The sequence below is a fragment of the Typha latifolia genome, chromosome 9 (genome assembly GCF_019914945.1).
Source record: "Typha latifolia isolate L0001 chromosome 9, TyphaL0001v2, whole genome shotgun sequence".
NCBI lineage: Eukaryota > Viridiplantae > Streptophyta > Magnoliopsida > Poales > Typhaceae > Typha > Typha latifolia.
The window spans coordinates 8,733,728-8,805,816 of NC_133094.1; the positions used below are offsets into that span (position 1 = coordinate 8,733,728).

Sequence of the window (72,089 nt, forward strand, 5' to 3'; positions counted from 1 at the left end):
CAGATAACCAATTTCTTATCATGAGAAATCCACCCATGTTCCTCTTAACAAGAAGATTTAATCTGGACCAATCGGGAGTTATCATAGCTAACCAATAGAGTTTGGATGCGATAGCCCATGCGGGCGAATCACAATTCGAGTCCAACCGACCGATAACTAACAACAACTATTGTAGATCTCACTGGAAACAAACAAAACAAAACTGCATTAATATAGGGGAAAAAATGCAATCCCAGTTGAAAGCAAAGTATAGATGCAAGAACTGTAACTACTCTTTTTCTATCCTTTTTTTTAACCTAAAACTTCATTTTTCAGTAAAACATACAGAGAAAAGTTCCTTGTTGACGTCAACACAAGAAGATTCTTTTAATTTACAAGGGTTTTTCCCTCCTCTTCTCAAAAAAATTACAAGTACCGAGGTTCGAAGAATAAGAGCAGAACACAATACTAAATTGTAAAAGATCAATTTAAATTAATCTTACCACAGATGACCTTTAATGAAGTTGTATCTCATACCTCCAAAAAATGTACCTATTGCTGAATCTTTAGGACAGGGAAAGCAATGACATCCCTTATACTAGCAGAGTTTGTTAGTAGCATTACTAACCTATCAATGCCGAGCCCCTGAGAAGAAAATAAGCAAAGCTAGTCAAAATACTTTCAAACTCATAAAAATTGAAGGAAATGCCAAAAATGTAATGAAAACATGATCTTAATCACGACCAAAACAGTTTAGAATGTATAATTTTGTCACATTCCATTATTTAAAGCCTTCAAAAACAGCAACTAGCAGATGAATTTCACAAAAGCTAACCACTTGAAACTACATGAACTAGCAGATGAAACTGCAACAAAAAGAGAGGAAGAAATGAAGGCATATCACAGGAATATTAGGCCTTGACTCAGAGGAAATCCAGAAATTGAAAATAAACAATTGAAGAGAAGGAAGTTAGTTCTATTGAAAACCTACCAGACATGAATACATAAATTGAGAATAAGCATGTGCACAGGAGGAATTTAGTTCTGTAGAATACCTACGAGACACATACACAAGCATGATATATATTCCACAGGAGATACCTACCATACACATACACGTGTGATATTCCACAGGAGATACTGAATATCTACGAAAGCAGTTAAAAGCGCAGGGTAATCTTCTTTTCTGTCTCCTCTCTAGAGTCTATGGAGTGTGCCTTTCAAAGAGAGCCAATGATGATTTTCAGCTTAGGAGGAAGTTCCAGATTCCAGATTTTCTTGCTTAAAGGACATAGAATCCCATCTTGATTTAGAAGATTGTAAAGGGATTTAGTGTTAAATAATCCTGAGGGATCTAAAATCCAAAAGTCCAAACGCACCCTAAATATATTGTCCAACATATTTTAGGTTCTAAACTAGCTATTAAGGCCTACAGTAGGGTGTTTTAACATTAGATAATATTGTAAACCATTTATTTTGTTAATATTTATAAATATTAGAATATAATTATGATTTAGAGCATAATATGATTCAATGCATGGATTAGTTGAGAATAGTTGATCCCATTCAAGGGCCAAAACTGTTTTAATCCAAAGCATATGAAAAGCTAGAAGATAATCTAATAGTTTAACACTATCATGGTGTTCATTTACCACTAAAATTACATAACTTTGTAAAAATATTTGAGAAAAACAATATCATCAAAAAAACATTTCTTATACAGACATTTTAGCCCAAATTTGTAAAATTTGGGTTCAAATCAACCTATATGAAGTTTATCTAACATACTCCTATTGGACCTACATGATTTTTTTCCAATTAGTATTATTTTGACATTAATTCCAGATTTATTTTTCAATTTGGGGCAAAAATTGGGGGACATTATATTTCCCTTGAATCCTATAATTGAAAAGTATTTTACATAGGCCATCATTGTAGCCCGATGATTAAGTCCTAATTCCTCTCAGAATATTGAGATTAATATTTAGTAGATTTTTCACTAGAGCACTACATACATATGGGTTGAGGCTAAAACTGTTGTGTCTAATTTCTTAGGAAGGTTAACACAATTGTCCAACTTATATATCAGTAAAGGCTAGCCTCTTTGTCTAGCTCATGATTAGCCTAATCATCTATTAAAAGAAGAAAAAAGAGATAATATTTTACATAGATATAGCCTAAAATATGAAATCCATGTAGAATGACTTTTACAAATGATAGATTTAGTTTCATTTTGCTAGATATAGAATCATTAATCTCATATTTGGTTTTTAAACTAAAAGAAATATAGGGAGAAAGTAAGATAGATATACATTTTGATGGGATTTTAATTTCCCAACCTTGAATCAACTTTCCCCTCTTGTTAGGGGTGAAACGGATTGAATATAGATCGGACCCACATCCGGATCCATATTTTTGGCCCGATACAGATCCAGATACGATATTTGACGAATAGCAAAAATTAAAACCATATCCTAAAAAAACAAATACGGATAATTTTCAGATACAGACCAGATAATTTTTTGATAAGTATCGAATCTTACACGGATTATGACCTTCTATTTTTCAATCCTCTTTGTTCCTAATACTTGCAATTCTTCATGGCTCATTTTTGCTATCTATTATCAACTTAAAAGACTAATTTTGCAATCTAAATGTTAGCATATCTAGAAACTCCCCCCTACTATTATCAAAAGAACATATTACACCCTTTTACCATGCAAAGATCAAATTATCCACAACCAATTTTGGACTTCCAAAATCTTTGAATCAACCAAACCATTTTAAATGGAAATTGTGCTTAAAGACTTACATATAAGGTTTAACAACAACACTTGCATCAAAGCAAAACTTAACTCTTAGGTACAAAATAAGGGGATCAAACATAGGTTTAGTACATAATTGTAACAGCCAGATCGATCACAACAAGTCCTCACTACTTAAGCTACACGCAACCATAACAATTACATCTTGTATTATGAATCTTGTATTATAAAATCAGACTAACGATGACCAAAAAAGGAGATTGGTGAATAACTATAGCATTACTATAAGTGAATAGATGAATAATTACTCGAGGTGGGAGGACTGGCAGAGGCAGAACTTGGTGACGGTGAGCTCAAGAAAAGAGGACCAGAGGAGACAGAGCTTGATGAGGGCGAGCTTGAGGAAGGAGAATTGGAGGAGGCGAAGCTTGGTGATGCCGAGCTCGAGGAGGAAGGACTGGAGAAGGCGGAGCTTGGTGACGCCGAGCTCAAGAAAAAAGGAACAGAGGAGGTGGAGTTTAGTGATGCTGAGCTCAAGGAGGGAGGACTAGAGGAGGCGAGGTTGGTGACGCCACAACCAGAGAGGTGATGGCGTTCGGTGATCGGTGATGGCGTTCGGTGATCGGTGATGGCGTTCGGTGATCGGTGATGGCAAGGAGAGATTTAGAGGGGCGTGGAGGTGGCTATGGGCTATCAATTGGAATTTGGGAGAGATAGAGAGGGTAGGGTTAGGGTGTTTAGAAATTTAGATGAGTTGGGTATTTATATAAGCAAGTAAACGGATATCCGTTATCTGAATCCGTATCCGATAAAACTAGCTATACCCGTATCTGTATCCGAATCTGTATTTTTTTCTAAAAGATTATTCATATCTGTACCTAGATCCGAATTCGAACATTTTACTAAATGACTATCTGTATCTGTATCCGAATATTTTACTAAAAGATTTTTTCTATCCGTATCCGATCCAAATCCGAATCGAGTAGTAGGTCAGGTCAGACTTAATTCGACCCGTTTTCATTCCTACCTCTTGTAGATCTACTTTTCTCCTCTTTGAGAAAACAAGTTTATCAACAAAAAGAGACGCCAAAAAGGAGTCTCTGAGTAACCTAAGAATGTGCCTCTTGATACTCTAGCCAAATTGAGTGATATGCTCGACATAGGCAGCACCACACGTCAGCACAGGGTGGCATGCCTCGACACAGAGGAGTGCTGAAACAGCTTTTGTTTAAATGGTAAAGTTTTCTCTGTCCAACAATGAATTGTTAATCTTAATAACATCCTAAGTTGGGCTACTTCCTCTTCAAGAGTGGCATGCAAAAACTAGCATAGTAGCATGTCCAATGTCAGTGAGATGTCTATCGTGAAATTTAAAAGAGAAGTAGAAGATCTATACATGTTTATGAGGAAACAATTCATACATGACCTGTAGCTACTGCATATCAAGACCAGAAATAACTAAAGGAGAGATCATACCATTCCTGAAGCCGGGGGCATGCCATACTCTAAAGAAGTCAAAAAGTCTTCATCTAGAGCAACTTCATAGGAGTAATCATCATCGTCACTTTTTGCATCAGCCATTTTAGAGTCTTTAGCTAGAGCAGCACGCTTGTCATTATGGTTCTTTATTTGCTCCTCAAAGCGACTCCTCTGATTCATAAATGGAGAATTCATAAGAAAGCACATTTCCAACATTCATCAAAGAGAATTTCAACATGTTTCAGATTTATGACAAGACTAATTACCTGACAAGTATCAAAAGACACTATAAATCGCAATCATCGACTAAGTTAATAATGGGGAAAAGAATTAAAAGAAGCAACCTAATGACAGGTGGTTGATATATATCTAGTTGATTTGATTCAGCAACAATAATCAAGTAAACAAAAGAAATATGGAATCCTCATATATCCTCTCTAGTCCAGTGATTTTGAGTTTGCCGAAACTCCTTAATATATAGGCTTATAACTATAACCATCACGAGAAATGATATCCTGCAGAGTGCAGACCCATGTGTAGACCCTCCATGCGACCTAAAGGCTATCTGCTTGAGAACAATCCTGATTTTACTGACACATGCCATTCAGAAACACAAAATAATTAACTTAAAGCAGAGAGTTTCTGAATCCAAGAATCCAAAGCACCCACAAGAAATTTGTTGCTTCAAGTAAAAAAATCCTCACCTTCTGAAGACAAGTATAATGGCATTATAAGGAACCTTTAGTCCCCTGTAATGGCACTGACTGATAAAAGGATCATATTGAAATTTATAGTACTCTTGTATCTTATTTTTCCAATCGAATTCCTAAATGCAACATCACAGGAAAATCACACGTACATTCCAGAGCAAGTATTCTGGAAGCTTCCCTGCATACTCAGAGAACCAACAATGGCTGTGCCGACCATTGGCCGGCATGGCATGGCACGTGCCGCGGCACTTGCCGGCCATGCCGTAAGAAAAGGAGAGGAAAAGGTAAAGGATACACACTTTCGCAGTCGCCGTCGCCATTGCTCGCCGATGAGTAGTTTGACGACAAGGTCGATGGCGAGCGGCGAAGTTATTAGGAGAGGTGCTGTGCAGCAACCCTCGTGCCATGTGCCGGTAAACCGCTGACACGCCCTGTGTCGATCGGCATGATCATCCATGCAGAGAACAATGATTTCTATCTTTTCTATTCTAACTAGTTAGTTTAGCATTTTATCTTGTTTCATTAGGACACCATAAATGGATATACAACATCCAAAAATAGAAAAATCAAGCATATCATTTAGTTGTAAGAGGGTCAATAAGTTATATGTGGTACCACAATAACGAATTACATTGACAACTATCTGTATTGGCAAGATATTTAAACACTCCAATGAATACTATCACTACTCACTGAAAATCTTGAGGTGACACTAAAATAGTGATAATTTTGCATTGAAAACATTAGCAGTTAGTTGGACATGATCTCTCAATGAGATCATTTCCAGCATTCATCCTCTTTGAACATTCAGTCTATCATTTATCATCGACCAATTAGCGTAAAACTCTGCTAATTTCATATCTCAGATGATAATCCATCTACAAATGCCTGAGAGGGAAATGCATCTGCACAGACTTCCAGTTCATGATGGCTGAAATAAAAATATCAAACCTGGTAAAAACTACTTTGGAAAGTAGACTAGTATACCAAATTCTTGGACAAAACATGTATGATCTCATTGACAGAATGTTGATGCATCATTAGTTGATGACATAATATACCTGATCCACTGGATCTGTAAGTTCAGAGAAAGCATTAGCAATCTCACGCCCACAAACAAATAATTCAAACCGTTCGGTCAATCCTTTGTGCCTACAAAACAGATAAAAGAATCTAGTCAATCTACTATTTGTTACCACATGCCATATGTTTCTCATCAATTAAACAGCATGGGATCAATCAATACTCAAAGATGAACATAAAACTAGTATTATTATGATTGAGAATTAAAGCATGTTGAAAATTTGCTCATATAATATTTGAATGTGGAAATTTGTTTCAGAATATATTCTGTTATTTAGGAGAAAAAGCAGTTTATAAACATAGATCTGATTGTTTGTTAGATAAAAAGGAAACAAACAAATTGAATGGATTCTTTTTAATCCTTTTTCTGCAAGAAAGACAGTGGAAGAATAATATCCAGCAAAACAATGGGATTTCTCCTCAAATCCACATAACAAAGCTTGACAGAAATCAAAAGGAGCTTATCACCACATACTACTAACATCTACTTAGTCACAACTAGATAATCAAGATCAAACATCAAAAGCTTATTGATGATCATCTTTCCTACAGCTACCTTGACAGGAAGGTCACTAGATAAGCAACAGAGTAATGACTTGGTCATTTCTTTATAGTTGCGAGAAACTCAAGTTAGTATACTTTCTAACATACATTGTGTAGACGTGAAGTATATTAGTGTTATAAATTAGATTTGGACTGATCTGAACGTAAGCAAATTATGATACTTTTATAGATGATAGCTTTATGAGTTAAGATTCTAATGGCTTTAGTTTCATGTAAACCCGACGTCGGGGCGAAGAGATATTAATTGAAATAGTGGAGGAATGTCAAAGTTGGATAGATTTGTAAATATCTAATATTGCGGCGGTCATCGGAGGATGGTGGATGACTAGGAGTGGTGGTGTGTCGCCATAAGATAGGGGGGTTCGTGGAGGAAGATGGTAACTGGAATTTGTGTGCTCTGAATAGATTTAAGGTTACAATCTACCCCTACGAGATAAGAATGATCTAAAGGCTATGGTAAAAAATAAAGGCAAATAATAAAATTGGCTAAACTCAATAATCATTTCACGATAATAATCAACCCATGGTCTCTCCTATTTATAGGCGTAGAGTTATAGCAGATCAGATCCAATTTCACCTTATTGGACTTATATCCGCTTTATTTGAAATTAAAAAAGCAAATCTAACTAACTAACTGAGTTGTCTCAACTTGACTGACAATTAGATAATAATAGATACTTTGAACATGTCATCTTTTAACTTCCAAACAGACACAAGATATAGATGACTAACAAGCAGTTTTACTGTTGTAGTCAATGAACCACAATAGAGAGGAATCTGTTCCATATAGTTCTTCCAAATTCCAGCTATCAAAACATAAGACGACAAGAAATTATATTCATCTTTTATTTAGAAGATATTCCCTAGGTAGTAATAGCAGAAGCTCTGGTGCAGACACCAATTTCAAATTATCGAATAGACACATGCACAGCCATAGGCACAAAAGAGCAGCCCACCCACACTTTGGCTAGGTGACAAATTATGAGAGAGGGATATTTTATGTTTTATCTATTAGGCAATTTGGTTTTTTTCTTGCAAGGATATATATATAGATTTTAGTTTTTACCTACATAAAGGCTTGAAGACTTTGTTAAAGGGTAGGAACGATTATTACTTTGAGACTCGATTGATGAATTTTCATGGAGTTGGTTGCTATTGTTTGTTGTCCAGAACATTATTCTACATCAAGCTCCATTACAAGCTCTATGTTGCTATGAACAACTTAGATTATTCCCCTTCTTTTGGAAAAAAGATATCATAAATACATATTTGATTGTAGAAAGTTTGACAATTGATTAAAGGCCTTCAAAAGGTGAAATTTCGAATAGTATAAAAATGCTTTTAGCAGAAGTATATAGCATTAGTATTAGCAGCTGGACCATGGTTCTCGAAAAAATGCCATTACATTTCTTACGTCATCTAGACTTTCCATGTCAGGAATCTTGTCGTGCTTTACTAGTTTCTATGGTAGGAAGCATACTTGCCCTATTGATATCACAGCTTCCAGAGCTAGCCTAGTGCTTGAGAAGTGAGGAATTCAACATTAATGCAAAAGGTGCAACAGGTTGAAAGCAAGTTGATAAAAACGGAACGTCCTCTTCAATATCTGGATCGGTTGCAGGAAAGCAGTCCGCGCAACTAAGGGAAAATATTCACCCGACCCCGTTCGAACATGATCGGCAAGAGTCCATTGTTTCTAGGGTTAATAATTGTCATTGTAAATTGGTTGGTTAACCTCTTAAGGTGTGAATGACAACCAAAATCATTATAATGAATGAATCTTGATTTCTATCTCCTTCTATCCTCTCTATCCCAATCCCCTTTCCCCTTCCATCAAGTCCTAGTCGTGATTCATCTCAACGTCGGTGTTCTTCTAACCTCCCTCGTCTATCGAGTCCTCTCTCTTCTTTGGGATCTCGACCATTCTCCCCCTTCATCCTTATCCCCTAAACTCCATAAACCATCCACCCTCATCTCCACTATCATCCATAACCTTATCATCACCTTCACCCGTCACCACCATCATCAGCCCCACTCTTACGTATTTTCATCCCAGTTGCAATTCGAACCTGCGAAGAGCGTAAATACCAAAAACATAGATCAAGAAGTTACGGATCAATCACTTTTGGTTTCGTAATTTTCTGACTACGAGAGAATATCTAGTGAATATTTTCTCTCGGTTGTGCGGACTAATTTCCTGCAATCGATCCAGATATCGAAGAGAACATTCCGTTCTTATTAATGGTATTAGAGCCCGACGAACCTCAGACCTCTATTAATGGTGGAGACAAGGAAGATAACATCATCAGGGAGATCAATGGAGGGCACACCGACAATGGAGGACTCGACTCATGAAAACCCTAACCGAGAGGTCGATTCCTTTCGTGCGGCCATGGTATGACCGAGTCAACCGATGTCCGTGGGTGTGAACATGGGCTTGGCGAATGAACTTAGGGGCAGGTTCCAAATATTGCTGCATCGGGTGGACGCAATGTAGAATGATCATAATACCTTGAAAGAATACGTCATGAATCAATCGGCTTCGTCATCTCCTCGATGAAGATCGATGCCACAAGAAGAATCAATGGGAACCACACCGAATCGACGCCCCACAAGTCCAGGTATGACATGTTAATGTCAATGAGCCACTTTTACCTATTCCTACACAACATCCTCCACCTCCGATACATAACCCGAGGCCGGCGATGGTGGAACCCGAGAGGAGCGCAGCACCGGTGTGCTTTGTCGGTGAAGAAGATTGGCACTTTGCCGATGATGTCGATCCCTTTAGAGATGGTGTTGGGCGTGTTTGAGGATTCAGAGAAGGAGAGCAACAAGCACAACAGTTCAGATCTGAACCAATGATCTTTCGCGAGCCCGACAATGCTATCCGGGGGAGAACCGCACGCTTGGAATTTCCAAAATTCCAAGGCGGGGATTCGACGAATTGGTTGTTTCAAGTGGAGCAGTATTTTGATTGTCGAGAGACAATGGAGAACGCAAAGGTAACGATGGCAAGCCTTTCACCTCCAAGGAACGGCGTTGCATTGGTACCGATCGGCTATTCGAGGTGGAGGATTTATTGGTTGGGCAAAATTTTGTAGGAGAATTACACGTAGATTTGGGACAACGATGTATGAAAATTTTGCTACAACATTAAGCAAAATAGTTCAGAGGACAACCGCGTTGGAGTACCAAGCAAAATTTGAAAGAGTTAGTAGCCGGTGCAAGCCACCTTAGCCCGAACCGACATTGATGAGCACTTTTATTTCAGGGCTGCGGGAGGAGATCTAGGCGGATGTTCGTGCTCTCTGTCCTACGACTCTTGAGAAGGTCGTGAGGATGGAGCAAAAGCACAAGGCTCTTAAAATGGTAATGAAGGCAATTTGGGGCAACTGAGATGGACGGTTTGCGCCGAGAACGCCGGCTGAAAATTTTACAGGTTTAAAAGCAGCGACTGCTAGTGCTGGGGCACGACCACCCTTGAGACCCTCTTCCGATATTAGAGGAGGCACAAGACCCCCCGTTCGAACTCTCATACTAGCCCGGGTGGAGGAGCGAAGAGCGAAGGGATTTTGCTTTCAATGTGATGAACGTTTCACCCTCGGTCATCAGTGTTCCAAACTGATCCGGAGTGTGATGCTCATTGATGGTCTCAAGGGGGACAATAAGGTTGGTGATGGAGAGTATGCAGAGGAGGTCCATGGAGAGGACGTGGAGGAGGGCGCGGAGGAAGATATTCAAGCTGAGATATCGATGTATGCATATTCATGTACTTCCGCGCCGAGGATATTGCGGGTGGACGAATTTGTTAGAAAGTATTGTGTGCACATCCTTATCGATTTTGGGAGTACACACAACTTTCTAGACGAGAGGTTGGTGAGGAAGATAGGCTTAGACGCTGAACCGACCGTGGGGTTTGAGGTTGCTATTGAAGACGGCATGAAGCTTCGGGCGGAGAGCTTGTGCCGCCGGGTCGGTATATGGGTGCAAGGACACAACATTATTGTGGACTTGTATCCGTTGGCATTGCGAGGAGCGGACATTGTTCCTTGGCACTCAGTGGTTGTAGAGCTTGGGACCCGTCACATTTGATTTCTGAAGTATGTGGATGAAATTTTAGCAAGGAATCAAACAGGTGCGGCTTGATAGCATTAGCTCCCTACCAATTCCAGCGATGCAGCCGATGGTGAAGCAGTCTTGTGCGAGTGATTAGGCTTATCTTCTTCAGTTAGGACCAGCAGGAGATGAGCTTCAAATGAGTCTAGGTACTACAATTAATTTGTCTAATTTATTGGATAAATTTGCAAGACTGTTTGAGGAACCAAAAGAGTTGCCGCTGATGCAAACGGCAAACCATCGCATAGAGATTGTGCCCGGGATTGCACCGACGAATGTGAGACCGTATCGGTATCCACATGTGCAGAAGGAGGTTATTTCTAAAATGGTGGCCGAGATGTTGAAACAAGGCCTCATACAACCAAGTCATAACTCTTACTCATTGCCCGTGTTATTAGTGCGAAAGAAAGACGGGTCGTAGCGTTTTAGTGTCGACTATCGGGCACTAAACATTATCACCGTCAAGGACCGGTATCCCATTCTAGTCATAGAGGAGCTGCTGAACGAGGTTGCAGAAGCGACCATATTCAACAAGCTTGACTTGAGGGCTGAGTATCATCAAATTAGAGTTCACCCGGCGGATGTACACAAAACTGCAATTCGGACTCTGGACCAACACTACGAGTTCCAGGTGATGTCATTCGGCCTTACCAATGCTCCAGCAACTTTTCAAGGCCTCATGAATGATATTTTTTTGCCTCTGCTGCGAAGGTATGTCTCGATATTCTTTGACGACATTTTAGTGTACATCAGGACTGAAAATGGAGAATTGGCAGCATTTAGAAGATGTGCTAAATTTGGTGAAGCAAAACCAGCTGAAGATTAAGAAGTCTAAGTGCCTATGGGGAATACCACAAGTGGATATTTAGACCACATCATAACAGCGGAAGGAGTGGCGGCGGATCCTCAAAAGATGGCGTGCATGACAGCTTGGCTGATCCCTACTTTCGCTAGAGGATTGCGCTGCTTCTTGGGGCTGGCTGGATATTATCGCTGCTTCATCGCCGGGTATGGCAAGATCGTTGCTCCTCTCACTTCATTGCTGAAGGACTCTCTTAGATGGACAGAGGAAGCCACTGCAACTTTTGAAGAATTAAAAACAACAATGACAACGGCGCCCATTCTAGTTCTACCAGGGTTTGTTGTGGAATGCAATGCGCCGCGGATTGGCATAGGAGCTGTACTAATACAAGGAGGATATCTCATAGCCTTTCTCGATAAGGCTTTATCACAAAAATCTCAACAATTATCGACCTACGAGAGGGAGATGTTGGTAATCCTACATGCGGTGACAAAGTGGAGGTCTTATTTGATCGGCATGCGATTTATTATTCGAACCAATCAAATGAGTCTTCCAGACTTTATAGGACAGCGTATTCACACTCCGGCACAGCATAGGTGGGTCACAAAATTACTGGGGTATGATTATAAAATTCAGTACAAGAAGGGGACGAAAAATAGAGTAGCGGATGCACTATCTCGCCAACCCGATACTGCCGAGCTCGTAGCCTTTTCTACTACCACTTTTTCTATTTGTGATGAGCTCTGACCCAAATGTTAAGAGGTTGTTACAAGAGGTGTTGGATGATCCGGAGCGCCATCCGGAGTTGGAGAACCGAGGCGATTTGCTGCTGGACTACGGGTGCTCGCGAACAATGGATGGCAGCAGAAATTGTTGGAGCATTTCCACCAAACTCTGGAGGCCGATCATGAGGATGTCTTGAGGACTTATAAGAGGCTATCACAGAGCTGCACGTGGCTAGGACTGAGGCGAGATGTGAGAAGTTTTGTCCGTGCTTGCGAAGTTTGTCAAAGAGCGAAGACAATCACATTGAAATCGGTCGGATTACTTCAACCTTTACCGATACCGGACCATGTTTGGGAAGACATTTCTATAGATTTCATAAAAGGTCTTCCGCTGGTACATGGCTACTCTGTTATTTTTGTAGTGGTTGATAGATTGAGCAAAGATGCGCATTTTTCTGCATTGTCGCATCCATTTTCAACCAAATCGGTGGCTGAAATTTTTGTGAGAGATGTTAGGTTGCATGGCATGCCACGCACGATTGTTTCCGATCATGATCGTGTAGTGAGCGACTTTTGGATAGAATTTTTCAAATTGCAAGGGACTCAATTGAACCTCAGTTCGACCTACCATCCACAGACGAACGGCCAAACCGAGGTGGTCAATCGAAGCATTAAGCAATATTTGCAGTGCTTTGTGGGAAAGACGCCGAGACACTGGTTGGAGTTCTTATCGTGGGCGGAGTGGTCTTACAACACTGCCCACCACAGCAGTATTAGCATGACTCCGTTTGAGGTAGTGTATGGACGCACGGCTCCGACATTACGCGCGACATCTGTGGATCGGACGGAGGTGGACTTGGGATTAATGGATAGAGACACCATATTGAGGAAGTTGCATGCCCATCTTAAACTTGCTCAAAACTGCATAAAACAAGTTTATAATCCCAACCACCGGGAGTAGGAGTTCGACATCGATAATTGGGTGTTTGTGAGGGTGCAACTGTACCGACAGGTGACTTTGCGTCCGATGCGAAACCAAAAGTTAGCACATCACTACTTCGGTCTGTTTCGAGTATTAGAGCGTATTGGTCCGATTGCATATCGCTTAAAGCTGTGTGAGGGGTCGAGAGTACATCCAGTCTTTCATGTTTCATTGCTGAGGGAGCGGATTGGAGATCACCAAGTCGTTGGATCAATTCTACCGGAGCCATTAGAGGAGACAGCGATTGTGGAGCCGGTTCGTATACTTGCGAGGCGCCGATGACGTCATGGTACGAAATTGGAGATGGAGGTCCTAGTCGAGTGGCTTGGCAAACCATCCGATAAGACGACATAGGAGCTGGAGATGGACATCTTGGAGCATTTCCCCGACTTTGCACCTTAAGGACAAGGTGAGGGAAGCATGGTGGACTGATACATCTTACTGGAGTCTTTTCTTATTGTACTAGTTGTTTATTTTAAAAAAAATAAGGTTTCAATAGGTCGTGTTAGAACAAGGGAGGGAGCGCGTTCGAACGCCTTTGCGAACGCCTGCAGGCGTTCGCATCGATAGAGAACGCAAATTGTGCGTTCGAACGTGCTCGGCCGTGTTTGAATGCCTGCATACATTCGCATTGACAGAGAACGTAGTTTGAGCATTCGAACGTGGCCGAGCGAGTTCGAATTCACAAGGGCATTCGAACGTGCCCTCTCCCGCATTCGAACGCGACCTAGAGAAACCTTATTTTTTTGAAAATAAACTAGTATAATAAGAAAAGACTTCAACAAAAGTGTATCATAAGTTATCCCAAAACAATATCAAAAGTGTAAGATCCCAGAATTTCAAAAATAAATAAATAAATAGAGATAATCATTTAGAGAACACTGGATTTAGTTTCATCATTTATATTTTAGGATTTGGATTAAATCGAATTAATATTTTTTTATTAAGTATATCTTTAAGTAAGAAAATAGATTAGAATGCCTATCTTAATAGGACTTTTATCCCTTTGATCTATAAAAAGGGAGGCTTAGGGGAAAAAAAAGAAACCCTAAAAAGAAGTTTTTGGGCGGAAGTACTGTAGCTTGCTACAGTACTAAGATGAAAAGGTTGTCATCTCCTACTTCCTCATTTCAATTTATTGTTGTTATATCCTTATCTCATCGGAGCTACAATTGTCGGAGTTGGTGTTCGGGAAGTTGTCGGAGTAAGTGAATAACACCAAACAAATCGTATTTCATACTATGATTCCTTTGTATTATTATTTGTGTAGTATTATACTTCGTATATTATCAGTTTTTTATTCTATGTTGTATTTCGTGTCATACTTTATTTTGTACAATACTTTAGTTCATGAAATGTTGATCTTCGTGCATTACTATTTTTCGTGCAAATAGTAAAATATTGGCTACGAGATGATAGGACTTTAAGAATAGACACATCTTAGATATTCTTCGTGCATCTCTCTGTGGTAACTCAAGTCTACCTTGAAGACCAGAGGACAGACCTATTTCTGATCAGTATATGATTGTTTAGGTCGCTCTAACACGGTTAGAGAACAGAGAAGATGGACCTTTATTTTTGATCAGTACATGATCCGTTTAGGTGACTTTGACACAATTAGAGAATAGTTCCACGCTAAATTAAAAATCTCTCTAAGGTGACTAATCTCTCTCTATAGTTAGTGAAAAAGATATGTTATATTTATCACATAGTGACATCTCCTAGTGACCATAACCAGATTAGTTATGAAAAAAGACTCGAGAGCCATCTCAAGATAATTTCTAGTTGATGTAAATCCACAGACATCGTCACAGATTGAGTGGGAAATATTAATAGTAAGTAACTTACAAAATAAAATTGAGCATGTTATTAGCTTATTAATCATACTATCATTACTTGTGCTTATTATCCATAAAATGAGCATGCTGGCTATTGTTATTAATTGTTGAGCTTTGGTTAAAATTTTATATTAGAAAAAATATGATTACTCTAGTTTTTGAGTGAATTCACTCAATGAGCTAAAATTATTAGCTCATTATACTCTTTTAATATTTCAGATGTTGCTTAGCATGACGAATGATCGTGGGCATCGGACTCTACCACCACTTAGGATTTTAAGCCTTCACATCTTTAGTTATATTAGTGGTTTTAGTTTTGAATTAAAAGGCTAAATGATGATTTAGTGATATTTGGAAGACATAATTGTATAATTTGGTATTTTATGTCTTTGAAGGTTTTTGAGTTGGAGTTATTAAATAAATTTAAGTTTTATTATATTTTGGATAATTAGTTAAGGTTTCATGTATCTCAAATCTATTAGGATACATGACCGGTCATGGTTCCTATACTGGATTGTGACAAAAAGCTTTTGATTCCTTGAATGATGGTAACCTAGCTGCAAAATCTTAGTTAGAACTAATTTGTTAAGACTCCACTTTGGTCACTAGTGCTGCCTAAAATGGGTTCAAATATATGTTGATTATGCATGAAATGTTATGAATTGAGTACTCAACTAAGAAGCCCAAATCAAATATCTTAATTTTGAACAATCCATCATCTACCAATAAACAAACTCACACACACACGAGGCGCCAACGCACATGCACACATGCATGCATTTATTCTTGATCGAGTGAAATTGCCAATCGAAACCTTTTTGGAACTTAACTTTTCACCTATAAAGGAAATTATACCGCGTAACTCTTTTCCTCAAGGGAGATCGTGCCATGCAAACAAAAAAAACACCTTAAACTTCAAAAGCATCATTTGGAAGTATGTGTTACAAGAACATAAAGTCATAAAGTCATAATTCGTAAAGATGCCCTTGAGTACATATTTGGAAGTATGTGTTTTCTCCAGAAATTATCTTACAATGTAGTGGGTGTACAAATAGTAGGAAAAAATGTAATAGCTATATAAGTAAAGGTAAACTTGGTTCAATCCATGAAAGAGAGTAATGAATTAATGAAATCAAATTATCTGGAAAGAATCAAAGGATATTGACATACTCTTACATATTCCTGCAGACATACCTTCTGTGTGGTTTGGCAAGTGGGGATATCTCAATAGGATAGTCAAGGACAAATGTTGGTTGTATAAGGTTTGGCTCCACAATGACCTCAAAAACCTGAAACATCAGTATATAATTCAACATTCACATCTTATGAACGAAAGATCAAATTATATGCCTAACTGCTTAAGGCAAGATATGACACACAATGGAGAGTTAATATCAGGTTATTAATTTCTTTCTCATTGTTAAAATTGGGTTAAAGAGACTTAATTTAATTCAACATTTGAAAAATCTATAAGATAAGGTTTATTCCAAAATAGACACAAGAAGAGATCCATGGAAAAAAAAAAAGACAAGTTGAAAGCCACACCAACCCAGCTGTGAAACATGAGTGATTCCATAAATATTTTCCTATGATGATGCTTGTTAGAGGTGAATGGAGCCAACCAATTCATGGAGAACCACATGCATGTGCTTTGTCTCTCTCCACCTTGGATAAGCCTCTGCAAACCTAAAGATGTGCTCAATGGGTGCAAGTGTAAAACCTTTTTGTTTTTTCCAAGTATTAGCATAGAGTTGTTAGTCCAACTCTGCGTGTGTGTGTTTGTCTATATATATACATATATATGTCATAATAAGGCGGGTGTATAAACAGGTCAGCAATGTAAGGAAGTAAAGCATTAAACAACCATAAGACATTCTGATAAATTATAATCAGGATAAAACTAAATTCAGCTCAAACTTAACAAATGAGCAAAACAAAACTTTATAACTGCAAAATAAGGTGAAAAAAATAGAGGATTGATTACTAGACTTAGATCAATCAGGACAGGCCAAAGATTGGTCTAGGCTTCAAGCTATCATAGATGGTTGCAGGAAATTCTGGTGGGATAGCAAAAGGATCAGGAGAAAATGCAAAATAGTGGAAATGTATTATTGGATCTCACCCATGCGAAGGATTGTGTTTATCTTTAAGCCCTGCCTTCATTTTCAACTCCAAGCACCAACAGTATTCTTCCCACTGCAGGAATTCCCTAGGACAACAGCAAATACTTGGCAATGGAGCAGAGGAATTGAATAGAGGGGGAAGAAACCACAAGCACAACAGGAAGCTTGTACGTAGAAGATAAAAGGTGGGAATCCACAAGAATTGCGGGAGGAAGTAGTGCAGACAGAGAGAAAGGGAGAGATGTGGAAGGAGAGTACAGAAAGATTTCTATAGAAAGATACTTCACAGCCTCAAAGATTGTCTCACTATAGGAACTGCACAGTATATAATTCATTAATCCTAATTGATATAGAATTCCTCTACTTTATGTACTAGCTAATCTTGGCTTACCTAGATCCTACTTTATGTACTAGCTAATCTTGGCTTACCTAGATCCTACTTTATGTAATAGCTAATCATTGGTATGAACTCCAACATCAATCAAAGAGGAATGACATGACTTTGGTAAAAGAACTAAGGGCCTCCAAGAATGGTGTTTGTGGGGGAACAACTAACGTATTTTGGTTAGCTAACACACAAACCTAAGTTTCCATCAAACAAACTTAAGTTTCCATCAGCCATTTATTGTTGCACAACACGGGACTTCTATGGAGATATCCACTGTAGAAGTCACATATAAAACAAATATGCAGAAAAGGAGTACAAGGTAACAAACACATGAGCATATATTTATCGTATGCAAGGTTCTGGTTTACCTCATTAAGAACATGTCCTAGAGATGGGCATGCTTGTACTAAAGTATTATTTCTTTCCTCTTCTTTAATACCCAGTACCCCTCTTGCAGCTCGTTTAGCATCATCAATGTTGTCGGAGAACTGATTAAAATCGATTCCAGTAGCTTCTTTAACAAGATTATGCATGGTTTCCCTCCTCCATGGTCTTTGCAGAGATATCTCAGCTCCCTGCAGAACATTCAACAAAGAATTAGTAGATAAAAAATAGAAAAGAACAAATGGATATTATGTTACAAAATACAAAAGAGGATGCAGAAAGTCTGTAATGCATGCTGATAGTGGTAATCTGGTCCTTGCCAAGATATTTCAGTTATTTGCAGAACATAGACAAGTAATAATTATACAAAAAGAGAACAGTGTAGTGGATATTTATGTCAAAATATATGGAAGATAAAGTTCCTAGTTAATCCTCGTAATGTTACTCTTGAATAAAACAATGATAGTTCAAAGCTCTCCATTATCCCACATTGGTCTCTGTCCTTCTTAAGTATATAAATTTTCATTTTTTTCTAAACTACGGGATAAGGATCAGAAAATTAAGAAATCTAAAAAAAAAGGTAGAATTCACATAGCATAATAACAATAATAGTTGACATAAATACTAGCAAAGTTGTATGTGATGACAGCTATTTGGAATTGAATGTCAAATCTACCCTTTTCTCTATTACAAAGAGAGAGGGACAAGAGCATTTTTGGAAGAGTCAAAAGAAAGTAGAGAGGGACAAGGGCATCTGTGGAAGGGTCAAAATAAAGTGGTGGTTTATTGGAGGCAAGAGGATGTCCATATCAAATTAATGATAACCCTCACTTGCAGGGAACTTTGCAGTATTTTTGAGAGAATAAATATAGGGGCATTTACCTTCCATTCACAATTAGTGGTCCACCTTGTTTTGCTCCCATTCACGATTAGTGCCCCCCGTTATCACATAGAGAGGCCTTCTTGTGCAACCAAAGATCCCTTAATTGACCTAGATTGGATTCTTGATAAATAGATCTTTTTGTTTGATTACCTACAATGGAGAGTTTAAAGATAAATTTAAGAGGATAGAGATACCTTAAGGTTGGATAGTATTCATAGAAGGTCAAGAAGGTAGAGGCGAAGGATTAGACTAGTCATTTTGAATAAGATCATATGACATATTATTTGAATCAATATGTCATGTTGATAGAATTTTAGAATACTTATGCCATGACATTTGAAAGAAATTGCAAATTCTTGATTGAAATAAATTAATATTCAATCTCATAATTTCGGTCGATCCCGAAATGGATTGGGATAATAGATTGGGTGACTCGATCCCTCCCAATAGACTGGTTTCAATGGGGTATCAACCGGATCGGCCGGTACCTAATTAGGATCAGTCGCGTTTGGCCGAAATGAACCGAATAACAGATCATTTAAGGCTAAACATATTGAATCCGTGAGGGACCCAACCCATATCCAAACCCACGGGCATCAATTATTTGATGTCCCTGAGCCTCGCTCCCTTCCTCTCTCTCTCCCAAGCTATTTGGATGGTAGAAGAAATAAATAAAAAAAGGTAATCCAATTGGTTATTAGGTTATTAATAATGGGGTAAATTATAAGACTGTTAAGCAATTACTTATGTTGAAGAGACAGCATTTGTATTGAACATCATGTGTTGCACATTGTTTTGATCTCAAGCCGAAATATGTCTCGTTTCTTTTAGACGGTCAATGCCGATCTCGATTCTTGGAATCTTACTCATAACCAAATCTTCTTTCCTATTGAAACAATAATGTCATCCCTTATCCCGCCTTTTGTTACATCATGCGCATTATAGCAAATGTCATGCCCACACAAACAACGCCTGCAAGACACTTAAATCCAAAGTTCGAAAAATCAGGATCGGGATCAATATCAACCTTCCAAAAAAACGATACGTATCAGCCAGATCGGCCGTATTGGTCGCCTAAATCGGATCGGACTTTTTAATTACATAAAATTATAAATATTATTTCAAAATGCTAGAAAACTTCTCAAAATTTAGAAAAAAGTTTATCAAATATAAAAAATAGAGAAAAAAAACATAGTGCAATGAAGAAGAAAAAGAAGAAAAAAAGGAGAAGACAAAAGAAGAGAGTGGGAAAAATTAAAAAACTAAGAAAAAATTAAAAAATTATATACTGGAGTTCTCCGAAGCTAGATCTCTCCGTAAGAAAAACAATGGTTATGTGGTAAGGAGAGAAAAAAGAAAAAGAATGAGTAAAAGAAAGAGAGTAAGAGAGAGTGGGATGAAAGAGTGAAAGAGAAAGATGATTGCATGCCGTCTCGCCATTGACCTCGTCGTCGAGCTTACAGTCGTCGATCGCCACTTGCTGAGTCGCCCGAGATTGCACCCTCGTTGTGTGCCCTAGCTCGAGGGAGAGAGGAAGAAAGGTCAAGAGAGAGAGATTTAAAACTTCAGTTGCAGATCCGGCAACAGCGACTCGGTGAGTGGCAAGTGACTCAGTAAGTGGCACGCTCGTTGTGTGCCCTAGCCCGAGGGAGGGAGGAAGAAAGGTCGAGAGAGAGAGAGATTTAAAACTTCAGTTGCAGATCCGGCAACAGCTCAGTGAGTGGCAAATGGCAATGGAGACTCAGCAAGTGGTGACGGTGACGGTGACGACGAAAGTGAGTAGTCCCTTACCTTTTTCCCCCTTTTACGGCAAGACCAGTAAGTGCCACAGCACGTATCGGTCGGTGGTTGACACGGTCGGTGCCTGTGGCATGGCCATCATTGATTGAAATCAATCGATATACAATCTCCAAACAAAATCTTCTTCCAATCAAGATGATTGCATGCTGGGAAGCATGGATACTCCAATTTGGGTGGAGTATCCGTATCCGATACGTTTTCGGAGTATCCTAAATTTAAATAATTAATTTTTATTTTCGGATACGGGGTGGATACGGGTGGATACGTGTTGGATACGTTTCGGATACGTTTTCGATACGTTTTGGGTTTAATTGGGTAATCGGGTGAGTTTAATTTTATAAACCCGTTAAGAAATTTAACTTACCCACCCCCACCCCTCCCCACCCCCGTCGTTCCACCCCCAATTTGATATCTCAAACCGTGCCCTAGCTCTCTCTCTCTCTCTCTCTCTCTCTCTCTCTTTCTCTCTCTCTCTCGACGACGCCGCTCCCTCTCTCTCGCGACCACGCCGCCGCCGCTCCCCTGTTCTCCCTTCTCTCTCGACAAGCCACCGCTCTCCCTTCTTCCTCCTCTCTCTCGACGAAGGTATGTTTATTTCTTCTCTCGATGAACTAGTTTTTTTTTCTTCAATTTTCTTTTCAGTTTTTCCTCGATTTCTTCTCTGAATTTTTCATTTGATTTCTTCCCTTTCCCTTCTTAAATTCTGTTTTAAGTTACTTTTCTCAGTTTTTTTTTCCTTTTCTTTTCTCAGTTTTTTCTCCTTTCTCTGAATTTTTTCTTCTTCGATTGTGTAGATTTCTTCTCTGATTTTTTTTTCCTTTTCTACTTTGTCTTATTTACAGTTTAATTAATTCTGTATGATCACTTAAGTACTGCATGTCTGAATTTTTTTTCTTCTTTGATTGTGCAGATTTCTTTTCTGATTTTTTTTTCCTTTTCTACTTTGCCTTATTTACAGTTTAATTAATTCTGTATGATCACTTAAGTATTGCATTCACTGATGAAGGCAATGAGGAGACTGACTTAAATGGAAATGAATAATTAATGTCATTGCCAATTACACTACTGACTTATTATTACTCTCATTTTGGTGTCATACAAATTGTGAAATGTTGGTGGATACTTTATAAACTTTAGTGCTATGACCTATGAGTCTATGAGTTACTCATATGGAATGCAATGATACTACTATTCTCATTTTGGTGCATTATTTGTTGAACGTTGATGTATTCTTTGTCTAATTGTCTTTGATATCTATTACTCTCATTTTTGCTATTAAATGCTTATGTAGATAATAGATGTATTAAAATATTGAATGCAATATTATGTATATGTTGTCATTAGAATATAATTTTTTTATATAATTTTTTAATTGCCATATCCTAGACGTATCGTATCCTGTATTTTGAGAATTTGCCGTATCCCCGTATCCGTATCGTATCCGTATCCCGTATCCGTATCCGTGCTTCATAGATTGCATGTCATGGCTAACACCGCCCCAACCACTCGATCAACAATTGAACCACTATACTACTACATGAGCATTTCTAAGCAAATCCAAACAATAGAAGTGAAATGGAGAAAAGGTGAATCCCTATTTTATATTGGTGAACACTTTGAGTACTTGTATGTGTCAACTTGGTGACCTTATCAATTTGTTTAGCTCAAGGAGATATTATTTGTGGCTAAGGATATAGCTATATAAGTAAACTTATGTGGGGCAAGCTATCTACCTAAGACAAATTATGATCCCAAAGGTTTACATTAACCCCATGTGTAACAATTGCAAGAAAGAATTTTTGAAATAGCTGAACATCTTTTTCTTGGTTGTGATTATGCTAAACTACTCTAGGATCTATCTATGACTTCTCTCGGCATGCACATTTCTTTTAATGGGAGTTGGCTAGAGGGAGACTGGCTTGAAGAAGGATCTGACTACTCTTAGGAGCAGCAAATACTCCTATTAACCATAATTGCAATTCCCTTTGGCAGATATGGGAATGGGAACAACTTTGTGTTTGACTCCAAAGGGCAGTCGGTTTACCATATTTGGAGGACATTCTCATGACCCCTGAGTATATCATGTAGAATCCTAGATGGGCTAAGTTGCTTTCCCACGGTTCTCCGATGGTTAATTGGACCCCTCCTCGGTCCAATTGGGTTAAGCTAAATGTTGATAGTTCTTTTGATCCATTCCGACCCAGTGGAGGTATCCGATGGATTTTGCGTCACACTAATGTGAACATTCTTTATGCAGGTGCTAAGTCATGTATAGCGACCAGTCCATTGCATGTGAAAGCATGGTCTTGTGACAGGTTTTGAAACTTAGTATCAGGATCGGGATCGACTGTTAGAATTAGAAAAAATGATATGTATCAACCGTATCAGATCGGACAATTTTTAATTACGTAAAATTTTAAATATTATTTAAAATGCATAAACATTTCTAAAAGTTTATAAAAAATAACAGAAAAATAAGAAATAAAAATTAGTCACATATGAATTTTAAAAATTAAAAAAAAAGTCACTTAAAACTATAATGAATTTTGACTTGAATTAGACAAATTTTTATACTCATAAATTATTACTGCAGAACAATATGAAAAAAGAGATTTTTTTTTTTTGGTTGTTCTATAGCAGTAAGAAAATAAGAGTTAAAAAAGGAGGTGAGAAAGAAGGAAAAAAGTAAAATTAAAAAACTCATTCGAGTTCACCAAAATGTGAACTAGCCAAAAAGGCTCACTAGGACGGCCACCAAATGAACTCAGTAAAGTGTGAGAGTGAAAGGAGAGTGTGTGTAAGAGATAGAGAGTAAAAACTGAAAATTTAAAAAGAAAGTAGTTGATGACATCAATTGTTAATGTCTCATAAGTTAGATACATTTTAGATTCAACTTGAATCTTAAAAAAAAATTAATTTCAGCTAATATTATTGTTTTCAGCCGATACGGCTGAGTTTCGGCCGATTCGGTCGATATGACCGAAATTGGCTGGGATCGGCCGATCCATGGTTTTATAGCTAACCAAATCAAAAAGAAAAATCACACACTTGGATGTGGAAACTAGAAACTGATTCGGAACTGCTTGTACATCTTCCCAAAAACAACCACAAGACTTAGCAAACGGAAAACATCATTGAGTATTGTAAATATCTTTTACAAGAGGTCACTAGATTCTCTATCGTTCATATATACTGTGAGACTAATCAAATAGCAAACTTGTTAACAAATACTTGGTAGAACTAGCCAATAAGATTCTTTGTGGGAAGATCATGTACCCCTTGATCTCTTACTCTTTCTTTTCAATGATTGTTTAAGTATTTGTTTTGCTCGAAATAGCGAGTTTTATTTTTTTGTGCCACTTGGCGTTTTGAGTTCTTAATGATTTTTTAAAAGAAACTAATGATATACATAGTGTAACAACCCAGAATTTCAAAAATAAATAAATAAATAAGAAATTAGAGATAATGACGGATTTAGTTTTATCCTTTATATTTTAGGATTTAGATTAAATCAAGTTAATATTTTTTATTAGTTTTATCTTTAAGTAAGAAATAGATTAGAATTTTTATCCTAGTAGGACTCTAATATCTTTGATCTATAAAAAGAGAGGCTTAGAAAATAAAAGGAAAAAAAAGAAACCGCAAAAAAAAGTTTTTGGGTGGCGGTTTTGTAGCAGTGCTACAGTACTGACGAAAAAGGAAACTAGGTTTTATGGGCTGTACTCAAGCAATACCGAGATGAGAAGATCGTCATCTCCTACTTCTCATCTAAATTTCTTTTTGTTACATCCTTACCTCGTTGGAGCTACCATTATCAGAGTCGGTCATCGAGGACTCGTCGGAGTAAGTGTATAACACCAAACAAATTGTATGTGAAGAATTTTTACTAGGTTATTGAGTTGAGCTACATGGACCTTAGGTTAGTGAATTTACTCATATAATTATCGTCTCATAATTTATACTATAATTGATTTGTATTATTCGTGTAGTATTATATTCCGTGCATTATCATCTTTTATGCTATATTGTATTTCATGTCATACTTTACTTCGTACAACACTTTAGTTCAAAAAATGTTAATCTTCATGCATCACTATTCTTCATGCAAAGAGTAAAATATGGTAAGACTTTAAGAACAGTCCCAAACTAGATTAAAAATCTCTCTAAGGTGACTCTAATCTCTATCTATAGTTAGTGAAAAAGACAGGTTGCATTTATCACATAATGACATCTCCTGATGACTCTAATCAGATCAGTTATAAAGGAAGACTTAAGAGCCATCTCGAGATAATTTCTAGTTGATGTGAATCCATAGGCACAATCCCAAACTGAGTTGGCAATATTGATATTAAGAAAACTTATATAATAAAATTGAGCACATTATTAGCTTATCAATCATATTATCATTACTTGTGCTTATTATCCATATTATGAGCATGATGTCTATTGTTATTAAATATTGAGCTTTGATTAAAATTTTGTATTGGATAAAGTATAATTTATCTAACTTTTGAGTGAATTAACTCACTGAACTAAAATTGTTAGCTCATTATACTCTTTTAATATTTTAGATACTGGTCAACGCAACAAATAATCATAGGCATCGGGACTTTACCTCCACTTAGGATTTTAGGCCTTTACATCTTCAGTTATGGTAGTGGTTTTTATTTTCGAATTAAAAAGCTAAATAATGATCTAGTGATATTTGGAAAACATGATTGTATAATTTGTGTATTTTAGCTCTGAAGGTTTTTTAGTTGAAGTTATTAAATAAATTTTAAGTTTCATTATATTATGAATAATTAGTTAAGGCTTCGTATACCTCAAGTCTACTGGGATACATAGTCGGTCATGATTCCTATTTTGGGTCGTAACAGATAGATTTTAGCAAGGACTTACAGTGGTATTTGAACTTGATCAAGATCTATATATCAAATAGCATACGTAGAATTTTTGAACGATAGTTCTTTTTCCTAACATCAACAGTAGTCTGATTCATCATTATATACCAAAGGATCAAAAATATTCTCATTGCGAAGAGCCGAAGAGCATAAAGAAGCTCAAGGTTAACTATTTCAAAATTAACTTTTCTAGCAGAGGTATGCTTTTTTTTCTTTGTAATCTTTTAAGTCCTTCCTAAGTTACTCTAATTTGCAGATGGAGATATTGCTTGTTGGCTATTTAAGCCCATAAGAAGCTTTTACTTTTTGGAACAGCTCATTGATGCACTGCAAACCCAAGATTTGGTTTAGGTCCTTTCTAGGATTGCTTCCTCTTTGTACTTCTAGTTATAGGAGGTAAAGGAGTCAAATCAGACTACATATGACCAACAATGATTAGTATCATCTTGTGATGTTCTACCCAATCTTAGTTTTCTTGATGCTGAGGACCAAAAAGTTGACTAAACAAGTAAGCCATCAATATTATGTGGACCAAACAAGTTCAAAATTAAGGTAACAGCCTGCAGATGACACTAACAGTATGTCATCAGAATCAACTCATAACTAATAAGAAATATTCACAATAAAGTTGACTATTTAGTCTGTTAGGACAGTCCAAAGGCTAAATTGTCAATCATTACTCCAACAATGGTCCTGCCACCATCGGCATGGGGCATGCCATTGGCATACATTTATAATATTTTTAATATTTTTATAAAAAATTTAGGATATTTAGAGATGTTTTTAGGTCTTTGGCATATCAATTTTTGGTTTTTTAGTTTATATATATATATATATATATTTAAACCTATATTATAGTATTTTATCTTTAGATTATTTTTGTAAAAGACCTATTTTATTAAAGATAAAACAATATTTAAAAATAAATATTATTCAACATATAATATGATTGAATACATTCATTAAAACTAATATTAATGATTGAATACTTCATAATATAATTGAGTACTACATAATAAAATTGAACACATAATAATATTCAACACATAATATTAATTAATAATAGTTCAATAATTAAAACAATATCTAGTTGAACATAGCATGATGAGGAGAATTAAATACTTAATTTGCCGACATAAAAATAATACGAGAATATTGCATTAAATACTATCGATAATCTTTAAAACTCATTCACCATTAGTATTGCTTGTTATAACATCTCACATAATCTTCATACAAATATAATCTTGCAATTCTCCAATGATATGATATGAATATTAAACGTGCATAGGAACTAAAGTTGATTTGATGATGATTGATGAAAAAAAAATCTTTTAGAAAAGGCTCCTCATGCCGTGTCGAACCGGCATGGCCATTCTTGCAATTGACAACTGAAATAGCTTGGTCAAATTTTCTTCACCACAATTGAAAGTACTAGATCCAAACTTGTGAAATGTTTATTACATGTGGCAGTTGCATTAACATTCAAAGAAAGATCGTTCAAAAGATACGCTTCTTAATTTTGCATATTCGTGATTGAAAACAAGATATATGCCGGTCCTCCAATAAAATCAAGTAATTGATATCAATGGTTGTAACAACCCAGAATTTTAAAACATAAATAAATAAAATAAATAGAAATATACAGTTTAGATAATGAGGAATTTTATTTTATCTTTTATATTTTAGGATTTTTATTAAATTAAATTAAATTTTTAGGTATATTTATAAAATATTAGAGAGAAGTTAGGGGCGAGAGTACCGAAAAAAAAAGAGAAAAAGAGATTATTCTTGAGAGAGATTACAGAGAAAAAAAAAGAATAGAAAATAGATGAAAAAAAGATTTTATCATACCAAAGAGAAGAAAAGGAAAGAGAAGGCAATCATGGAGCGCTTTGGACTTCGTGCAGATTACGATTAGGATGCGAAAATCAAATTATTTTGGATTGAGCGATCAAGGCAAGTTCCCACTCATATTTTCTTAAATTTTTATTATATAAAAATAGAATTGATGAATGTAAATATCTTTTTATGTTTATTCTTATCCTATTTAATTTTCTAAGATAAGAAACTTTACAATATAATGATGTCAATTATGCGGGAAGTTAAGAAATTTGTTGTTTTAAGGATTTTCATTAAAGAATTAGAAATGTTAAGATTTTGTATTTTATAGAAAATTCATATTTATCATTCTTGAAAAAAAAGGGATTTTATTGTTTATTATTTTTCAGATTTCAAAGTACTTATTTTTATTGCAGAAAATAAGAAATAAATTAGGAATATTTCAATTTAAATGAAATTTAGATTTCTGAAAATAATTAATATCTATTTCTATTGCAGAAAATAAGATATAAATTAGGAATATTTCAATTTATATGGATTTCAGATTCCTGAAAATAATTAATATTATTTTATTTCTAGAAAATAAGATATAAATTGGAATTACTTCAAATTAAAGGAATTTCGGATTTGTAGAAAAAAAATATTTATTATTATATTTTATTTTCAGAAAATAACTGACGAAATGTTTATGCTAATATATTTTATTTTCTATAAATAAAATATAAGAGATCTTTATTTTTTTAGAATATGATCAAAAATAAAATATTATTTTTTGAGACGTGAAATTTTGCAAGATTAAATATTAGATTATTATTTATTTGTGTTTTCTGACTTATTAAGAATGATTTATATTATATATATATATATTAGAGGAAATAGTAGTATTTAAATTTATGGATTATTCGTGTATATATTGTATTTGAAGAATTGAGAATTTTGTTGATTGAGGAAATTGATACTTGAGATTCAGAATAAATCAGTATAGTTGAATATTGATAAAAGTGAGATCTGAAACCCAATTTGTTTTCAAGAAAATAAGTCCAGGGAAAAGATTCTTAGAATGTAACGTTGCAACGTGCTACCAAGTGACTCTGGCGGGATTAGGGAAAAGATTCCTGAATTTTTATCCTGGTAACTCTAATCTTTCTCAACGGATAGTGGAAAAGTCAGTAGAGCATTGTGACCCTAGACGGATCGACTATCTAGAAAAGTCCCGGGCGCCATCCCGATGGTGATTAGTGCAATGTGGCCACGGGTCAGAGTACCCATTAATGAGACAATATGACATTTTATCAATTTTGGCGGGTTTCCATGATAGTACATTTTCAGTAGAGATTGATTTGTTTTATATTAATTTATTTAAATTGAGATATTGTAAATGATTTATAATTCGATTTCCATGATAATACACTTTAGTGGAGATTCGTTTTATGTTGATTTATTCAGATTGTGTTAATATAAATGATTTATGATTTGATTTCCATGAAAATACACTTTTAGCGGAGATTGATTCGTTTTATATTGATTTATTCAAAATGAGTTAATATGAATAATTTATGATTCTAATTTAGTATATATGGATTTTGAAATTCAATATAAGAGACAAGAAAATTATTTATTTTTCAAGACGGCTTATATATTATTATTATGATTCTTTTTCATATGTATCACATGTTGATCTTTAACATTAGACATATTATTAGTAGAATGGGTTACTTACTGGGCGTCTAGCTCATGAGGACTTATTATTTTACAGGAATTTAAGAAGCTGCTTAGTGAGAATTCTGAAGATTGAGTACCGTTTTCGCTGTGTCAATCTATTTTAGGATTTAATTACTATTTGGGCCTTCATGTTTTCTCCGTGTTTTATCCTAGAGATTCACGGCCATCATATTCTCGGATTGAGGAGTGACAACGGCATTGTGGGATTGTTAATCCTAAAGAAGGGTGTTTGGGAAGAAATGAAGTGATGAGATGTGAAAACAAAGAGAATATTAAAGAAAAGTATATGACTAATATAAAATACAAATATGATGCAATAGTCACCTGATAATTAATGTTAAGCTTTCCATGGATCGATAGAGCACAACGTGTAACAATTTCCTCAGCCATGTTCATCATGCTTTGATAGTCTGAATATGCTTCGTACATCTAAATCCAAGTTTAGATCAACAGAAGTCAGTTGTGAGTTTGTAAATCACTAAATCTCATAAGGTAGAACTGGAGTTTCGTATATAAACATGGAAGTAGTAAAGAGTAAAGAGAAATTAAAAAATACCTCAATAGTAGTAAATTCAGGATTATGACGAGTAGAAATTCCTTCATTTCGGAATATGCGTCCTATCTCGTATACCTTCTCAAGGCCCCCAACCTGCCATTTGTAAATGCTACCCCCAATTAGGATAAAAAGCTAAATGTTTTGCAAGCACAATACTTTTAGTTCACTATATGGAATGACAGCAAAAAAACACATTTTTTTGTGTTAAGATTTAAAGGCTTCTTATGATACAATAAGTTCAATAACCTTAACAGGAGCAGACCAAATTATATGCTTACAAGCATATGGACTTCAAGAACTATAATTGGCTTCAATAATAAGTGCCATATTGGAGATAATGTTGCAATAATAAAGACACCACAATAACAAGCATATATTACTGAAGGTCAGAGAAAATGGACATACGGGATGGAGGTCATAAGTTGGTCATAGGGATTTTGCGGGTGGAAGCATGGATTCCTAGATATGAAGATGAAGATGGTAAGCCGGCAGTGATGAGGTGGTGCCGGAAAGGATGGTGGCGATAGCTTGTGGAGGCGGATGCGATAGATAGTTGAAGGCTATGATTAACCTACAACTGTGAAGGTTAGACCACTATGGCAAAGAGACACAAAATGGGAGAAGTCAGAGACGAAGGTTTGCATACGATGAGAAAGAATACCGCCGCAATGAGGGTGAAAGCCACTAAGCGGAGAGGGCAATAAGGGAGAAAAGGATTTACTAGATGATGGAGAGAAGTTAGAGAAGGAGACAGAGAGATTAAGGAAGATACATTAATTTCATTTCAAACATGCCTAAGATACAAGCCATAAGGCCCTATTTATAGAGAAGAATAAAATAAAAAAAGTCATAAACAAACTAATAAACCTAGCTAAACCAGTCTTTCTTATTCTTCCCAGAATATTTCTTCGTTCTGATGTAGATAAAATTTGAATCTAAGGATGCTTGGAATATGAAAGTTCTATATCACGAAGTCATTAATCTTATCTAGTTAGTTTTATAATATTTGGATATTGGATATTTATCTTATGATATATTCCCAAAACTGTGCAGAATTAAACTCAACTAAACTTAGCTAATTAAATAAATTATAACCTACTAAAACTCTGACTAATCACATAAGCATAATAAATAAGATAACTAGACTCATTCCATGAGCCCAATGTCTTTTTGAGATGATTCATTCGATCCGAATCACATCATTTACCACTGGTATGAAAGAAGCTATACCAAATAATAGAGTCTGACTTACATTCTTATACATTTTCTACAGCAGTCTGATTCTTTCATTCCATGCTTCGTTGTGATCCAACAACGTGGGTTAAGTTAGTCGAGTTGAGTCAATTTTTAGTTAGTCAGATTTATCTTATTTTTTTTAATTTCAAATAAATCAGTTAATTCACATGTAGATCTGATCCTCTAGGATTTCTATTCCTATATATAAGAGCGGTCATGTGTTGATAATAATCGTGGAATGAGAATTGAGTTTAGTTATTTATTTATCTTGTCATTATCTCTTCATATAGTCGTTAGATCATTATTATCTTTCTAAGAGTAGATCGTAACCATAAAAGTCTTTCGATCATTCAATCCCTAGCCACCTTCCTCCACCACGAACCACCCTACTTTACGGCCGTTCACCACTATCCTTGACAGTCCGCCACCCTCCGACGATTGCCGCAACGTTAGATATTTACCATTCTGACCTTGCTTTACTTATTTATTTATATCTTTTTATCTCGACCTCCAATTTAGGTGAAACTAAAGCCATTAGAACTCTAACTCACGAGACTATCATCACCTAAATTTTTATAATTTCTTATGTCCAGATCAGTCTAGATCTGGTTCGTAACATACTTATCAATTTCAAAGAAAATAGTGAATGGTCTCTATCATTACTTAATAAAAACAACTTCATGACTAATCCAGACATTGAAAAAGCAATAGGATGAAATTGATGAGATGGAAACACAATATCGTTACATAGGCCAATGACATTCAATAGAGTATTTCCTAGAATGGCTTTTGATTGCAAACAATAATGGCCATCACTATTTCATGAGCTTCAGGTTGACCAAACAACATATGAAGATATCATCAGCAGCAAAAACCCTCCATCAAATGTTGGCAACAAACTAGATAGGTCCAACAATTTATTATCAAATTATATTTTGATATGACTCATCAAGGATATGAATAGGATGAAAGAGTTGTCCTCATGCATCATTCTTTAGGATTGTCACCTAGCAGCAACCTTATCAAATCAGCTCTTGTACTATTTTATTTCTTTTAGACTATGCAAATTCAGGCAAATTCAATCATTTAAAAGGATCAGTCAGGAATATTTTTAAATTTCGGCAAAAGAAAAGAAAAGGACAAAAATGATGCAAAAGTGTGTTGGCAAGATTACAATTTATAATTGTATTTCCCAATTTAGACAACAAGTAAAAGAAATCTTATTGACAAAAAGTTTATTTACAAAAGTAAGTTGCATGACATATTTGAATTTGAAGTCTTTATGGAGTAAAGCATGAAACTTGCCATTAGCATGACAAAGATTTCAAGCACTACATAGAGTACTTGCATAATTATTTATAGAGCACATATTCAGTTAGATAATCAATGCTTAGAAATTAATATGGCACGACAAGATTACCAGCATTCTCTTCAAGTGCAGCTCTGTTGCAATTCTCAGATAAAGATCTCTTCCAAGGGAGTTATGGTAAGTAATAAAAGGCCTAGCTTCCGCACCACCAGCTGCTCCCTGGTTTACCAACTAAACCATGTAAATGACAGCCAACTATCCAATTGATTAACAAGGTACTAGGAGAAAACAAATCTTCTTGCAATCAAGGTGAGAAGATAAGCAGGGGCAAATGCATTAAAAATTGTCTTAAGCAAATAAGGAGCTTAGTGCAGCAACAGTTTCTACATATTGATGTAATGTTTGCTCACAAAGAGTTGACTTGATCAATTGGTAATATGTACAATATTTGAAAATCAAGAACAGAATGTCAAGACGCACAATACTATTATACTATGATTTGACAGAGGAAATCAGGCAACATATTACTCTCAGATATGAAGAAATCAAAAGAAAAGAACATTCTTTAAGGATAACAGTACCAAGTGAGTATTTCTACTAGAGAAAAGGAAGTATAAAATTTCCACTACAATTTCTGTCTAGCATCACCAACGGCTAACCATTTCTTCTCCATGACATCTACAAGAATTTGCATCACCTCTGACCGTCCAACACACAACAGCATGGTAACCATGCCCAGCACAGTGAAAGCAATGACCAAAGAGAGCCTGAGAGGGGTGTAAGAGAGGGGACGTGGGTCCATTGAGAGGCGAAGAGGGGAGGGTGGAGAGTTGGCAAGAAGAGGAGAAGGGAGGCAGATAGAGGAGATGGAGGTGAAAGGGGGAGGTTAGGAGGAAGAGGGGAACAATGAACACGAGAGCCAGACCAAGAAGGGATTTTTTAAGGGTTATTTCACATGTGGAATAGATCCTATTTGTTATTAGCAAAATAAGAGATTTATTCTAGGAATAATTATTCATTTGTTGATTTGTATTCTAGAATAAAAGTGTAATAATTATTTTTGATGTGATATAGAGTGAAAGTAAAGAAGAAAAAATTACCGGAGTACCCTTCAATTTGATATAAAGTAGATTAATAGGATCGATAAAGTACAACTAAGTATGCAGGTATGCAATACAATGATGCTAAGTATGCAGGTAGGCAATATAATGATGCTAAGTATGCAAGTATGCAATGCAATGATGCTAAGTATGCAATGCTAAGATAGATGTGCAATGGCAATAGAGTTGTAATACTAAGATAGGTGTGCAATTATTGACAACTAAGTATGCAATACTAAAATAAGTGTACAATGGCAAAAGAGTTGCAATGCTAATGTAGGTGTGCAATGCCAACTAAATATGTAATACTAAGATAGGTGTGCAATGCCAACTAAATATCTAATGCTAAGGTAGGTGTACAATACCAACTAAATATGTAATACTAAGGTAGGTGTGCAATGCCAATTAAGTATGCAATGCAAGGGTGCTAGGTTTACAAATATTTTTCATACTGTACAGATAATTTTCCAAATATTATTATATTTTATACTAAAAAATAATAAATTTTATTCTATATGGGAAATGTATTTTTTATTTTAGCTTAAAAACATGAGATTATTAATAATAATAATATCTTCACACTTTCGTATATTTATTTTTTTGCAAATTTCTTATTTTATTATTTAAAGAAAGAAAGATTTGATTAGGTTAATACATAGTTTAAATAGAAAATTTAATTTATTTAATTTATAATTTCCTCTTTCACTAATTTTCTTTTCAAGTGTTTTCATACTATTTTCCTTCTCCATGTTAAATAATAAATTTTGCATCTAACAATTTTACTGGGTTTAAAGGTATATGATCAGATCAGATGCGATTTAATTCAGAAATTTCATTACCCAATGATCTGAAAATAAAATTTGAATAACAACAACAATATGTTAATTTTCTGACAAAGATCGCATAAGTTGCTAAAGAACAGTTGACAGCTTATCACAGATATATTCATTGTGTGGAATGATAATGAACCAGAAAAACAAAGTGAACAAGGAAAACCTGTAAAACTGGAGTCTCAACCTCAATAAAACCCAAAGATTCCATTGTCTTGCGGATCTCAGACACAATCTGCATTAAGGATTAATCTTTATGAAGTAATGGGACAATGAAATAAGAAAAGTAAAGGAAAAAAAAAAAACATTCATTTTAATGAGCATAGTGACAAAAAAACAATATCTGAAATATGAACACAGGAAGAAGTTGTAGTGAATTTCTTGCTGGCAAATTTTACAAAGGAAAAAGAATCTTCCAATAAATGTTCCAGCCGATCCTAAATTCACATAAAAAAAAAAATGCTCAGGATATAGAGGACAGAAGTCATGCTCCACACATCCCCTCCCCCCACCCAAGACCTGAATTACCCATTCCGAACCAGCAAGGAGGAGCATAAGATACCAAACCACCACATGAGTGATGACCTGATACTTCCAATTTGGATATACATGAATGCAATTTTAGCTTCAAGATATCCCTATGCCTTAAGCAATGACTAGTGTTCCTATTCTTATACAAAGTTTCAAGTGTTGCACCAATATATAGTGCTAAATACCTTCAACTTAGTTCTAACAGCTATTTCAGCCCTAAAAGAACCTGAAACTCTGCTTCCAAAGTGCGTCATGACATGCCAATGTGTTATGGCATGCTAAGTCATCCAAACACTCTGCATGGCAGATAATGTCGACATAAGCCCTACAAAGCCATCGTCACCAACACCCAGCGCCTCTAGTACCACAATTGAAGTCAAGTAGACAAGCATTGTCTATTCTTCATCCAATCACAAAAGTATTTCATATAAGATACTGATATATAAGTATAACATCAAATTTATCAAGGTAGAACATAAAACAAGGCAGAACATTTACTGCTTGTTAATTGTTACTATGGATCCATAAAACCCAATAGAAAGGATAACACCAAAATATCAGATTCAATAAACTTCACTTATAATAGGATAGAATCTCCAGAAATGACATACTAAAAATGCTAATAACCTTAGCTCTTATTCGGAACACATCAGCAACCTCAGGATTTGCAATCATGTCAACATACCTAAGAACAAGACAAACATGTTATCAGGAATTATGTTATGGAAAATCAACACTAAAACTATATAATATTGAGTGCACAGATTGTAGTATTATAAATTTTCCATTATGAATGACTAATGAATTCAAAGACATCATGGCAAACATCAACGATTACAGAATTCCATGGTGCGGTCAAGTTCCATACTACTAACTACAAGAAGTTTCAAGGGATGGCTCCTTTAGGAATGAACCTAAGTTGTGAGAATTAAAATGGAACAAATCTTCAGCCAGCTAGTTATACAGTTCTCACAATCTCTTTGCCGAGAAAAAGAAAACAATCTCAACCCGCCTCTCAGTTAAAAGATGGGCACACCTATTTTTGTCATGCAGAGATGCAGGACAAAATCAATAGCTCCACACATCTTGATATTATGCAATTAATTTTCTAAAGATCTGAGAATTAGGATTGTGAGTTATATGCTTGCCTCTTATTCTAAAATATTATCTCTAAGACTCTTACGGTCTTACCTTCTCGAAAGTGAAAATAAGCCAAAAGGAACATTGCTTGTTCTTCTTCCTTTATGTTCACCTCTGAAGCATGGATATGGGATAAGGGATATAGACATGCCAATATGACGAGCCTTAAAAAATAAGGATACCATATGTTACGTATACCTCTAGAAATACAAGATATACCTGTGTAAAATGTAAACTTGTATTTTTTGTCATTTTTAAAACATATAACACTGTATATCTAAGCACATTTATAATTCATCTTTCAACAAAGCCAACCATGTTTAACAATTTATCAATTAATAATGTTATGGGCTAAGAAGATAAGTTATATTTAAAACCTTAATTGATTGTTGCATGAAATTCTAATATGGGTGTCTATCACGTTCATACATCATGCCCAATAAAATAGCAATTACGGTAAACTTTTATGAATAGAACATTCTTGACTTCCTTGTTTTGATTTATCGTTGAGGTTTGAATTTCAAAAGTATCCTAGAAGCAAGGATTGCCTTGTTGCTAGCATGTGTAATGTCAGCCAACTGTCGGCACAGTACGTGCCAACACACGGCACCATCCAGCACAACTGAAGACAAGCTGAGAGATGTATACTGAGAGAGGGAGAGAAAGCATGAGAGGAAGGAAAATAATGAGACTTTTCATTCCTTGTTGTCGTGATGCATTTGTCATCGAGATTTCATCACCAAATTTGTGCCAACCATGCCCTAAACTCCATCTCTTGGATCATTTTAAATTCGGATCTGCCTAAAAGATCTAACTTAGACTAGTTAGATCCGCTTTAGAGCAGATATTTCACTTGAGTCATGATCAACTTCGAGTGAATCATCTTCTCCAACAAGTAGGTCGCAATTTCTTGCCCTAACCATCACAACATATGGCTATGAGGCTCCAACAGCTGTGTGGGACTCCGGTGGCTGCGAAAGGCTTTCACAAGGCAAATCTCAACTGTCGGAATGTCGGAAGCCATAATATGGCTTTGGAGGGGGGATGCAGGCCACCTGCCAGGCACTCCGCTATACCACATGTTGACCTAGCACGGCACATCCCGTACATAACAATCCATTCCTAGAAGAATTTGCACATATCCACTTTTTTATCTCTATTTTGAAAATCAAATACGTAAAGCAAATATGTGATTCATATCCGCAAAGAATTTAAAAAGTATTATTTATGGTACAGTACCCAATACAATACAACTAAGGTATAGAAGTATCCTTGCTTCGTAGATGTTCATCCCAAGTTGTTGTACCATTCTCTTGTTTTGCAACTTCCACTGCAAACTTGAACAACATGTCCACCTGACCATGGCACCCTCAAACTCAAGAGTAGGGCCTCCTTTCTCTTATTTGGACAAGACCCTTTTAAACAGTTGTTTTTCCATATGAGAAACTCCTAACTGGTCATGAGACAAAAAAATTGTTTGCACCTCCTTCCAGAAAAAAAAATTACATCCACTCTGATCTTGGCTGAGTTATAATGCCTAATAACATAAGAAACTGAAAGTAGTTCACAGATCATTACTTGATTCATAGAGTTCTAATTACAAAAATTTCTTCTAAGATTAGATGAATGATTAATAGTAAGTCATTACAAACTTGTCCAGTAATTTAAAATCAGCGGAGTCAATATCTAAAATTGAATTTAGCTTATTGGAGCATATGAAACAAAACAAAATTAAAAGCTGCAGAGAAACAAACACCAAAAACTTTGCCTATTCATAAATAGACGAAAAACTTCAAGATATTAAAAGTACCTTATTTTGGCCGAAAAGAAGTATTGAAGGATTAAAGTACAGTCTAAACAATGCAAAGAAACTAACCGTTGACGGTAGCGTTTGTCGACATCAGTTAGGCCATGATACTTATCCGGTAGAGGGAGCAAAGATTTTGTAAGAATTTCAAAATGCCTCACATAAACAGATAATTCCCCTGTAACAATAACAAATAAAAATATATCAAAATAAAAATCAAAATACTAATGAACTAAGTGGCATTTGCTGAATCTTATACTAGAGGGTGTTTCAGAATCAATAGAAAAATTGGTTAATTTCTAGCTAAGACCAGTAGGATATTTGTAATCAATGCAAAAAAATTAACACTAACATTGCCATGATATTAAATTATTATGCAACTAAATTATCAAAAGTAAGTTGTTCCATGAATGGCAGCAAAAGTGGATCAGCATCAGCTTATAGTTTCAGTATGTAGAACATAAAGAACTCCAGCAAGAACCTTCATAATAACAGAGAATTGAAGTATTTGAAGAGGTGAAAAAGTTACTTTCTTCATAGTAAACCTTTTTCTGTCTTCTTTACTGACCCAGTTGAACCTACAATATCACCGATATCAACAAATGACTTCATCTGCTCAAACTGTTCGTCAGTAAGGCTTTCCTTCTCGCAGTAAAGCTAGAAATCCAGTGCTTGACATTAGAAGTACACATAACAGGAAACAACTGATATATTCTTGAAAATGGTCTCAAAAAGAAGTATCTAGAAAGAACTTTTAAAGTGAAAAAGAACAACAAAACAAAATAAGTATGGCAAACCAAACAACTACATACATTATTGATTTTTTAGCGTATTGCAAAGCATAATAGAATAAGAAAGTAAATTAGAAGAAATAAAAATTGTTGATATTAAAATTTAAATATCATATTTGAGTGTACATCCTACAAAATCCAGAGTTCTTACACAGATATCCTAAGTTTTTTACTCTTTGGCAACTAGGAGTTAAAATTTGAGCTGTTTAAAAAGACAATCATACCCTTAATCTATAGTCGAGAGTGTACATGCAAAAAAGATTGAGGGTCCTTTTCTTCTCTTTTCTCACTTCAAAATGGTTCCACTTCAACTGTTAGACAGCTTTGAGGGGTATCCACACAAAAACAAAAGTTTTGAGCAGTATCCATACGAAATCCAAGGGTTTAAGTGATATACACACGAATAAAAATTTACAGGGGTATACGGGCAATTAAGGGGCTACTTAGGGGTATAGATGCAACAATGCAAAAGAAATTTTAAAAGGAGTATCAATATTAAGCCCCTGACTGTTTGATTACTAATGAACTTACTAATGATACATAAGAAGAGGCCCCATGTAACTCTGTTTATGTTGTTTTCATTGATGAATTTTAGAATGAGAATGACATCCAAGTAAGAAATGAAGACCATTAAATTTAAAGGTTTTGGAAAAAGTAATTCTAAGATCATTGTATGAAATTTGATCCCAGTAAAATAGGATTACAAAATAATAGGAAAGGCAAATATGACGATCAAGAAATACGTAACTTTCTTTTTGTTAAGCTAGGCCAATTATTCAGTAAGCCAGAGACTAGGATGTGATTTGTAGAATTAAACCCAAGTAGTTAAAGTGGAGAATGGTTTAATATCTTGTGTACCTACCACATACACCCTAAACTAATGGAAGATTTATACAGAATACTTTATGGTTCCAACTTCTGAATGTTGTGCAGCCAAAAGCATTGAATCTAGTAATCTCCATCTCTAGAAGTATGTATTATCATATACAAGGAAACTATGATGTAGACGACAATGCTATTATTAATCATGGAAAGTCAGTAGCATCAAGTTTATAGTAGTTCAAATACTGATATACTAGATACAACATTGAAGTACTGATTGATACTTTGATAGCTTTATTGTTGAAAAAGGGTATTCTAATTCTTTGTAGGAAGTCTCCATCCACCAAACTTGGCTATTGCAAAGATATACTATCTCGAGTGCATTAGTCATGAATCATACCAGCCTACCAGGTTTATACTATTCTAGTGTGACATCATAAAGTATGAAAATTCTTTTCTTGATAAAAATCAACAAACGAGACCATGAAATTATAGGAGTTCCTATAAGATTATGAAGAGGCTAAACGAAATCAAAATAGACAAACCTGGATTGCCCCTGTATCATCTCTTAGTGTCAAGAAGGCGAGTTTACCAAATGCTCTACGAGCAATGATCCTTCCCGCAAGTGACACTGAAGCTTCCTTACACTCTTCACCATTTCCCAAATAGCTATAATCATCTTGGAGCTGACTTGCAGTGTGAGTTCTGTCCCACTTATAAGCATATGGATCATGCCCATTGCTCCTCAATTCTTCTACCTGACCAAGCATTGAAAAGTCAAAATATAGAATGCATGAGTACTTTTTCTCCAAATAGAATACAGAAGTGAACCTAGACAACAATTGAATAACACCAAAAGTTCAGCTTCTCCAGGTCAAGTATAAAAAACAAAAAAATGCTCGAATGACTCCTTCAAAAGAGTCACAATTTCAACCATGCAGTCCTTTACCCAATAAATGGATATCATTTCAAAGAATTTTATTTTTTGGGAATTCATACATATAAATTAGTTAGAACTTCTGCCTGATAAAAATCTAAAAAAGGACAACCTAAATTCTTGATTTTGTTGGATCTCCAATGTGCCAGTTGATTAATAAGTTCTTCAATATGTTGGACCCTTAAAACGTCTGCAAGGATACCTTTCTTGATGTTTCATTATTAATAAACTTTGTACTTGTATTTACAGTTACCTCCTCTCTTAATAGTACTAGTTTGATGCTTTCAAGGTTTATTGAAAATTCCGATGCTTTATTTATTACTCAAAAAATTAACATGTTGCAGTGATACTGTTTTGTCCCTTTTTCTGTGTACAGCAACCTACAGAAGAACCGAAATAATTGCAATGCATATATGGCCAAACTAGTCAATAATGATAGATGCAGGTTGTCATATAACTAGATGCAATGTTTATAATTTTATGTGTGGAAAGCTGAGGAGAGAGGGTCACACGCCCGCCACCTTGATAATTCAGTCAGAGTTTGGAGTTATAGCCCATTTGTTGCTGCCTAATGAACCATTGTAACCCTAGTGCCTAACAAAACTAGTTCCACTAGGCACGCTTATCTCAAAAGCTCCCTATATCTCTATACAAGATGAAAGTCTCTTCATTGCAGGTCATCAAGACTGGCCAAACTTTTGGAGTAGTTTGAGGTAGGGCATCAGTGAATTTATTCATTCGAATATCAATTCCATCAAGAACATGTAGGTCATACATCTCCCTGGGATTGTAGTTCAATTTGTCGAAGCACTGCCCAGTCAAGGCTTCTGCACAGATGATAATAAATTGTAAGAAATTTTAAGAAATTTGGTTTCCGATTCAGAAGGAACCACAAGAAAGTCAATTAGCACAGATGATCACCCTCTCCTATCAGATTTAATCTAAAAATAAGCCTCACAAAACAACTTCTAACAAAGTATACGACGCAATTTGCATTTGGTAAATCAGCAAAAGAATGATCCAGGATGACAAATAAAACCTCTCAGGTATCGTAGGTAGGTTTCTACTAGACCATTCTCAAGGTTCTCTCTCATTCATATGGTCCATTTCTGGCATAGGAAATTGGCATCTGAAATTTCTGAATCAAGGAGGCAGAAAAATGATCTGGTTCAGTCAGGATTTACATGTAGTTTTACAGATCTGGTTCAGTCAGGATATTTTGCAAAAAAACAGCATGTTCTCACGTCTGTCATCAGCTCAAGCTGAGAACAAGTAGCTGTAAATGTCCTGAGTAAGAAATTTGTTTTCTTTCAGCCAAACATAAAGTCTCCCATTGAGCTGGCCCTAATTAAGGCTTAAAAATATCCTCAACTTACAGTTCAGGCTTCCGATAATCCAAATCCTATCCAAATGAAGCAATTATGCAAAACTGATGCAAGTCAGCGAAGCAAACACAATACATTAGGTTTTAAAATAAATAAACTAAAAATGACTGAAAATGACAGCATAAATTAAAATTCAGAGCTGAAGCAAATTAATTCAATTCCCGATATCTATGCAAGTTTCGTCCAAATATTCAACCATCTAAAAGCTGAAGTTCTTTGATAGCAAACATAGAATGCAGACACCCTATGGAAACCACCACAATCTCCATCTACTCTCTCCGCTCTTAAATGCATTTAATTCCAGTGAGTTGCAGCTATGGTAGCATGCATTGAATCTCAGCCAAGCCCAATTTGTATCGCCAAAACAGATCGGCCGATCTCTAATCTAAATCGTCCGAAATGGATGGCCGATTAGCCGATACAGCTGATATGTATCATTTTTTCAAGTAGCTAATCCCGATCCCAAAACCAATACTTAGAATCTTGAGTAGTAGTCATAAAGCTTTGCAAGTTTGCATGGTGAAGCACCCTATCTGTAAGAATGTTAACATGTTCTGAGTAAAGACTGACCTTCCATCTAACATGTAATTTCTAATAACCTCCTGAATGTATGGAATAACAGAAATCCTGCAATATTCTTTCAATTTCTTCATTTTTCTTCTTTGGAGATGAGGTAAGAGCAGGTAAAGAAGGAGATCTTGAAGAATGGAGAACGGCTCATGATAAGGTGGAAGATTCAGTATTGAAAGTAGAACCAATTCCTGTATGACATGGTGATAAAAAAATAGAGGACTTTACACCGACTATCTAGATAACTTTCAAGAGCACTCATAATATTAAAAACCTTTCATGGTTTAGTCACTTCCTATAGAAGATTTATTAGTGGATTTAGCACATCGCTGCTCTACTTGTTACTAATTGAATAATGAAAGGAACAACTCAAATGGACGAAAAGTACAATTTAGGCTTTTCTGGACATTAAGAAGATGACATGAGCCAATCTCATGACTTTCTGATATTCTACAAAATGCTTTAACCTTTCCAAGGAAGTCTTTCATTTAGGTATAGATCATGTGTTACGCTTGTCAATTTTTTAAACAAAAATTAAGAGGACTCATGCAAATATTCAACATATGATTAAAGTAAGTTTGACGCACCAAATAAAACATATATGCTTGTATGAAATGATTAGGTATCATCAGGAGTTCAGTACACCCTGTCACAACAGCTTGTCAATAGACTAAGAAGCACAGACACGGATACGGGACACGGATACGACACGGTACGGACACGGGGATACGACAAATCTTAAAAAAACAGGACACGATACGTTTAGGACACGGCAAAATAAATAAATAAAAGCATTATATATATTATCGATACGTTTAAAGAAATATTTTTCTAAACTTATAGTATAAATACACAAGCATGCATAAATTATTCATGAGAGAAAAACAAAATGTATACAATACTACAAAGCCAAAAATGATAATACTAATACGTGATAATACAATTCTATATTATAAGAATAAATATCTAACTACCTGAGAATAAATAACTAACTACCATTACTTAACTACAGTGGATGGCATAGGCGAATCTGTGATTTTATAATAATTTGCATTAATATTAATTTTCTTGTATGTACTAACTTGTGATTGTTGCATTATATTTCTATAGCATATGCAGGAATTTCCTAAAATTGATATTTATGTTATCAACTTTTATAGTATATGATAAATTTTATGTCTAAAAAGTTTCTCAAGGGTGTCTAAAAGTGTCTAAGGAGTGTCCGAATTTATTCTATAATTTTTTAAATATGGAATATGTTGTAGAAGTATCCGACACGTGTCTAATGAGTGTCCGACGAGTGTCGATGTCCGACAAGTGTCGGACACGGACACGGCATGCTATTTGAAGTGTCCGTGTTTCATAGTCAATAGATTAGATGGCAATCAACAAGGACCATCCCAATATTGTGCCAGAGTGCCATGCTAACATAGGAAAATACGTCAAAACCTATGCCTATTAAGGAAGACTAGGTTGTGCCAGTCTTCTTACCCCGGCAGCCACCTAAGGCACAATCCATGCCTAGTGTCACGAACAGTGCAACCAGCACTAGTAGGATGTGTCAATTTTTTCATACTGGTAGAGTATGTGACTAGCTACACAGACCATGCAAATCATAGATAAATCTATGGTTGAGTTAATAATGATATCACATAGATATCATTTTCCATTCCATAATATTTGGCACATTTGCATTATTACATGCACACATAGCTTAAATAACAATACATTCTTCAATATGCAAAGATCAGAAACTCTTAAGGTTAATGCTCTTCAGAAAAAACTATGCAAGCAAAGGATCTGAACTACAGACAAGAACAATGATTTAAGAATATAAACTCAAAAAAGTTAGTTCATAAATCTAACTATCTCAAAAGTAGCAAAATAGAAGTTAAGAAATTGTAGGAATTAGCAATGCAAAAGGAAAAAAAGAAACTAGATGATCATATCCATTAACTCAAACAAATCCCCCGAATGAAAGGAAAAGCAACTTGGACATTGCTAATTCCTAATATTATGAGTAAGATGGTTAATGAATGTTCGGTGGTGACGAATAGCGTAACTCCAGATAATAGGAAAATTTCAGAGTATTTTGGGGCTAAATATTTTGTTATTTAGAGTCTAGTTAGAACTTTGCTGGTCAGGAAACAGAGTATGTGTGTTGCAAATGTTGAGAAGAACTATCTCAAGCCATAGAATTTCTCAATTCTGCAATTGCAAATTTGTGGTAAAAGAAAAGAGGGTAATATTTAGATGTCCCACTTCCATGGCAATGTAATTCTTTCTCTCAAGACGACATGTGCTAAATATATTTCTCAAATCTACTGGATGAAAGTCATGAAGGCAAGGCAGGTGCTTTGATCAAGTTAACCTTTAATTCGTATAGGATTTTCAGAACCCTTCACTTTATTCTTCATTGCATGCTCACTATCATGTCCTATCTACATGACAATCTGCACAATAATACATTAGTAGGAACTGGCATATATGACAGCAGTTCTAGTGGCATACAGCACTCGGTTAAACCAACTGACCAATAAAAGATATGGATAAAGGAAAAAAGAATGAAGAGATGCATGTTTAGCTAAAAAGTTCATGAGTTCTGAGCTCAAGACAAACAGCTTCATTTTCAATATTTGAGTCAGCAAAAAAATGACAGCATCAAGCAATAACCAAAACCAAGTTCCAAGCTAAAAATTTAAAAATGAACCCTCTTCCCCCAAGTTAAAACACTGAGAGGCATTTACCAAAAGCACAGCTACTCCATAAGAAAAGGCAAAAGGATTGCTCACTTTCATTAGAAACATAAGGTGGCATCTAGAATGAGGCCAAGGCTAGTCCCTGAACTTGTTTAGGGATCCCTAGCCGCATTTAGATACCAAACACTTCACCCCCAAACATGCATAAAATAAGTCTAAATTTGAATTCAAATTATATTACAAATTTACCACTAAAATGATTTATATTTATTTTTCCTATGACTTGTCAATGTCCTCTCTCCTCTCCCTCTCCTCTTTCCCTCTCCTCTCTCTCCTCTCTCACCGTGGAAATGGGTATTTTTTAGTTTTCTTTTTAAAATGCTCCTCTTTCACCAAGACTGAGAAAAAATTAGCACGCAACAAAAAAAAACAGTATACATTGGTGGAAAAAAAAATTTACTCAACAGTTTAATATCGGTGCTAAAGTAAAATATTAAAAAAAATAAGTCTCTGAAAAAGGTTTCATGTTTAGTAAGTCTAATTCAGCTGTAATCAAATTGTTGTAATTTGTTAAACATGGTATTTTTTATTGGGATGAACACAATAAGGTCTCGTTCATGTGAGATTAAGATTTTGGATTGTATTTTTGGGTCGTGTTTCAAACATGTCAGATATTTTCAGATGATTGTTTGTGGTTTTGTTTTCTAGAATTGAAAACTGAGGACTTAATATTGCTTTACTAGTTCAAAAAAATAAAAGGTGTACAGGATGTGCTATTACTTGCTAAGTATAGCTATTTGCAGATTTAAAAAAAAAAAAAAAACAGAAGCAATTGTTGTAAGCCCGCTTGTGAGCTTACAAACACCCAAGCCGACAAGAACGGAGATTTATTCATTTGCAATGACACTTGTTAGCTTACAAGCCCACAAGCTGCAATAACCACACTCTATACATGCCAAATATAGATATCAGCTAGCTTTAAAGAGAACACAATTTACAAGCATGCAAGTCCGCAAGTAAAATGGCACTTGTAGGCTTACAAACCCGCAACACTGAAATAAGCATGCCATCATTAACATGTAGCCCGCTCAAGGGCTTCATAACGACAGCCACCAAGTATATATAAAAGGGCATTTGAGAGCTTACAAGCACATAAGCCCATAATTACTGCACCAAAAGGCTTTTTCTTGCACAAAAGACACATCATTTTTTATATTTTTAAACTTTAACTATCATTTAATAATAATAATTCTGCTCTAACATCATTAAAGTCAAAAGATATTTTGATCCATTAATTTTACATATCATCTATTTCCCTCCAAAACTAACATTCTTTTTACTTTTTCATATCACATTAAAGGTAATAATTATACTCTTAGCCACCCTCACAATCAAATACTATATTATCTTAGCCTAGTTCAAGCTACATAAATTATGGGTAAGAAATGGAGTCAGCTAGCCACGTTTTGGGCATAGACTCAAATCCAAACAGGGCCACCCTACGAACACATAATGTCCAAAACACAGCAGAACGGAGCCACACCAACCAACATGCCCCTTAAATCCAAACTAAAGCAACAAACACCTGAACCACACCCATACAATCACTGCAAAATCTGCTGCTCTATAGCAGCCCGCACGCAGACGAACCAAGTTTAAAGCTACAAACCGCAGTATCATCAACAACATATCAAAATACCAGTACACCCAGAGACAAAGTAACTAACCAAAAAGATCAATGAATCTGGCCATCTTCTCCCACAGTTACGGGCTCTCTACTAAACCAAAGAAGCCATACAGAAGAACTAATGGACAGACGAGACCGCATAAGACTACTGAACTGGAAGAAAGGATTCGCTAATGGCAAAGGAGAAATTGCCGATTCACGATACTGATTCCGGATGCCCGGTACCAGAGGACAGAAGACCCATTCCTGATGACAGATAAATGACGACATATTCCCTCTTCCCCTTACCAAAAGCAGAAGATTGATATAGGAAAAAAGAAAGGAATTGAAGGCCAAGTACGTCTTCATCCAAAATGACTTAAAAATTCGATCTTTCTCAAGATTCAAGAACAAAGGAAGAAGCAAGACTAAGAAGGAAAAAAGGTGACACCTTTTTTAGACGGATGGCACGAATGGAGTCCCTATCAGAAGTAGAGGAGGAGCTCCGGCGGCGGCGGTCAGAGACGCCTTTGTTTACGGTGGGCGACGGCGTTGTGACGGCGGCAGGAGAGGAGGAGGAACAGCATCGCACCCTTAACCTTAATCTCGTCCTGGTGGTGGTGGAGACCGCTCTGGACGCCAAGTGAATAAGGTGGGAAGAAGCGCTCCACATCCTAAGGACATCCATTGGAGAGAGATGCGAGAGGAAGGATGAGTGGTTTTGAGGTGGTTTAAGTTGAGATGATCATCGAATGGCCCAGCCCAAATCCGACTCAAATAAACCGACCTAAGCTCGACCGGGATCGAGACCGAGCGATTTAGTAACGGACTGAACTGGGCAGGCACACCTAGGTTCAAAACGGATTGAATACGGACCGGATAGTGCTCCGAATTTATATTTTTAATTCGGATATTGGATGGATAGAAAATTTTAAAATAATATACTAACTAAACGGATACGAATAATTTTCGGATAGCGAAACGGATTTTAAACGGATATTGATCGAATTTTAATCAAATTATGTTATTTTATTTAGAGATAATTAACACAAAAATATTAAGAGTTTCAAAAAAAATTGTACGTCAAATACATATAAAATTAAAAAAATTAATCTCTATAAATAATATATAAAATATTATTATTTAAATATTCACTATTTAAATAAGCAAACTAAAAACTATAAATCATTCAAAAAAATATGTGGGTAAACGGATATCCGATATCCGTATCTGTATCTGAATCTGAAAATTATATCCGACCCGTATCCGAATCTGTATCCAAGTTTTTCTTCAAAACTTCTATCCCTATCCGAAATGAATAGGAATTTTTTTTCCGACTTGGGTCGAATTGGAGTTAATCCGACCTGTTTTCACCCCTACCCCAAGGCCATCTATTGGAGAAAGAATGGAGAGAGAAGCGAGGGGAAGGATGAGTTGGGGTGAAAAAGGAACGGATATGGATCGATAGTGCTTAATTCATATTTGGATCTATATTTTTAATTCGAATACGGATATATACGGATATTAGATGAATAGCAAGTTATTTTTAAATACGGGTTGAATAATTTTCAGATATGCATTAGATAATTTCTAGATACAAGCAGATCTTAAATGGACACAAATTAGATCTTAAACAAATACAGATCAGATCTTAAACAAATTTTAACCTTTGTTTTAGACACAATTAATATAAAATACTAAGATTATCAAGGATTTGAAGCCAAATAACCAGCACTTTGCATGCACTAAATGGAAAATTACTATTATGTTGGATTCCAGAAGTCAAGCATGGTTACTAAAGGCAAAAGCCTTGAGAACTCTTAAAATATTTTTAACATGTTTTACTGGACACAGGGATAAGAACAATATGAATGTATATGACTGTGACACAAATAACTTATAGTAATCCTTCGAAAAGATGTAATAGAGAAGAAAGAAAGCAATTTGTTCTTCTAACATGAAATTATCAACGTAAGACTGCCGAATATGAGTAATACATAGTTTTTGCTCAACCCAAGTGATTTCAAATTCTATTTGACGCAGGAAGTCACAAAGCTACCAAAACATATCAAAAGAATAACAGCCACCACAAAACAAGGGTCATCCCATATTAAATACAACCAAAACTATAAAATCTAAATCCAGCTGAATTATTGAACAAATAAATACTTAAAATTCTAGTAAGAAACTATCACTATAGAACATTCAAAATACCATGGCAATGGTAGATTCTATACTTTCAACATATGTTTAAAAGATCAATTTATAAACCACCCTCTTAAAAAATAAAATATATATATAACTATCAAAAGTTGGATGTTCACATTAACTTCAACAAATGTAATTACAATGTGATCACTCCCCCTATAATCTAGTGAACTTATTGATGGAACCAATTCTTGTAAATCAAGAATTTCATATTGTTCAACATCCCTGTTATAACTGAGGCTACTTGTCCTAATAAGAAAGAAACATATTAAAATTAGTAAATAATACTAATTTATAAAATGTTATCAAATATTATAACTAATTTACTACAAAAAGGGATCCAACATATTACAATAAGTATCAACTACTCTGCTATCTATGCTAAATAGAAATTTAGATAAAATTATGGCGACTTGAATTGTCAATATATCATGGACAACTTGTGACAATATATGATACTTTCTATTACTTTTTGTCTTTCACCAAGATAATAAATTAAATTTAGTATCATTATGTTGCCATAGAAGTGAAACATTATTAATATATTTATCCAAATCTATTTTAATATATTGATGTTGGCATCTTCACTTATTGCTCAAAATCTTTATCAACATCAAGATCAACTCTACCACTCTGAAAAGCTTCGTATAGAATTTAGATGCATATTCATTATACAACTTTCTTATGATTTTACGAACTTCCTTAAGTTCATTAACACTACCAAGAGAATAAATTTAAAAAAAAAATACATCATTAGTTTTATCTTATACTAATGATCTAGAAATAAAGACACAACTAATATAAGATTGCATTGCTCTTAATATTTGTCAAAAAAACTTTTTAATTGATGTTATTATAGAAAGAACAAGTTCATTAAAACTTTTGCACAATTCTTTAATTTGCAATTGAATAGTACAAACTTCTTTGAAAAATAAGTTAGATGTTGAGTATGAAGTTCATAAAAATAATTAACATTTGGTAATTAGTTTCTCTATATCTTTTGATCTACCTACCTAATCGATAAGATTTCAGTCGCATTAGATTCCTAACTTCCAAAGGAACAACATAACTAAATCTCATATTATTTCAATAGTTAGATCGATTTCCACTATCTTTGAAAGTTTCATATTCAATTATGTCGAGAATAGCAACTCAAATTGACAATCATCTTCCTCGAGGGTGATTGTAACAAATGGTATTACAACCATCTTCCTCAGTGCACATTCGCAATGATACCAACCACTAGATCCATGGCGGCATGAATTAGAGAATAAGAAGGGGAGACATCCAAGAGTGTGAGGGAGAGGAACTCTACACCTCCACTTATAGACACTCAAGAGCAAAAGGACCACGCACACACAACACTGTCTCCTCCACCCTCAATCGTCAACCCAAACATGGAGATACTATCAAGGTCCATTGATTCTTTGGACAAACCTTCTCTACCATCCTTGCCCAAACTATCAAAACCTTGAATCAAACAATTGCGTAATGAAACGCTGGTTTGTTGTGGGCGATCCAAGAAGGGTCAATCCAAGGATATGAGGTACCTATATCTTCCACACCAGAACCTCCCATGATGGTTCCACCAAAGCCAAGGATAAGAGAGAGAGACCACACCGAGTCGAGGCAAGGTGGGCCTTGTTGACGAGCTTGGTTTGTAGACGAAGATGATGACGATCTCTAGATTGAGAGGGATGAAGAGAAAGATCGAGAAGCTGATAGAGGATGTCAAAGGAGTTTCCTAAATTGAGAGGGATGAAGAGAAAGTTCAGTTGGGAGTTTCCTAAATTTCGAGGTGGAGATCTAGTTGATTGGCTCTACCGTGCCAAATAATTCTTCATCTTCTAAGGCACGAAAGAGCAAAAGGTTCTCCTTGCATCCTTTCACCTTGAGGATATGACGGTACAGTGGTTTTGGTCAACTACCACACATAGGCCAATTGAAACATAGGTGGAGTTTCACTATTTAGTCCATAAATAGTTTGGATAGTTGGGCCACGAAGACTTTCATGCTATCTTGATGAATACGGTCCAGTTCACGATAATTAGAACCTACAAAGAGGAATTTGAATGAGTGTCCAACCTATGCACACCACCATGGTCGGATATTCAGCTCAAATCTGATTGGCTATGGAATGATTCTTTCAAGATACGAATTTATTGCAGGAAGCAGTCCGCGCAACCGAAGAAAAATATTCACCAAATATTCTCCTATAGTCAGAAAATTACAAAATCAAGTGGAATCGGCCATAACTCCCTGATCTACTTTTTCATATTTACGCCATTCACATATTCAAACTATAACTGGGATAAAATTATGATTTGGTGCGGATGATGGTGGTGGTGACGGGTGGAGTGGATATTAGGGTTATGGATGATAATGGAGATAAGGGTGGATGGTTGATGTTGTTTAAGGGATAAAGACGAAAGAAAAGAAGTGGTCAAGATCCCAAAGAAGAGGGAGGATTTAATAGACAATGGAGATTAGAAGTTAAGAGAGACCTTGCCAATAGTAGAGGTTGTAGGTTGGTGAAGAAGGAGGGAGATTAGAATAGAAAGAAGATAGAGAGGCAAGAAACTAATATTCTAATAACATAATAATTTTGGATGCTATCGACACCTTTATAAAGGCTAGCCAACAAGCCAAAATAACAATTATTAACCCTAATTATAGTGGATTCCCGCCGATCGCGTTCGAACGCACTCGATTGTATTTGAATGCACAAAAGGCATTCTCTGTCGATGCGAACATGATGTAGACGTTCGAAGGCGCATTTTATGTTATCTGTTTTTGCAAACCTGATGTAGGCGTTCGCAAAGCCGTTCGAACACGCCCCCAATCGCATTCGAACGCGACCTATAGAAAATTTATTTTAATAAAAATAAATAACTAATACACTAAGAAAAGACTCTAACTAAGTGTATCAGCCCACCACGGTTCCCCTACCTTGTTCTCAAGATGTAAAGTCAAGGAAATGCTCCAAGATATATGTCTCCAACTCCCATGTCGCTTCATCGGGTGGCTTGCCAAGCCACTCGACTAGAATCTCCATCTCTAATCTGATACCATGACGTCGTCAGCGCCTAACAAGTACATGAACTGGCTCTATGATCTCTGTCTCCTCCAATGGAAGACAGGATGCATTCTTGACCCCTTTGGTAGCTCTAAACGATACACAACCGGACCAATACGCTCTAACACCTAAAACGGACCGAAGTAGCGATGTGCTAACTTCTGGTTTTGCATCGGACGCAATGTCACCTGTCGATACGGTTGCACCCTCAGGAACATCCAACTGTTGATGTCAAACTCTTGCTCCCTATGGCTGCGATCATAAACTTACTTCATGCGGATTTGAGCATGTTTAAGATGGGCACGCAACCTTCTCAATATGGCATCTCTATCTATCAAAGCAAAGTCCACCTCTGTCCGATCTGTAAATGCCACTAGATCATAAGTGCATAATGTCAGTGTCGTGAGCCCATATACTGCCTCAAATGGAGTCATGTCAATATTATTGTGGTAAGCGGTATTGTAAGACCACTCTACCCATGGTAAGAACTCCACCCATTGTCTCGGCATCTCTCCAACAAAGCACCTCAAGTACTCCTCAATGTCTTGATTGACCACCTCTGTTTGGCCGTCCGTTTGTGGATGGTAGGCCAAACTGAAGTTCAATCGAGTCCCCGATAATCTAAAAACTCTATCCAAAAGTCGCTCATAAATGCACAATCACGATGTGAGACAATCGTGTGTGGCATGTCATGCAACTGAGCAACATCTCTAACAAAAATTTTAGTCACTAACTTGGCTGAAAATAGATGTGACAATGCAGAAAAGTGCGCATACTTGCTCAATCTATCAACCACCATAAAAATAACGGAATAATCACGTACCAGCGGAAGACCCTCTATGAAATCCATAGAAATATCTTCCAAACACGATTCAGTATCGATAGAGGCTGTAGTATTCCAGCTAATTTTAATGTGGTTGCCTTAGCCCTTTGACAGACTTCGCAAGCACGGACAAAACTCCTCACATCTCGCCTCAATCCTGGCCATGTGCAACTCTGAGATATCCACATATAAGTCCTCATGACTAGCCTCTGGAGTTTGGTGGAAGTGCTCCAACAATTTTTGCCGCAATCCATCATTTGCGGGCACCCGAATGCATCCGCGGTTCAGCAACAAATCACCTCGATACTCCAACTCTAGATGACGCTCCGGATCATCCAACACCTCCTGCAACAATCTCAAAATATTTGGTCAGATGTACATGCATACCTCATCTTATCATGGAAGAGAAATATAGGAGAAGAATAGACTGCAAGCTCGGTGGTATCGGGTTCGTGTGATAGTGCATCCACTGTTCTATTTTTCGTTCCTTTCTTGTATTGAATTTCATAATTATACCCAAACAATTTTATGACCCATCTCTATTGTGCTAGAGTGTGAATACGCTGTCCCATAAAGTATGGAAGGATCCTTTGATCGGTTCAGATAATGAATCGCCTATCGATCAAATAAGGCCTTCGCTTTATCACCGCATGCAGAATTGTCAACATCTCTCTCTCGTAGGTTGATAATTACTAGGATTTTTGTGATAAAGCCTTGCCAAGAAAGGCTGTGGGACATCCTCCTTACATTAGTACAACTCCTATGCCAACTCCCAACGCATTACATTTCACTATGAACTGTTTAGTGAAGTCCGGTAGAGCTAGAACGGGAGCCATTGTCATTGCTGTTTTAAGTTTTTTTTTAAAAGCTATAGTGGCTTTATCCGTCCATCTAAAAGAGTCCTTCCTCAGCAAAGAAGTGAGAGAAGCAACGATCTTGCCATACATGGCGATGAAGCGGCGATAATATCTAGTTAGCCCCAAGAATCCTCGCAATCCTATGATGGTAGTAAAGATCAACCAAGCGGTCATGCATGCTATCTTTTGAGGATCCGCCGCTACACCTTCCATTGAGATGATGTGGCCTAAGTACTCAACTTGTAGTATTCCCCATAGACACTTGGACATTTTAATCTTCAACTGGTTTTGCTTCAATAAATTCAGCATATAACGCCCCCATCCAGCATAGGCACGTGCACGCCCATGCGCCCACACAACACGCGCGGCGCACGCGACAAGATGGGCGGGGCCCATCACGCACAGATACACTCCTATGCACATATAGTCATGACATCATCAAATGTTACCTGCTAACATATCCATGCTCACATAATCCAACACCAAATAAATTATACTATCAACCAAATAAACTTGTTAACATATAAATATCCAAGTTCATAATAATATACACTAGACCACTATATAATCTGACAGGACTCACACAGGCCACAACAAACTATCAAAATACAACTAAACAACTGATATACGAGTACACTATAATCTGACATGTATTATACAAATCACTGTCTGATATAATAAAGTATAAATATCAAATAATTGTACAACTCAATATCTGGTTAAACTATCTTCTATACCATCTCACGTCTATAGCTCACCTTATCCTCGATCTAAAATATATCCTCAAGATATCTCAAATCGCTATTATATACTATATATCTAAGGGGGTTAGAAAAAAAAAAGAGTCATGAGCAAAAGGCTCAGTGAATAAACCTTACAGATAATATGAATCAAAAAGAGCATCATGTCATGAATAAGTATATGAATATTTCTCAATAATATATAAATAAAAAATAGATAATATGTCATGTCATAACTGATAAAATATATAATCATCGACAAAGTATAAATAAATCTCCATGTCATACCATCATCATAACTCTCTCTCAAATATAATACATATAATGCATGCCTATCATGGTCATGCTATGATATCAAATGCAACCACCTATAATGCATACTGACCATTCGATAATCAGGTATAATAGATGATAGTGAAATCATATGCATTTCTCAATATCATGATCATCACCGATATCTTGGTATAATATCATCATACTAGATCACTTATGCATAGTCAACACCCGGTACTTGGTCTCAACATCATGTCCAAAGGATCAAAGCATATTCCGCTACTCGCTAAGGTATCAACATCCATCCAGACTAGGCACCCTTCCTATTTGATAGAAACCTCGTGAGGATAACTCGCCACATATGCCCTAGCGAACGACATGTGTCCGAATGTCTGCTGCGCACACAGACGAACAACCTCGGACGTAAGGCCAATAAGATCGCGACTATGTTGAGCAATCAATCATCCACTAAGCGCGTCCTAACCCTCGCGCCCACTCGGGTATCCTCATGCTTTCTATCAACTATCCTATCAATCACATTTTCATGCTTTCCTTCTAAATGACAGATCATATGCATATATCCAGTACGATAACAAGTCACTATATAATAGGAATTTAGGTGGAATAGGAATCAAGAGAAAAATGATACAATGTAGTCTCCACTATGTAGTCAACACATGCATACTCATGCTATAGATCAACTCGGTATACAATCATAATAATAGAATCATCTCCAATCATCTCTATATATATCACCAATGTACTCATATCCCAGATCAGCCTAATCAAATGCATGATAAAATATGCTTAACTAAAATTATCTATAGATAAAGTCATATAATCATGCTAGAGGCCAAAACATGTATGCACATAATATATAATATTCATAATTTGAGAAAGACGTCTAGAGGATAAGACTACTCACACTGATCAGAAGACGCAAACCATGTATCCCTTACATCCGCCAATTAACCGAGTGACACTCATCGCTAGCAAGGTTCACGGGGTCTCAAATAAGTGGTTCGGGATATGAAAATATTTAAGTAGCATGAAGTTTTTAATTATAAATATAAATAAAAATAAAAATATAGATAAAAATCTAATTATAATTATATCTTGATTAATTAGAGACTATGTAATCATTACCTTATAAAATAATAAATAAATAGATAAGCCTAGTATTTTATTTGTTACAAAATAATAATGTATAATAAATTATTAGAATTACTTAAAATGTATCTCATAAGAATATTAGTATATAAATTTGATAATTATAATTTACAAATCTATATATTAATCTAATAGAGATATAAATAATAAATATAAGTATTACCTATATTTATACCAAATTAATCATTAATTATACAAATTATAATTAATAATAATTATATTGAAGAATATATAATATTATTAAAATAGTTAATGTCTAAATAATCTATTTGCATTAATTAAGAGAAAATACCTAAATAAATAACTTAAGTAAAATAATAAATCACTGTCATCAGTGTTGGGCTCGGCCCAGCACTATGTAGAAAGAGAAGGAGAAGAAGCCGAGGAAGAAGAAGAAGAAGAAAGGAAAAAAGAAAAAGAAAGAAAGAAAGAAGAAGAAGAAGAAAGGAAAAAAGAAAAAGAAAGAAAGAAAGAAAGAAGAAGAAGAAGAAGAAGAAGAAGAGAAGGGAAGGGAGGGAGGCTCACCTCAGCTGCGGTGACGGCTACAGCGGCAGGCTGGCGTCGGTAAGAGAAAGGAAAGAGAGCTTCAGAGAGAGAGAGGTGATTGAGAGAGAGAGAGAGAGAGAGGAGGGCAAGGGAGAGAGAATGAGAGAGAGAGAGGAGGGTAAGGGAGAGAGAATGAGAGAGTTAGAGCGAGAGCACAAAAGAGAGAAGGCGGTGAGGGGTGCGGCGGCGACGATGAGAAGTCGTCGGCGAGAAGGAGAGAAAGAGAGAGGTGCTAGAGAGAGAGAAAGAGAGGAGGGTAAGAGGGAGAGTGAGAGAGAACGTGCGAGTTAGAGAGAGAAAGAGCTATAGACAGAGAGAGAGGCGGTGGAGGGGGGTTGCGGCGGCGACGGCAGCGACGACGGTGATAGGCCGGCGTCAGCAAGATAGAGAGAGACCGAAAGAGAGGGAGAGAGATTAAGAGGGGGAGAGAGAGGCGGTGAAAGAGGGAGGATCAGCGGCATCGGTGCCTGCCGCAACCGATTGGTTGCGGTAGTGGCGGTAGGCGCATGGCGCCTCACCACGCAAGTTGCTCATGTAGCTTGCATGGGCGCGAGGCTAGCCACGTCGTGCGCAAATTATTTGTAATAGCCCAAGTAGGGATAAAAAAAAAAAGAGAAAGTAGTGGCCTCGTGCCCATGCAAGCTGCATGCATGGTGAGGTGCCACATGCCCATTGCCGCGGCCGCAACTAATCGGTTGCGGCTAGCTGGCCATGCCGGGCTCCGGCACCGTCACCCTTTTTCCCCTCCACCGCCGCTCTCTCTCTCTCTCTCTCTCTCTCTCTCTCGGCCACCCTCTCACTCTACTCTCTCTCTACTCTGTTATGATTGTATACCGAGTTGATTTGTAGCATGAGTATGCATGTAATAGATTAGCATGAGTATGCATGTGTTAACGATACAGTTGGAGACTATATTGCATCATTTTCTCTTGATTCCTATTCCACCTAAATTTCTGTTATGCATTGACTTATTATCGTACTGGATATATGCATATGATCTATTATTTAGAAGGAAAACATGAAATGTGATTGATAGGATAGTTGATAGAAAGCGTGAGAATACCCGAGTGGGCGTGAGGGTTAGGGCATGCCTGGAGTTGATTGATCGCTCGACATAGTCGCGATCCTGTTGGCCTTACGTCTGAGGTCGTTAGTCTGTGTGCGCAGCAGACATTTGGACACACACCGTTCGCCAGGGCATATGTGGCGAGTTATCCTCACGAGGTTTTCTATCAACTATGTGGGTACTCAGTCTGGATGGATGTTGATACCCTAGCGGGTGGCGAGGTATGGTTATATTTGAGATACTCTTGCGAGTGGCGGAGTATGCTCTGAGCCTTCAAACATGATGTTGAGATCGGGTACTAGGTGTTGACTATGCATAGTGGTCTAGTATGATGATGACATATAGAGCTGACATTGATGACTGAGATGTTGAGAAATGCATATGATTTCATTATCATCTGATTACTTGATTATTAAGTGGTCAATATACATCATATATAGTTGTATTTGATATCATAGCATCGTCATGGTCGGCATGCACCATGTGTCATATTTGAGAAAGAGTTATGATGATCGTATGATGTGGTGACATATTTATTCAGTGTCGAGGATTATGTATTTTTATTAGTTATGACATGTTATTTATTTTTTACTTATATATTATTGAGGATGCATTCATATACTCATTCATGACACGATGCTCTTTCTAATTTATATTATTCAGTATATGATTTACTCTTTGTTTGGCTTCACTGATTCGGGATAAGATCTATTCACTAAGTCTTTAGCTCATGACTCTCTTTGTTTTTTCCTTTCCAACAACCTAGGTGAACAAGTAGTGCAGGATACTCCCTTAGAGGCCTTGTCGGTGAATAAGGAGTAGAGTGTGGTTAGTGTTATATGCTAGATGAGTTATCTTATCTGATATATTAGTGGACATTCTTCAAAGTGTGTATGTATCCTTGTCTTATATTTTAGCAAGTGACTTTGTACTTGTATAATTATGTATATACCACTGTTGTGTATATGTAGTTGTAAAAAGCTCTTGATAATGTGTTGTGGCTTGTGTGGGGCCCAAGTAGGGTTATCTATATGCTGTCGACTGTTAGGCTTGAGTTATTCTTAGTTTAGATGTTGTGAATAAAATTATGATATTGATATAGATTTATTTGATTGTTAGTAACTAACTAAATGATCAAGTGCCATGCACATGTTTAGGGTTTGGGTGCTACATTATTATTATTATTTATTTATTTATTTATTTTAGGGCAGGTTGTTACACAACACAATCTCCAAATGCCGCCAATGCTCTATCTAATCCTACTATACACCAAAATATCGTCAAAGAATACGAAGACATACCTTCGCAATAAAGGCCGAAAAATATCATTCATGAGGCCTTGAAAAGTAGTTAGAGCATTTGTGAGATCAAAGGGCATCACTCGGAACTCGTAGTGCCCGTCTGGAGTCTGAAATACAGTTTTATGCACATCCGCAGTCTTGAAATGAATGTGCTCATCAATGTTGGTTCGGGCCAAGGTGACTCATAATGACTACTAACTCTTTTAAATTCTACTTGTTACTCCAATACGGTCGTCCTCAGAAACATCTTGGTTAATGTGGTAACAAAATCTTCATATGCAGTTGTCCCAAATTTGCATATAATCTTTCTACAAAAGTTAGCCCAACTGGTAAATCCTCCACTACGAATAGCCGATCTATACCAATGCAATGTCATTCTTTGGCGGTGAAAGCTTGCCATCTAGACATTTGCGTCCTCCGCTGTCCCTTGATAATCAAAGTATTATTTCACTTGAAATACCCAATTCGTCGGATCACTACTTTGGAATATTGGGAAGTCCAAGCATGCGGTTCTCCCTCGAATAGCATTATCGGGTTCGTGAAAAATCCTTAGTTCAGGTCTGAACCTTTGTGCTTGTTGATCTCCTTCTCTAAATCCTCGAGCACGTCCATCGCCATCTCTAAAGGGATCAACATCATCCTCTAAGTGCCAATCCTCTTCATCGATGAAGCGCACCAGTGCCGCACGCCTCTCGGGTTCCACAACTACCGATCTTGGGTTGTGTATCGGAGGTGGGGGATGATGTGTATAAATAGGTAAAAGAGGATCATTGATATTAACATGTCATACCTGGACCTGTGGGGTATCGGTTCAGTGTGGTCCCACCGCTGGTCCTTCTTGAGACACTGATCTTCGTTGAGGAGATGACGAAGCCGATCGGTTCATGGCATATTCTTTTAAAGCATTATGATCATTTTGCATTGCGTCAACCCTATGCGGTTTTGAGCAAGTTTAAGATGAGCACGCAACCTCCTCAATGTGGCATCTCTATCCATCAAAGCTAAGTCCACCTCCGTTCGATCTACAGATGACACTAGATCATAAGCGTGTAATGTCGAAGTTGTGCATCCATACACTGCCTCAAATGGAGTCATATCAATACTGCTGTGGTAGGCGGTGTTGCAAGACCACTCTGCCCACGGTAAGAACTCCACCCATTGTCTCGACATCTCTCCAACAATGCACCTCAAGTACTACTCAATGCCTTGATTGACTATCTTGGTTTGGCCATCCGTTTGTGGATGGTAAGTCGAACTGAAGTTCAATTGAGTCCCCTATAATCTGAAAAACTCCATCCAAAAGTCGCTTATAAATACACAATCACGATCCGAGACAATCGTGCATGGCATGCCATGCAACCGAGCAACATCTCTAACAAAATATCAGCCACTAACTTGGTTGAAAATGAATATGACGATGCAGAAAAGTACACATACTTGCTCAATCTATTAACCACAAAAAAAATAATGGAATAACCACGTACCAGTAGAAGACCCTCTATAAAATCCATAGAAATGTCTTCCCAAACACGATCTGGTATAGGTAAAGACTGTAGTAATCTTTCTAGTTTCAATGTGGTTACCTTAGCCCTTTAATAGACTTCACAAGCACGGACAAAACTCATCACATCTCATCTCAGTTATGGCCATGTGCAACTCTGAGATATCCACCTATAAGTCCTCAAGACACCCTCATGACCAGCTTTTGGAGTTTGGTGGAAGTGCTCCAACAATTTCTACCGCAATCCATCATTTGTGGGCACCCAAATTCATCCACGAGCAGTCCAGCAGCAAACCACCTCGATTCTCCGACTCTGGATGGCACTCTGAATCATCTAACACCTCCTGTAACAATCTCAAAACATTTGGGTCAGATGTACATGCATATGTCAGCTCGTCATGGAAGGAAAATGTAGAAGAAGAATAGGCTGCGAGCTTGGCGGTATCGGGTTGGCGCGATAGTGCATCCACTGCTCTATTTTTCGTTCCCTTCTTGTATTGGATTTCATAGTTATACCCTAGCAATTTGGTGGCCCATCTCTGGTGTGCCGGAGTGTGTATACGCTGTCCCATAAAGTATGAAAGGCTCCTTTGATTAGTTCTGATAATGAATTACCTACCGATCAAATAAGGCCTCCACTTTGTCACCGCATGCAGAATTGCCAACATCTCTTTCTCTTAGGTAGATAATTGCTGGGATTTTTGTGATAAAGCCTTGCTAAGAAAGTCTATGGAATATCCTCCTTATATTAGTACAGCTCCTATACTAACTCCCGAGGCATCACATTCCACTTTTTTGCTATTTAAAGTTTTTTTAAAAGCTATAGTGGCTTTTTTCGTCCATCTAAAAGAGTTCTTTCTCAGCAAAGAAGTGAGAGAAACAACGATTTTGCCATACTTGGCAATGAAGTGGCGATAATATCTAGTTAGCCCCAAGAATCCTCGCAATCCTATGGTGGTAGTAAGGATCAGCCAAGTGGTCATGCATGCTATCTTTTGAGGATCCGCCGCTACACCTTCCACTGAGATGATGTGGCCTAAGTACTTCACTTGTGGTATTCCCTATAGGCACTTGGACTTCTTAATCTTCAACTGGTTTTGCTTCAACAAAATTACCACATCCTCTAAATGCCGCCAATGCTCCAATTCATACCTACTATACACCGAAATATCGTCAAAGAATATCAAGACATACCTTCGCAGTAGAGGCCGAAAAATATCATTTATGAGGCCTTGAAAAGTAGCTGGAGCATTGGTAAGACCAAAGGGCATCACCCGGAACTCATAGTGCCCGTTCGGAGTCCGAAATGTAGTTTTGTGCATATTCACTGAGTGAACTCTAATTTAATGATACCCGGCCCTCAAGTCAAGCTTGCTAAATATGGTCGCCCCTGCAAGCTCGTCCAGCAGCTCCTCTATGATCGGAATGGGATATTGGTCCTCGACGGTGATAGCGTTTAGTGCCCGGTAGTCGACACAAAAATGCTATGACCCATCCTTCTTTCACACCAATGGCACAGGAGATGTTGGAGCAAGGCCTCATACATTTACTGGTGTAGCCCCGGGTACTATCTCTATTCGATGGTCCGCTATTCGCCTTGGTGGCAACTCCTTTGGTACCTCAAACAATCCAGCAAATTTATCTAATAAATTAGACAACTCTATGGTAGTATCTAGACTCATTTGAGGCTCATCTCCTATTGGTCTTAACTGAAAAAGATAGGCTAAATCATTCGTACAAGGCAGCCCCACCATTGGCTGCATCGTAGGAATCGGCGGAAAACGAACGCCATCAAGCCGCACATCTTTGTTTGCTTGTTTAAATGTGATGGGTCACAAACTCTGTAACCATTGAGTGGCAAGGACAATGTTCGCAATGGATACAAGTCTATAATGATGTCCTATCCTTGCACCCGTATACTGACCCGGCGATACAAGCTCTCTGCCTTAAGCTTCCTGCCATCTTCAATAGCAACGTCAAACCCCGTGGTCGATTCTGCCGTGGTCGCTCCAAAGAAATCGACATCACGGTTAGGGTCATCATGGATGGAGTCTTTGTCGATGTGCTCTCCATAGGTCTCCTTGCTGATGTCATCTTCCTTATTTCAACTATTAATGGAGGTCTAAGGTTAACCTGGCTCTGATACCAATTTGATGGGTTCTCGAACCAAAAATAGGCTACGCAACGATTCCTTCATGAACTGGATGTATTAAAAGAATTAGTCCGTGCGACTATAGTAAAATATTTGTAAACTATTCTCGCATAGTTAGAAAATTATGAAACTAAGTGGATTAGATCCGTAACTCCCTGATCTATAACTTTCGTATTTATGTCCTTCACAGATTCGAACTGAAACTAAAACAAAAATATGGAATAACGTGGGTGATGGTGGTGGTGACGGGTGGAGTGGATGTTAGGGTTATGGATGGGTATGGAGATGAAGGTGGATGGTTGATGTGATTAAGGGATTTAGATGAAGGAAACGAAGTGGTCGAGATCCCAAAGAAGAGAGAGGCTTGACAATCGAGGGAGATTAGAAGTCAGGAGAAACCTTGCCAACGGTAGAGGTGAAAGGATGGTGAAGAGGGAGGAGGGAGATTAGGATAGATAGATGATAGAGAGGTAAGAAATAAATATTCCAATAGCATAATGAATTTGATTGCCATTCACATATATATAGAGGCTAGCCAACAAGTCCTAAAATAATAAGTAACCCTAATTTCTAAAGGATTCCCACCGATCGCGCCCGATCGCGTTCGAACGCACAATATGCGTTCTTTGTATGTGCGAACGCGATGCAGGTGTTCGAACGCGAGCAATCAAACTAACCCGATCGTGTTTGAACGCACAATATACATTCTTTGTATTTGCGAACATGATGCAAGCGTTTGCAAAGGTGTTCGAACGCGACTTCTCATGTGTTTGAACGCGACCTACAGGATTTTATTTTAATGAAAATAAACAACTAATGCAATAAGAAAAGATCCTAACTAAATATATTAGCCCACCACACTTTCCCCCCACCTTGCCCTCAAGGTGTGAAGTCGGGGAAACACTCCAAGATATCAGTCTCCAACTTATATGTAGCCTCATCAGATGGCTTGCCAAGCCACTCAACTATAATCTCCGTCTCCAATCTCAACCATGTTGTCATCGCCGTCTAGCAAGTACACGAATTGGCTCAACGATCTCTGTCTCCTCTAATGGCTCTAGTAGAACTGATCCAATGATCTCATGATCTCTAATCCACTCCCTCAGCAATGAAACATAGAAGATAGGATGCACTCTTGACCCCTCCGGCAGCTCCAATTGATATGCAACCGAACCGATACACTCTAACACCCGAAACGGACCAAAGTAGTGATGAGCTACCTTTTGGTTACGCATTGGACGTAAGGTCACCTATCGATACGGCTGTACCCTCACAAACACCCAACTGTTGATGTCAAACTCCTCCTTCCTGTGGCTACGATCATAAACTTGCTTCATGCAGTTTTGAGCAAGTTTAAGATGGGCACGCAACCTCCTCAATGTGGCGTCTCTATCCATCAATGCTAAGTCCACCTCTGGCCCGTCTGCCGATGCTATTGGATCATAAGCGCGTAACATCGGAGCTATGCGTCCATACACCATCTCAAATGTAGCCATGCCAATGCTGCTATGGTAGGCGGTGTTGTAGGACAACTCCGCCCACGGTAAGAACTCCAACCATCGTCTCGGCATCTCTCCAACAAAGCACCTCAAGTACTGCTCAATGCCTTGATTGACCACCTCGGTTTGGCCGTGAGTTTGTGGATGGTAAGCCGAACTGAAGTTCAATTAAGTCCCCTACGATCTGAAAAACTTGATCCAAAAGTAACTCATAAATACACGATTATGATCCGAGACAATCGTGTGTGGCATGCTATGTAATCGAGCAACATCTCTCACAAAAATTTCAGCCACTGACTTGGCTGAAAATAGATGTGACAATGCCAAAAAGTGCCCATACTTGCTCAATCTGTCAATAATCACAAAGATAACGGAATAACCACGTACCAGCAGAAGACCCTCTATGAAGTCCATAGAAATGTCTTCGCAAACATGGTCCGGTATAGGTAAATGTTGTAGTAATCCGGTCGATTTTAATGTGGTTGCCTTAGCAAGCACGGACAAACTTCGCAAACACGGACAAAACTCCTCACATCCTGCCTCAATCTTGGCCACGTGCAACTCTGAGATATCCTCCTATAAGTCCTCAAGACACCCTTATGACCAGCCTCTGGAGTTTGGTTGAAGTGCTCCAACAATTTTTGCCACAATCCATCATTTGCGGGCACCCGAATGCATCCGTGGTCCAGTAGCAAACCGCCTCGATTCTCCAACTCTAGATGGTGCTTCGGGTCATCCATCACTCCTGCAACAATCTCAAAACATCTGGGTTAGATGTACTTCTGCAAGCTCGGCAGTATCAAGTTGGCGCGATAGTGCATCCGCAGCTCTATTTTTCGTTCCCTTATTGTTTTGTATTTCATAATCATACCCCAACAATTTTGTGACCCATCTCTGCTGTGACAGAGTGTGTATACAATGTCCCATAAAGTATGAAAGACTCATTTGATCGGTTTGTATAATGAATCATCTACCGATCAAATAAGGCCTCCACTTTGTCACCGCATGCAGAACTGCCAACATCTCCCTCTCATAAGTCGATAATTGCTGAGATTTTTGTGATAAAGCCTTGCTAAGATAGGCAATGGGACGTCCTCCTTTCATTAGTACTGCTCCTATGCCAACTCCTGACGCATCACATTCCACAATGAACTCTTTGGTGAAGTCCAGTAGCACTAGAGCGGGCGCCGTCGTAATTACAGTTTTTAGTTTTTCAAAGGCTAAAGTGGCTTCATCCATCCATCTAAAAGAGTCCTTTTTCAACAAAGAAGTGAGAGGAGCATCAACCTTGCCATATCCGACGATAAAACAGTGATAGTATCCGGTCAGCCCCAAAAATCCTCTTAATCCGGTGGTAGTAGTAGGAATAGGCCAAGTGGTCATGCATGCTATCTTTTGAGAATCCACTGCTACACCATCCGCTGAAATGATGTGGCTTAAATACTCCACTTGTGGTACTCCCGCTTCAACAAATTCATCACATCCTCCAAATGCCTCTAATGCTCCAATTCGGTCCTACTATACATCAAAATGTCGTCAAAAAATACCAAGACATACCTTCGCAATAGAGGTCAGAATATATCATTCATGAGGTTTTGAAAGGTAGCTGGAGCATTGGTTAGACCAAAAGGCATCACCCAGAACTTGTAATGCTCGTCCGCAGTCTAAAATGCAGTTTTGTGCACATTCGCCAAGTGAACTCTAATTTGATGATGCCCGACCCTCAAGTCAAGCTCACTAAATATAATTGCCCCTGCAAGCTTGTCCAGCAACTCCTCGATAACCGGAATAGAATACCGGTCCTTGATGGTAATAGCGTTTAGTGCTCAATAGTCAACACAAAAACGTCATGTCCCATCCTTTTTTCGCACCAATAGCACGGGGGATGAGTATGAGCTATGACTTGGTTGAATGAGGTTTTGCTCCAACATCTCGGCTACCATCTTTGAGACAACTTCTTTTTACAAATGTCGATGCCGATATGGCCTCACGTTCGCCGGTGCAGCCCCGGGTACAATCTCTATGCGATGGTCCGCCTCTCTCCTTGGTGGCAATTTTGTGGCTCTTCAAACAGTCCAAAAAAGTTATCTAATAAATTAGACAATTCAATGGTAGTATCTAAACTCGTTAGAGGCTCATCTCCTGCTGGTCCTAACTGAAGAAGATAGGCCAAATCATACGCACAAGGCAGCCCTACCATAGGCTGCATCACAGGAATCGGCGAAGACCGAACGCCATCAAACTGCACATCTTTGTTTCATTGTTTAAATTTCATCCACATGCTCCGAAAATCAAATGTGACGGATCCCAAACACTGTAACCACCGAGTGCCAAGGATAATGTCCACTCCTCGTAGCACCAATGGATACAAGTCTACAATGATATCATGTACTTACACTCGTATAGCTACCCGACGACACAAGCTCTCCACCTTAAGCTTCGTGCCGTCTCCAATAGCAACATCAAATCCCGTGGTCGGTTTGGCATCCAAGCCCAATCTCCTCACTAACCTCTCATCTAGAAAGTTGTGTACTCCTCGAATCGATGAGGATGTGCACACAATGCTTTCTAACAAGTCAGTCTACTCGTAATATCCTCGGCACGGAAGTACCCGAATATGCATGCATCGATATTTCAGCTTGGATATCTTCCTCCGTATCCTCCACAACGACCTCATCATGGACCTCCTTTGGACAATTTCTATCATTAACAACCTCATCATCCTCCTCAAGATCGTCGATAAGAATCACACTCCCTATCAGTTTAGAACACCGATGACCGGCGGTGAAATGCTCATCACATCGAAAGCAAAAGCCCTTCGCTCTTCACTCCTCCACCTAGGCAGGTGTGAGAGTTCGAACGGGGGGGGTATTGTGCCTCCTCTAACATTGGAAGAAGGTCTCAATGGTCGTGGTCTAATACTCGCAGCCGCTGTTTTTAAACTTGTAGAATTTCCAACCAGCATTCTAGGTGCAAACTACCCATCTCGGTAGGCCTAATTTGTTTTTGCTGCCATTTTGATAGCCTTATATTTTTGCTCCATCTTCATGGCCTTCTCAAAGGGCTCCTCAAGAGTAGTAGGACAAAGAGCATGAACATCTGCCTGTATTTCATCCCGCATCCCTGAAATAAATATGCTCATTAATGTCAGTTTGGGCCAAGGTGGCTCACAACGACTACTAACTCTTTTAAACTCAGCTTAGTACTCCAATACGGTCGTCCTCTCAACCTTCTTGCTTAATGTGGAAGCAAAATCTTCATATGCCACTGTCCCAAATCTGCGTATAATATTCCTACAAAAATCAGCCCAACTAATAAATCCATCACCACAAATAACCAATCTATACCAATGCAATGCTGTTCCTTGGAAGTGAAAGCTTGCCATCTGGACCCTTGCATCTTATGTTGTACCTTGACAATCAAAATATTATTCAACTTGAAACACCCAATCCGTTGGATCACCACCTTGGAATTTTAGAAAGTCCAAACGTGCGGTTCTCCTCTAAATAGCATTGTTGGGATCGCGAAAGATCCTTGGTTCGAGTCTGAACCTTTGTGCATGTTGATCTTCTTCTCTAAATCCTTGAGCTCGACCATCACCATCTCCGAAGGGATCAACATCATCCTCAAAGCACCAATCCTCCTCATCGATGAAGTGCACCGGTGCCGCACGCCTCTCGGGTTTCACCACCGTCGGTCTTGGATTTTGTATCGAAGGTGAGGGATGATGTGTAGGCATAGGTAAAAGAGGATCATTGACACTTATATGTCGCACTTGGACCTGTGGGGTATCGGTTCGATGTGGTCCCACCGTTGGTCCTTCTTGAGGCACCGATCTTCGTCGAGGAGATGATGAAGCCAATTGGTTCATGACATATTCCTTAAAGCATTATGATTATTCTGCATTGCGTCAACTCTATGCAGCAATGTTTGGAATATGCCCCTAAGTTCATCCACCAAGCCCATGTTCACACCCATGGATGTTGGTTGACTCAGTCTTACCCTAGTCGCTCTAAGGGAATCGGCTTTTCGGTTAGGGTTATCGTGGATTGAATCTTCCCTTATCGGTGTGCTATCCATTGGTCTCCTTGTTGATGTCGTCTTCCTTGTTTCCACCATTAATGGAGGTCTGAGGTTTATCTGGATCTGATACCAATGATTGGCTACGGAATGATTTCTTTAATATTTAGATTTCTTGTAAGAAGCAGTCTGCGCAACCGAAGGAAAATATTTACCAAATATTCTCTGGTAGTAAGAAAATTATAAAACTAAATGGAATCGATCTATAACTCCCCGATCTACGTTTTTTGTATTTTATATTACTCACAGATTCGAACTAAAATTGGGACAAAATTACAATTTAGTTCAGATGATGGTGATGGTGACGGGTGGAGTGGATGTTAGGGTTGATAATGGAGATAAGGGTGGATGGTTGATGATGTTTAAGGGATAAAGACGAAGGGAAAGAAGTGGTCGAGATCCCAAAGAAGAGGGAGGACGAGAGAGGTTAGAAGTTAGGAGAGACCTTGCCAACGATAGAGGTGGTAGGTTGGTGAAGAGGGAGAAGGGAGATTATGCTAGAGACAAGAAACCAATATTCTAATAGCATAATGATTTTGACTGTCATCCACATCTTTATAGAGGCTAGCCAACAAGCCAAAATAACAATTATTAACCTTAATTCTAGTGGACTCCTGTTGATCGCGGTAACCCTAATTCTAGTGGACTCCCGTTGATCGCGGTCAAACGCACCCAATCGCGTTCGAACGCACAAAAGACATTTTCTGCCGATGCGAACATGATGCAGACGTCCGAACGCTGCGTTCAAATACACCCGACCGTGTTCGAACGCGCATTTCACGTTATCTATTTTTGCGAAGCCGTTCGAACGCGCCTTCAATTACATTTAAACGCGACTTACAAAAAATTTATTTTAATGAAAATAAATAATTAATGTAATAAGAAAAGTCTCTAACTAAGTGTATCAAAATCCACATTCATCGCCAGTTTGCGAGAGAACATTCAAGCCGACGTATGAGCTTTATGACCTACCAGGTGCCCACATATATCAAGTCAAAAGAGTGATCAAGTTCAAGGGAGAGGGTGGTTTTCTTTGGGGCTCAAGAGATTGAATAGATAGGTCCCGGATCTGGGGCAAGCCATAGAGGATGTTATGCTCATAGAGGACAAACATCAAACACCTAGAGGGCACTTGAGGCAACCATGAGCAGCAGGCCACAAATAAAGTTGACACATGCACCTAGTGGCTTGGGCTACCTACCAAGGGCTCCTATAGGTGCAGTAGAACAGGTACCACCATATCACACTTCCACTTATGTTAAGACAGTCCTAAGGCCTCATATGCATACTCTAACACCTGTCTAGGTGGAGAAGCGAAGGGCCAAATGGTTGTGCTTCTAGTGCAATGAGAAGTTCACCCCGGGGCACCATTGCGCACGATAGATTGGTTTGGTGATGCTTATTAATGGTGAGGCTGAAGAGGATGTACATGAGAGTAAGGTCACCGTTAGCGATGAGCATGAAGATGAGCAATAGCTAGTGGCCGAGGAGGAGATATGAGTGGGCATATCATTGCATGCCTACTTTGGAGCCGCTATACCATCGAAGACCTTATAAGTGAACAACATCATTAGGAAGCATACATCTCCTCATTAACACAAGTTGTATGCACAACTTCCTAGATGAGCGGCTAGTTTGGAAGATTAGGCTCACTTCCATACTGACGGTAGGATTTAATGTCACCATTGGCATTTGGACGATGCTTCAAGCTAACAGTATTTGTAATGCTATTTAAGTGTGAATTTAGGGACACAAATTTGTCATGGACTTATATCCGTTGCACTCCATGAAGAGGACAAAGTGGTTACAAAGCTTGGGATCCAGTCACATTCAACTTTGGAGGGATGTGCCTCACCTTTAGGCACAATGGTAGGAGAGTGCGACTCGACAATATTCGACCGCACTAGGGAACTACTTGCAACCACTACTTGGCTTGCTGAGCACCGAAGACCCAACTTAATTGATGTAGCTAGCTCCCACTGAGCATGAGAAGGCACAGGAGTTAGTTATAACTGATGATTTGGCTCTTTTAATAAAATTCACAATTAATTATAAAATTTACAAATTAACTATGAAATATGGTCAAAAAAGGGAGGAGGATAAGAAAGAGTGAAAGAGATATTACAATGCCATTTCTAGCTATGAGCACCTTTATTTATCTAATAAAATTTCTTAACTATATATTAGATTGTTTTCCAATTGAAAGAGCTAGAATAATTATCCTTACTTATGTTCCTCACTAGAAATAATTCTATAAAAGCTCCTCATATAAGGAAAATAAGAGTGGTCGAGGAGTGAGATATGGAAGAATAAGTAAAGAGGAGTTAGAGTAAAAAATTTTGTAAGTTAACTACAAATTTTATAAATAAACTATGAACTACAAATTTTGTAAGAGAGATACTATCATCTTTTAATTTTTTGATACGATTCGGGCTTCAACGAAGTCGTCTCAAACATGGATACACTTTAGGGGTGTCATTTATTCTTGATTTACTATTTAATTCATAGAAAAATAAGTTTTCTATGTGTCGCGTTCGAACGTGGGTGGAGTGCGTTCGAACGCGCTTGTGAATGCCTGCATCAGGTTCACACATATAGAGTGTGAAATGTGCGCTCGAACGCCGCGTTGGAACGCGCCTGCGAACGCCTACATCGCGTTCACACATACAGAGAACGCAAAATGTGCATTCGAACGTGATCGACGAAAATCTACTATTTTAGGGTTAATAATTTCTATTTTTGAATTGTTTGGTTAGCCTCTAAAAGTGTGGATGGCAACCATGGAATCATTATTGAATAAATTGAGTTTTGCCCTTGTCTCCTTCGTCTTCTTCTCTCTCGTTCTCTCATTCCCCGGCGACGCTGCTTCTAGCTTCCCTCAACCGGCTAATCACTCTAGTCCCTTAGGGGCGGCCCACTCCTCTCCTTTCTTCCAATCTATCTATCACTTTGCCCTAACCCTTCCATCATCCATAACCCTTCCACCTCCACTTACTTACCGGTGTCACCCCATTATTCAGGTCCACCATCCTCCACCATCATCAAGGATCTCGTGCCTCCATCCATGGATCCAGAGACAAGACTCTCGACATTTGTCTATAGATTAGACGATATCTCGAGATTCCATTGTCCGATTCACCTGAAACTAGATTTTTTCGTTCTAGGGCTACAACATATCAAAATTTCACATTGATTTGACAGCTGCATCATTCGGGATCTATTTTTAAATTTCCATATCAGATCCTGTCCAGATCTGAAAATCAGGATAGATTGAACCTTCACTTAGAGGGAAGATCGTATCAAGTTGGTATCAAAGCCACCATTTCTTGGACACACACTTCCTATGACGACAACCAGAGCCATGGCTGCACGGCGAGATGAGGAAGACGAGATTTCCCCAATAGATGAGGGGGAAATGGTTGCGGGGATTTCCACCCGCGGAACTGCCCGATCAAATCGGAATATGGAAGAGCCTAGCATTCAAGCCATATTTGGGTCTCTTTCCGAACAAATGGCCATCAACAACCAGATGATGATGGAGATGATGCGGGAATTATGGGCGATAAGGGAAACTTTAGCAAATGGAAATGTACCATCGACCCCACAACGCGAGTCCACCCCTATGAACCCGCCGCCACCGATTTAGAATTTGCAACCACAAGAGCCTCTACTACCACCACCCTATGGGCAGAGATAAGCAAGGATGGTTCCGCCAGGCCCAGTTGTAGGTGAGCCCATCCGACGAGCGAACCACTATGGAGATCGTCTTGGAGATCTAGATCCTTAGGCGGGGCAATATGAACCGGAGCTGCGTTGAGTTAACCAAAATCAAAGGAGGGATCATCAACCATTCATGGTGCATCCTCTTTTGGTTAGACAAGGATTGGGATATGATCCGGATCTAGACAACGGTATCCGTGGGCAAATTGTGCATCTCGAATTTCCCAATTTCAAAGGTGGTGATCCGATTAATTGGTTGTATAGGGCGAAACAATTCTTCGCATACCAGGGTATAGCGAAAGAATATAAGGTGATGCTTGCGAGCTTCCACCTTGAAGATGCGACGCTTCATTGGTTTCGAGCAGCCAATGCCCATGAGACGAATGAAACTTGGGCTGACTTTTGCGCCGATATCACGCGGCAATTTAGAGCGTCGGGGTATGAAGACTTCGATGCTCTCCTCTCAAAGATGATGCAAGGGACCATAATTGGGGCATACCAAGAAGAATTTGAGAGGATAAGTAGCCGATGCCAAACCCCATGAATGGATCAGTAACTTCGCAGCACCTTCATCTCCAGGCTACGGGGAGACATACAAGCCGACGTGAG

At 37.6% G+C, this 72,089-nt stretch overlaps 1 protein-coding gene across 1 annotated transcript; it reads right to left on the minus strand.

Annotated features, from left to right (window-relative positions):
* Positions 1-250: 250 nt before the first annotated feature.
* LOC140794591 (lysine--tRNA ligase, chloroplastic/mitochondrial) lies at positions 251-47,181 on the minus strand. The gene is made up of 14 exons (XM_073146679.1): positions 46,920-47,181; positions 39,757-39,969; positions 38,144-38,255; positions 37,668-37,776; positions 35,279-35,336; positions 34,287-34,355; positions 32,302-32,409; positions 29,646-29,738; positions 29,414-29,518; positions 17,926-18,132; positions 16,241-16,335; positions 5,995-6,085; positions 4,221-4,394; positions 251-624 (listed from the first exon to the last, which is right to left on the minus strand). The coding sequence occupies exons 1-14, from the start codon at positions 47,154-47,156 to the stop codon at positions 532-534; spliced, it is 1,764 nt and encodes a 587-aa protein (XP_073002780.1). The 5' UTR covers positions 47,157-47,181; the 3' UTR covers positions 251-531.
* Between the last annotated feature and the right edge of the window lie 24,908 nt (positions 47,182-72,089).

Coding starts and splice junctions, on each gene's coding strand:
- LOC140794591 (XM_073146679.1), bottom strand. CDS start 47,156: ATGGATGTCCTTAGGATGTGGAGCGCTTCTTCCCACCTTATTCACTTG. Junction 37,777..38,143: donor AGTAAAGAAGACAGAAAAAG/GTTTACTATGAA, acceptor TTATTGTTACAG/GGGAATTATCTGTTTATGTG. Junction 29,739..32,301: donor TGCACTTGAAGAGAATGCTG/GTAATCTTGTCG, acceptor TACAAATGGCAG/GTTGGGGGCCTTGAGAAGGT.